At 40.8% G+C, this 72,089-nt stretch overlaps 1 protein-coding gene across 1 annotated transcript; it reads right to left on the reverse strand.

Annotated features, from left to right (window-relative positions):
* Positions 1–32,534: 32,534 nt before the first annotated feature.
* Positions 32,535–54,272, reverse strand: LOC128128027 (uncharacterized). Its single transcript, XM_052766797.1, has 3 exons — positions 53,943–54,272; positions 43,856–44,023; positions 32,535–32,765 (listed from the first exon to the last, which is right to left on the reverse strand). Exons 1-3 carry the CDS (start codon positions 54,270–54,272, stop codon positions 32,535–32,537), a joined length of 729 nt encoding a protein of 242 aa, XP_052622757.1.
* Between the last annotated feature and the right edge of the window lie 17,817 nt (positions 54,273–72,089).

The raw sequence follows: 72,089 nt of genomic DNA on the forward strand, positions 1-72,089 counted from the left end.
ATCATCGATCCTCAGTAACGGGTAACGGTTCTTGACTGTCAACTTGTTCAACTCCCGGTAATCAATGCACATCCGGTGTGAACCATCCTTCTTCTTGACGAACATAATAGGTGCTCCCCACGGCGAGCTGCTAGGCCGAATGAATCCATTCCCCAGCAACTCCTGAAGCTGCGAGGACAACTCTTGCATTTCTGGAGGCGCAAGACGATAAGGCACCTTAGCGATAGGCGCGGCCCCCGGAACCAGATCGATACCAAACTCTACTTGCCTCACAGGAGGTACTCCCGGCAGCTCCTCGGGCAAAACATTTGGAAACTCACGCACCACTGGGACCTCCTCAACTGATCTCGGTCTCTCAGAAACCTCCCGCGTATCCATCACATACGCCACAAAACCCTTACAGCCCTGCTGTAGACACTGCATCGCCCTAGCGGCCGAACAAAAAGCTGATCCCGAACGGGTACCCTCGCCGTACACCGAAAGAACTCCCCCTCTAGGGTCTCGTATAGTCACCAGCTGACGCTCACAATCGATGACGGCGTCGAATCGGCTCAACCAGTCCATGCCCACAATGACACAGACATCACCCATCGCAATAGGAATCAGATCAATCGGAAACTCGACCCCGAAAATCTCTAACACACATCCTCGGAGAACCTTCATGGCACAAATCACTCTCTCGTCCGCTATAGAAACTCTCAGAGGCCGACTCAACAACTCACGACTAACGTTGATATGCTGACTAAAAGCCAAAGATACAAAGGACCTACTCGCTCCCGAGTCAAATAACACTAAAGCAGGCACAGAGTTCACAAGGAAAGTACCTACGCATATCATAACATAAGCATAACATCTCGACATCAAAATAAATACATGAAATAAAGCATACCTGCCACAACATCGGGCGCAGCGCGGACCTCCTCCGCAGTCAGCTGAAAGGCTCTCCCACGAGCCCTCGGGGCCTCGGCCTTCACCGGTCGAGTCGCAGTAGCCCTGGCAGTAGGTGCAGACCCCTGAAGAAGCTGAGGGCACTCGGCCTTCCGATGGCCTGTCCGGTTGCAATGAAAGCAAACCATAAACCCCTTGGGGCAATCCCTAGCGATGTGCCCCTCCTTGCCACACTTGTAGCAAGCACCAGATCGACATGCCCCCTCATGACCCTTGCCGCACTTTCCGCAAGTGCGGCCCTTCGGACCTCCCATCCTCGAATCGGCGGACTTAGTCCGCTTGGCTGCCGGCTGAGACTGAGCCGGCCGCCGGTCCACCAGCTGAGACTCGGCCTCTCCGTGGCCTGGGTCTCCAACTCGATCTCGCGCTTCCTGGCATTCGCCTGAAGCTCAGCAAAAGTATGATAGGTGGAGTTTGACACAAACTCCCGGATATCCCTCCTCAAAACACCCATGTACCGGCTCATCCGAGCCTGCTCTGTGGACACCAGCTCGGGGCAGAACATCGCCCTCTCATGAAACTTCCGCGTGATCACCGCAACCGAATCAGTACCCTGCTTGAGGGTCAAGAACTCCTGAACCAATCGTTCCCTCTCCACCGGGGGAACGTACTCGTCTCTGAACATAGAGGTAAACCCCTCCCATGTCACTACTGAAATCTCTGCCAAAGTGAAGTTCGTCGTCACGAAATTCCACCAGTCCTTCGCTCCCAGACGGAGCTGGTTCAAAGCGAACCGTACCCTCAGATGCTCCGGACATGAACAAGTGTAGAAGCACCCCTCAATATCAGCGATCCACCTCATTGCAGCAATCGGATCCTGCGTACCATCAAACTCAGGTGGCTTCGTGTTGCTGAACTCCCGAAACAGCAACGAGTCACTCCCCTGTGGCCTGGCAGCGGCCACAGCTGCGGTAGTTGCAGCGGCTGCAGCCTCAGTCAATGCGGCGGACCGCTCCTCAAAAGTCTCCATCAAGGTGGTCTTAATAGACCCAAACATCTCCGGAATCTCAGCCCGGATCGCTGCAGCTACCTCCTCATGAATCATCTGACAAATCTCCTCGTCACTCACACCGCTCGTACTCGCTCCGTGGCGTGGTCTAACCATGATGTCTCTGAAATACAACATAAGACTATCAGAGGCTCCATCGAGTATAATCGCACTCGATAACGCAACCCTACTCAGTCTCCGATATCCAGGGATTCTTACTTGGGTCTCCCACTGACCCGGTGTCTTCGGTAGTACGGGCCCAATACTACCGACCACACCGCATCAGCATTCATCCCAAGTCCTCCTCCCCAAACCCCGGATAGTGAGTACTCTACTTTTGATATGCACTATCTACTCGCACACTATCAAAGCATCTCATATCGGCAAACCTCCCTAGACTAAGGCATCACAAATCAGGCCACTCTAGTCCTATCATGAATACCTAGTTTTCTAGCATGCATAACAATTCATATCATATCTTATCTCTTAACATGACATTGTAAGGTATTTTGGGGATCTTTACCGTTCGGGCGCTGACTGATCGTACACACTGCTTCTTTCTTGTTTACCACAAAATTATTTATAAAACTTTATGCCTTTATTTTAAAAGTTTTCCTCAAATCCTCGGTTTGTGTTCAGTTACGCCCGAAGGTGCATCCGAATCCCTCAAACCAAGGCTATGTTACCAATTTGTAACAACGTAAATTTTCAAACAAATTTTTCATTTCAAAATAAAGTATTTTCATTCAAAACAAGGCAGAAACATTCCATGTGTCATGTCAAAATACAAATAATATAAATCCCAAGATCATATAACATCTATCAGTGTGTACAGATCACGCCGGCGCCTTCCCACGGTCCTCGCTAGTACCTGAAACACATGCATAACAACTGTAAGCATAAACGCTTAGTGAGTTCCCCAATATACAACTTACACACATACGCCTTTCCAGGCCCTGACCTTCCGGTCCATGTGTCTCAGGGGACTTCCGTCCCTGCTGGGTAAACCTTCCGGTCCTACCCACGCCAACCTTACGGTCCACAACACCACGCCTTCCGGCCCATAACATATTGCCTTCCGGCCCACATAACATACATAGCACATATAACAATTAACTATCACATATAGCACATAGATCACATATCATATCCGACCTTCCGGTCACACAGTCAAACCCTTCCGGGTACAGTATAGTGAGAAGACTCACCTCGTGAATATCGAAAGCTAGCAAATCCCGAATTCACTCGTGCTCGATCCGCTGAGCTACAATCTCCCTATGATATCATACATCTCTCATTAACACTTTTATCTTCTAATTTTGACTATCCCTAAGAAGTCAAACATAGGTCAACTCTGGTCAACGGTCAACGGTCAGCTTGACCGGACTCGGCGAGCGCTAGGGCGACTCGGCGAGTCTAGACGTCCTCACCAATTCTCTAAGATTCCCTTTCTACTCGTCGAGTATCCTCCTTGACTCGACGAGTTCCTCCTGGAAGACTCGCGGGGCCACCTTGACTCAACTCGCCGAGTCTGAAGAACAACTCGGCGAGTCCCAGTTAATCTTCAAGCTACTCGCCGAGTCTGTTCATCGGACTCGGCGGGTCCATGCCATGCAACCGCTCAAACTGCTTTCTAAGGTCAGATCTGCTCCGACCATTCATAGGTCTGGCCTTCCTAGACTGATTCATCACGTAAGGTCCTCATTTCGGTGCTCATACTACACCCCATGACTCATAATTACATTTTGACCTAAGGCATAAGGATTCCAATCCAAAACCTCCATTGATTCCTGAAATGCTCAGGCATGGGACATTCTGGACTTCCAAAGGTCCCAATACAGGGTTCCAATCGCTTGGAGGACTAAGGTAACATTCAATCTAGCCACAAAAAGGGTCCAATAAACCCTAAATCCATATACACATCAACATAGAAGAATGTAACTAGAAATATTACCTGAATAACATGCTCCCTGTGTCCCCAATCCTCAGAATGTGGTTTCTCTTGTTGTTCCCTTAACCAAGCCTCCTCTTCCTTGCAAAACAACACTTCCAAAATCAACAATGGCCTTCTACCTTGCTCCAGATGCTCTCAATCGAATTAGGGTTTCACTCACAGGACTAGGGTGAACAATGATGGCCATAAGGCCCCTCATATACGTCCCAAACCGGGACGGTTAGGGTTTCGCTAAACAGCGCGGACTCGCCGAGTCCATATCCGGACTCGTCGAGTCTAGTCGCGAACCCGCGACCAGATCCGCGACCCTACTCGGCGAGTCTGAGCTCCAACTCGCCGAGTCCCCTCTTAAAACACCCAAAATCATAAATACAATGATACCTGGAATTCCGGGCTGTTACATTATAAGTGCTCAAATCATTTAGAAACTCATGAAAATGGCCCAAAATAATTAAATTGAAAAATTCTAAATTCTGTCCCGTCAGATTAAGATAACTTACTCGGGTGCGACCAAAAGCCCCGTTTAACGTTAGTATCGGGTAGAATTCCATTGTGTCCCAAATTTAGGACCTATTTAAAGCTCAAAAGACTTCATTTGAAGCCTTTCCTCTCTCTCACTACTCTCTCTCTAACCTCTCTCCTCAAAACAAATCTAAAGGTCCAAAATCATCAATTTAAGGCTTCAAATCATCAAGGTATCTTCCCCAACTCCTAGTATATCATCCTTAGCCTTCAAATTCGTTATTTATCTATGATTTAGGACCAAAATCATGTGTTTACGGCCCTGGAACACCCTTGGGCCGTGAACACATATTAAAGGGGTTTTTATGCCTTTAAACCCTTCCAAAACACCATTGAGGCTTAGATAAGACTTATAGAATTACGGAACTGGACTTGGAACACCTTGAACATCAATTTAGAGGAGTAAATATGAGTTTACAGCCCAAGAACATGCTTGGGCCGTAAACTCATTATCATGGAGAGTAAACTCCTTCTAAGGTGTTAAATTGCCATTTAAACACACCATAAGCCTTGAGATAAATTCTAGAAGTAACCACAATCGAGTTAGAAGCCTTAAAACATGTTAGAACACCCCCCCCCCCCCCCCTAAGGAGTTCACGACCATGAGATGGGGTCGTGGGCCGTAAACTCCGAAACTTATGTCAAAAGGCACCCTAAATTCCATATAAGGCTTGTAGAATTATTTGGAATCACATATGATTAATTAAGGACCAACAAAACATCAAGGATTGAGTGTGGGGTATTTTACAGCCGTAAACACCATGTTTACTGCCGTAAACTCCAATAAATGGTCCATAAAGTGAAGTTAATCCATTCCAAGGCTTTAGATTTAATCCTAGCTAATTTTCCCAAGTCATATAAGGCCATTTAGCACCATAAATCCCACACCCCCTGAGTTCACAGTCGTGAACTCATGTGGAGTTGGTCTTAGGGTCGAAAACTCCATAGGGGGGGTTTGCTCTCGAAGAGTAAACACATTGTCCAAGCCATATGTGTCCTTAAATGCCACCCGGGTCCCTCCAAACACATGTAATGAAGTGTTTTCGCATCTAGAAGCATATGTCCCTAACAAATAAATTATTCAAGTCCTAGCATATGTGTCCTTAAATGCCACCCGGGTCCCTCCAAACACATGTAATGAAGTGTTTTCGCATCTAGAAGCATATGTCCCAAACAAATAAATTATTCAAGTCCTAATTAGATACAAATGTGTATCTTGTCATTATACATAGGAATCATGTGCATTTGCAAACCAAGAACTGACGTTTAGGATCCAAACCGACACGTTCCTCAACCGATGAGTTCATACCCCTACCCTTTGTCAAATGTTTTTCAAATGTTTTCAAAGGGGAATACAAGAAAAAGTACAAGGAAATCTTGTACTCATACTTATTTTTTCAGTTTAAATGACTATATTCAGTATGTTTTAATATCGAAAACTGTGTTTATCAAATAGTTCGAATTACGAATTTAGCTTTCAAACTAATCATAGATTTCTTGATAAAATGTTACAATCTAAATTATATTTTATAATCTACGAATAATTCATACTAATCATCAATTAGAACTAATACAAATACGAATACGAAAGTACAACTAGGAACAGAACGAATACGAAAGTATAATTAGGAATAGAACGAATAGGAATACTAATGTAATAATGCGAATACGAATGCGAATACGAATACGAATACGAATACGAATACGAATAGTATTAGGAGTAGGAATAGGGATACGAATACGACTGCGAATACGAATACGAATAGTATTAGTAGTAGGAATAGGGATACGAATACGACTACGAATACGAATGCGAATACGAATACGAATACGAATAGGATTAGGATTAGGAGTAGGAATACGAATACGAATGTGATCACGAATACGAATAGGACTACAAATATAAATACGTTTACAAATATAAAATACGAATATGAATATGATTAAGAATAGAAATACGAATACGAAGGCATGCATATAGGTACATACAAGTGTAACACCATTAGGATATCAGAATACATAGTTAATATAATAAGTACGAAAGGTAATCAAACATTGCATCGAAATTCAATAACTAAACTTACTTTTAGGAAAATATAGGATTTTCCAGGGATAACAATTGTGTATAACCAGAATTGTGAAATAAATCAGTTAATCAAACCTTACATATAAGAAAATATACGACTTTCTTGGATAACAATCTTTTTGGAAAACGAAAGGAAACTTGTACATTTCAGAAAACAAACATCTTATGAACTCACCAGATTTATGCTGATTTTCAAACTGCTTGTATTCTCAGGTCCATTTTAGATAGGTACCCAGTGATCCTTTATGGAGAAGACGGAGCGTACAGAAGACTCGTCTCTACTTTTGTTGATATATACATATGTATAACACTTGTATCACTTTACTTTTGAACTGATGTAAACAATTCTATGTGATGTAATGCTTTGAGTTACCGTGTTACTATGTACATTGGATTTGATACTCAACGTGGAGTCCGCCCCGGAAATGTTTCCGCCTTCGGTTTTCGGGGTGTGACAGATTGGTATCAGAGCCCTTGTTTATAGTGAACTAGTATACCAAACCTTACATGGTATAAACTATAAACACTAAAGGGCCTAAGTGCTCTGAACTAAAAGTTTACCTCGAATATATGTATTTTCAAAAGTATACAAGTATACCCAACCGTCGAAATCCGTATCTACAAGTAGAACAAAACATATGTAAATGGGTGTTGTACTTTGCGGTTAAACCTGGGCAGTTATGTAGTCATGTCTAGGATCAGTATAGCCTGGCCAACTATATTCATTTGAGACACGGCCAACATGTGCTTAGGAGTGATTGTGGTGTACGTCATGCCTAAAACTTACCCAATACCCAAATAATGAGCCGTCGCTACAGCGAGACATGAAATACTATGGGAGTATTTCTTGAGCCAAATCCATTATAGAAATCCTCATCCCAGCATTGCTCCTCAATCATTCCTTTAGCGATAGTGTATATGTTTTGAAAATTCATTCCTACTTTATCGCTTAAATAGAATTCTATGCCAGTCGTAAAGAGATATCCCTTGTTTCATATCTCGTGATTCAATTTGGAGGACTTACCATCCTCTCTTTCCTGATCTTATTAGATCAAGATGCCTCCAGGAAAGAGACCCAGCTCAAAGACCAATAACAATCCTCCTCCACCACCACCTTCTCTTCAAATCGACCTGGCAACCCTTCAGATAGTTTTAACTGCAACATTTTCAGCAGCCATGTTACAAACGAATCCCGGCAATTCAGGAGGTGGCCCCCAGCCTCAAAACATGGAAGGTAGCCAGGGACACCGAAAGGAGTGTTCCTATAAAGACTTTATGAACGTGAAACCCACATTCTTCAATGGCACAGGAGGTGTCATTGCTCTAACTCGGTGGTTAGAGAAGATCGAATCTATCTTCGAGATTTGTGCTTGTTCAGAATCCGACGAGGTGAAATTTGTCGCCTGCACTCTCACCAATAAAGCTCTGACTTGGTGTAACGGCCGAGTCGAATCCCTAACTCTACCTGTAGCCAATGCTATGGGTTGGGAAGTTATGAAGGAACTTATGCACACAGAGTATTGCCCTCGGGGTGAAATTCAGAAGCTAGAGCATGAACTCTGGAACCTTAAGATGAAAGGTTCCGATATCGCAGCTTAAACTTCAAGGTTTGACGACTTGGCACTTCTTTGTCTGGGGGATGGTTACCCCGGAAAGAAAATAGGGAGAGAGGTTCATCTGGGGGTTGACCCAGCCAACCAAAGGAAACATTTTAGCTGCGAAGCCGGATACATACGACAGCGCCAAATGCCTAGCACAAATCTTGATCGACCACAGTGAGGATGTAGAGGAAGCAGCCATCATTCCTGAACCGAAAGAAAGAAGTGGTGAGAAAAGAAAGTTTTCGGAGGTGGGGGAGAAATCTCAGCCCTCGCAGGAGTTCTCGAAGAGACAACAGATGGTGGTAGTCCATACTGCCACTACCCCTGCTGCCGTATCTGTCATCGGTTCCTCAGCCCAAGCACCTATCACCGGATATGCCGGTGTTCTCCCGTGGTGTAACCAATGCAGTTACCACCACTACATCTCCGGTCACTGTCGTGTAACATTTTGCAAAAGTTGTGGCCAAGAGGGTCACCTTGCGCGGAGTTGCAGAACACCAACAAATCAAGTTTCCGGAGCGGGCATCAGTCAGGCCTGTTATAGTTGCGGTAAAGTCGGGCATTATAAGAGAAACTGCCCCAATGCAACAACAACTGGCAACACTGGAAGAGTCCTAGCTATAGGACAAAGTGAGGCAGCTGCCGATCCCACCGTTGCCTCAGGTATATTCCTCTTCGACAACCCTTCTGCTTACAATTCTTTTTCAATTCTAGTCCTAAAGGATAAACTGTTACATATTCATTCGAATCTCTTCGTAAACACAGTCCTCAATTAGTAACCAAAAGGTCCTCCATCAAGGTAGCCATTAAAGAGAAAGATGGCGTGTCACATTCTAAAACGCGCATCCCAAGGAACGTAGAACTTTTTGAAATCCTTGTTAGGATTGATTCCATAGCCTACAAACTCCGACTACCCTCAGGACTTAGCAACATCCATCCGGTATCCCATGTACCTGTCCTTAAGGAGTATGTACCTGATGAAACCCTAGAAATTCCTTCGATAAGACCGAACTCAATGAAAGTTTGAACCTCATGGTAGAACCAATCAAATCTATAGATCGAAAGACCAAACGTACGAAACAAAGTCATATCTCAACAGCGAAGATTCGTCGGAAAGCCACACTAGAACTCGAAATCACTTGAGAGCGCAAAAATCCAAAAAAGTAGAAGTATCCGTATTTCTTTCCGAATCCTTTCATCGTATCTAAAGTTTGAATTTTGGGACGAAATTACCTCTAACGGGGGGATAATGTGACAACCCGAAGTTGTCCATCGCCGAAACCCATTTCGTCCATAAAACCCGTCTATAGCGGTTCGTTCCGATCCCGTTTTTGGGCTAAGTTATTTAAACTTATAAGTTTGTTTTAATCTTATAAGTGCTCAAATCCTTTAGAAACTCATGAAAATGGCCCAAAATAATTAAATTGAAAAATTCTAAATTCTATCCCGTCGGATTACGATAGCATAATCGGGTGCGACCAAAAGCCCCGTTTAACGTCAGTATCGGGTAGAATTCCATCGTCTCCCGAATTTAGGACCTATTTAAAGCTCAAAAGACTTCATTTGAAGCCTTTCCTCTCTCTCTCACTACTCTCTCTCTAACCTCTCTCCTCAAAACAAATCTAAAGGTCCAAAATCATCAATTTAAGGCTTCAAATCATCAAGGTATCTTCCCCAACTCCTAGTATATCATCCTTAGCCTTCAAATTCGTGATTTATCTATGATTTAGGACCAAAATCATGTGATTGCGGCCCTGGAACACCCTTGGGCCATGAACACATACAAAAGGCGTTTTTATGCCTTCAAACCCTTCCAAAACACCATTGAGGCTTGGATATGACTTATAGAATTATGGAACTGGACTTGGAAAACCTTGAAAATCAATTTAGAGGAGTAAACATGAGTTTACTGCCCAAGAACATGCTTGGGCCATAAACTCATTATCATGGAGAGTAAACTCCTTCTAAGGTGTTAAATTGCTGTTTAAACACACCATAAGCCTTGAGATAAATTCTAGAAGTAACCACAATCGAGTTAGAAGCCTTAAAACATGTTAGAACACCCCCCTAAGGAGTTCACGGCCATGAGATGGGGTCATGAGTCGTAAACTCCTAAACTTATGTCAAAAGGCACCCTAAATTCCATAAAAGGCTTGTAGAATTATTTGGAATCACATATGATTAATTAAGGACCAACAAAACATCAAGGATTGAGTGTGGGGGAGTTTACGGCCGTAAACTCCATGTTTACTGCCGTAAACTCCAATAAATGGTCCATAAGTGAAGTTAATCCATTCCAAGGCCTTAGATTTAATCCTAGCTAATTTTCCCAACTCATATAAGGCCATTTAGCACCATAAATCCCACACCTATGAGTTCACAGCCGTGAACTCATGTGGAGTTGGTCTTAGGGACAAAAACTCCATAGGGGGGTTTGCTCTCGTAGAGTAAACACATTGTCCATGCCATATGTGTCCTTAAATGCCACCTGGGTCCCTCCAAACACTTGTAATGAAGTGTTTTCGCATCTAGAAGCATATGTCCGTAACAAATACATTATTCAAGTCCTAATTATATACAAATGTGTATCTTGTCATTATACATAGGAATCTTGTGCGTTTTCAAACCCAGAACTGACGTTTAGGATCCAAACCAACGCGTTCCTTAACCGATGAGTTCATACCCCTACCCTTTTTCAAATGTTTTTCAAATGTTTTTCAAATGTTTTCAGGGGGAATACAAGCAAAAGTACAAGGAAATCTTGTACTCATACTTAATTTTTTCAGTTTAATGACTATATTCTATATGTTTTAATATTAAATACTGTGTTTATCAAATAGTTCGAATTACGAAGTTTGCTTTCAGACTAATCATAGATTTCTTGATATAATGTTACAATCTAAATTATATTTTATAATCTATGAATAATTCATACTAATCATCAATTAGAACTAATACAAATACGAATACGAAAGTACAACTAGGAACATAATGAATACGAAAGTATAATTAGGATAGAACGAATAGGAATACTAATGTAATAATGCGAATACAAATGCGAATACGAATATGAATACGAATACGAATATGAATAGTATTACGAGTAGGAATAGGGATACGAATACGACTGCGAATACGAATACAAATAGTATTAGGAGTAGGAATAGGGATACGAATATGACTGCGAATACGAATGCGAATACGAATGCGAATACGAATACGAATACGAATACGAATACGAATAGGATTAGGATTAGGAGTAGGAATACGAATACGAATGCGATTACGAATACGAATAGGACTACAAATATAAATACGATTACAAATATAAAATACAAATATGAATATGATTAAGAATAGAAATACAAATACGAAGGCACGCATCTAGGTACATTCAAGTGTAACACCATTAGGATATCAGAATACATAGTTAATATAACAAGTACGAAAGCTAATCAAACATTACATCGAAATTCAATAACTAAACTTACTTTTACGAAAATATAGGATTTTCCTGGGATAACAATTGTGTATAACCAGAATTGTGAAATAAATCAGTTAATCAAACCTTACGTATAAGAAAATATAGGATTTTCTTGGATAACAATCTTTTCGGAAAACCAAAGGAAACTTGTTCATTTTCACAAAACAAACATCTTATGAACTCACCAGCTTTATGTTGATTTTCAAACTGCTTGTATTCTTAGGTCCATTTTAGACACGTACCCAGTGATCCTTTTTGGAGAAGACGGAGTGTACAGAATACTTGTCTCTACTTTTGTTCTTATATACATATGTATAACACTTGTATCACTTTACTTTTGAACTGATGTAAACAATTCTATGTAATGTAATGCTTTGTGTTACTGTTTTACTATGTACATTGGATTTGATACTCAACGCGGAGTCTGCCTCGGAAATGTTTCCGCCTTCGGTTTTCGGGGTGTGACAGGATTTAAGAAAATTTTTCGAAAAGAAATGTGTTTTTATAAAGAGAATAAGAGTTTCAAAGCGAAAGAAAAAAGAGCAGTGTGTACAATCAGCCAGAGCCCGAACGGTGATTTCACAAAACACCCTTATTTTGTGTTATGAGGTATTTGTGATATATTTTATGAGATATTATACATGCTAGAGGCAGGCTAGGCAATTCATATTTTAGGACTAGAGTGGCCTGATTTGTGATGCCTTAGCCTAGGGTTGCTGATATATGTGATCGCTTTTGAGTATGTGCTGAGCGAGAGTGTCCAGCAGGAAATTTTTAAGGGATTTGAGTATGGAAGTAATATGGAATAGGTATCAATATGAGCATATCAGGAGGTTGCCGAGAGGGTATCCAGATGCCCACGTGGGGCGGAGTTGTTAGAGTTCAGTGATATCCATCACGTATGAGGAAAATGAGTGGATAATAACCTAAGGAGATTTTTCGTGCTGAAGGGGACACTGCAATGCCCGAATGCTGCTTGCTTCGTGCTTGGTGGAGCTCTCAATAATGGGAGTCAGCTACTAAGTGTATATGACGATATTCAGGAGGTAGATGGCTGGCATCATTAGGAGCTCTTCAGCAGCTGATGGCAGAAATGTGTGGGAATCTAGGAAGAGCCTAGGGAGTAACCTTAGCCAGATGAGTGCGCTGGCAGAGTAGAGAATTTCGCTGGGAAGCGAGGACGTGGGACGGGAATGGTAAATGAGAAGGTCGAGCAGCTACTTAGGAGCTTCGGAATAGTCCGTGTGGAAAGTATGAGTAGATGTGGCAGGTAGTATGGGCCCGTACTACTAAAAGCAAAGGACCCATACTTGATACAGGGAGTATTCTGAAGGTTCTAAGGAGCGGATTGAGGAGTGATGTAATGGTTCGAGTACCATACATCGGAGTGGATTGAGGAGTGATGTTATGGTTCGAGTACCATACATCGGAGTGGATTGAGGAGTGATGTTATGGTTCGACTACCATACATCGGAGCGGATTGAGGAGTGATGTTATGGTTCGAGTACCATACATCGGAGTGGATTGAGGAGTGATGTTATGGTTCGAGTACCATACATCGGAGCAGATTGAGGAGTGATGTTATGGTTCGAGTACCATACATCGGAGCGGATTGAGGAGTGATGTTATGTTTAGAGTACCATACATCATAGTGGATTGAGGAGTGATGTTATGGTTCGAGTACCATATATCGGAACAGATTAAGGAGTGATGTTATGGTTCGAGTACCATACATCGGAGCGGATTGAGGAGTGGTGTTATGGTTCGAGTACCATACATCAGAGCGGATTGAGGAGTGATGTTATGGTTCGGGTACCATACACCGGAGCATATTAAGAAGAGATGTCATGGAATGAGTACCATGGTCCATAGTGAATGATGCTTGTGGTTCTCCGGTTATCCGGTCATGATTGAGTTCGAAGAGGCGTCCCTTGAGAGGGAGATCAAGAGCCTCTCAGAGTATTTTGGTAAGGAGTCAGAGGGAGGGGAGAATTTCGGTCTGAGTTGAGCAATGAGTCGATAAAGGAGATGTCACCTTCTATGATCTGGGTGGTACTATTTATGTTCATGTGCGAAACATGAGAAGCATGATGTTTAAGTTTTGGGTTGGGGGTAAACCTTGTAGGTTGTCATTGATGATGATTTTCCACCAGAGTATCAGGTAGCATGTGTGTCGCGACGCAGTGATTTATCATGATCAGATAGTCAGTTGCGACTGAGATAGTCGAGGACCACGTTACACCTATTTGAGTATAGTAGGGCGTATTGTAGTGGTATCAGTGGGGAGTTCAGTCGAGTTTATCAGTGCAGTGGTTTTTCTATCTATGTTGGGTATTGAATATGGTAGTGGCTCCTTTTTCTTGGGATGATCCATATGTTGGAGCGTTGGTTGATGAGTTGAGGTGGGGGAGTATGATGATTTTGTGGTTTAGTCTATGAGCCAGTGATGTTATTGGACAGTTGAGTTGTTTGGTATTGGATTGGTACGAGACTTAGAACGACTAGAGGCAATTGTGAAGAGAAGTTCTTGAGGATTTCATCTGAGGTTCAGAGTATATGAGATCGATGGATTTCCTTAAAGGGGATTATCGGGCGTTGCGTGGCACTTTCCAGGGGCAGGTGTGATTTTGCTGGTGAAAATAGTTTGTGGGATGCTTGTGTGCCAATTGGTGATGGTTCGAAACCTGAGTGGGGGAGAACCGGGTACCATATGGAAGAAAGAAGAGATTTGTCAAGAGCGGTTATAAGCGGGGTACAGAGATCTGCGGTAAGAATTCATGAGACCAGAGATATTGGTGATAGAAGAAAGGGTCAGAGTGAGCTAATGCAGGAAGTACCTGTTTGAGAAGAATGAATGTCTCCCCGGCAGGTGGTCAACGGTCAGAAACCTGGTAGTGGTCAGTGTTGTTACAAGTAGGTAGAGAATGATTGAGCAGCCAACTCCCGGGTCGGTATGCGTATTGTTGCTTGGATTTTGAGCGGTAGGAAAAAGGGTTTCGGAGAATTATCAGCATATTCCGTAGCGTTAGCGTTTTCTCGTGTTCCAATTGAGTAATTGGATACACCGAAGTTGCGCATTGGGAAAATGAAGATCTAATTATGAGGTTCAGAGGAAATGTATTATTGTATCTATATAACGCTTGGGGCAGGAGATCAGTGGTTGTGGCAGGATTTTGTGATGTTCTGTTGGAGTGTTCCGAGGTATCCGGGTATGATATCTTGATTTCGGTGTTATTCGAGAATCTTGAGTTGAGACGACTTGTGGTGTATCAAGTATCTATGGTTATAGTGGGAGCCTTGGGATTTGACATCAGGAGAGACTATTTAAGAATGTGGATTTTTTGAAGAAAGAGGTATTTTATTATGATGATTATGGTCATATTTTATGATGCATAATTGGGGTAAGTGTTTGTAAATATCTTTTATAGTCCGCGGACCATGAGCTCGTGGGCATAGTGTGGTGTGGCATGAGAATTGGATTATAGGGTAATGGGAGAGAGTGTTGTGATGCTACGGGGGGGCTGTGGTATCCACTAGTCAGAGGGTGTTGTGATGCTACGGGGGGGCTGTGGTATCCACTAGTCAGAGGATGTTGTGATGCTACGGGGAGCCGAAGTATTCACTAGTCAGAGGGTGTTGTGATGCTACAGGGAGCTGTAGTATTCACCAGTCAGAGGGTGTTGTGATGCTACGGGGAGCCGAAATTCACTAGTCAGAGAGTGTTGTGATGCTACGGGGAGCCGTAGTATTCACCAGTCAGAGGGTGTTGTGATGCTACGGGGAGCCATAGTACTCACTGGTCAGAAGCTTTTGGTGATGTTGAGGAGCCGTAGTATTCTAGGCGGCAAGAGAGTGTGATGATGAAGTGTTCTCCGAGCAGAGTATGATGCAGAGGAGTTTTAGGCTCGAGTAGCCTAGTATCGAGTTGTTGGAGCTTGGTGGTTAGGCGAGGGGCAAGACGGGGGTCTCCTTCTCTCTCGGGAATTATTATATTTTGAGTTCAGTTGAGCTGTGTTTGTCGCAGCATGAGGAAATTGGGAAATGGTATACGCGCGGAGTGTAGGGTAAGTCATGAGACCAATGTTGTATTGGGACACGAGGTTTCAACCTTGGGTCGGACCCAAACTCTCGAGTTGAGTTTGGCTTTGATAGTGGAGGATATCGAGATGAGAATCTAGACTTCTGAGGTAAATTCTCGGATGGGAGGTATTGTTATCGTCGGATATTTTTATCTGTATAGGTCAGTACTTGGGTACAAGATATATCGCGAGATGCACGGGAGATGTGCGCAGCTAACATCCGAGGCCGGGGTTGAGTTGATCTTCGGTTGGGTTGCAGTCCTTGTATGAGTTAATGAGAATTTCGTGACTGGTGTGCCTTTGGGCTGAGACAGTTGATATGAGGAGGAATTCGGTGAGACATTTTGAATCATGATTATGGGTAACCGTGGAGGTTTAATTTTTAAGCCAAGGTCAGACCTCGTGTGGTGTTAAAAGAGATATGGAATTTAGAGCGAAGGCTTATGAATGAGATGTTGAGGACACTTCTGAGCAAAGCATGGTTATGCTTCTGTGTCTGAGGGCAGAGTGTCGGGATTTTGATCGGATGGTTTCTGATAGTAGTTTTACAAGATGTGCCCCGATGGAGCGTGAACCCTTTTAATCACAGGGGTGGGGTTCGTTAGTTATGGCATGATCAGTTTGGAGGAGAGATAGTCGGTTGTTGGATATGGTCGTATGAGAATCGGAAAAACCAGTGAGAAAGCAGGGTTGTTATTCGAGGAGCAATTATCATGGTGATCGCTCGAGTAGGCGGTCTGGAGGCGGTTCAGGCCACTAGAGTTTCCAGTTATTGGGAAGGTGTATTTCTAGCGGCGAAAGTGTTGGCTTAGACTTTATTTTGGAGGTTCCATGTGATTTTGGATGTCTCCAGAGAAAGATATACGAGCGGTATGAGGATCATTTCGGTGGTGCCTTTCGGGTTAATGATTTAAGTTTTGGGTGGTTTAGGAGTGATTTCGGGGACGAAATCTAATTCAAGTGGGGGAGAATTGTAATTCCCAGGTATTATTTTTTTCTTTTATTTTTGGGTGATTGTGAAGAGACTCGGCGAGTTGGAGTCTAAACTCGCCGAGTAGGATCGCGGTTTTGTGCGCAGGTTCGCGTCCGGACTTAGCGAGTCCAATAGTGGACTCGGCGAGTCCACGCTGTTTAATGAAACCCTAATTTCCAGGGTTTGAGCCGTATTTAAAGGGGCTTATGGCCGTCATTTGCGGCCACCAACCCCAGAGAGAAACCCTAAAGAGCTTTTGAGCGTTTTGGGAGAGAGAAGAGGCCATTGTTGACCTTTGAAGCTTTGTTTGGCAAGGCAAAGGAGATTCTAGCTAAGAGGAGGCAAGGGAGGTGGACATCCTTCGATTTTGGAGCTCAGAGCATCATTTTGGAGGTATATTTTAGCTCCCTTTTCTGTTGTTATGATGAACATGGGGGTTTTGGGTTTCTTGACCCCTTTGATGGTTAGATTTGATGTCCATTTCATCACTATCTGCAATGAGGCTTGAGATGGGATCCATAGAGGTCCAGAGAAGCTTTATTCCTTATGCATTGTGAGGACTCATGGGAGTTTTGACCTACAGTTATGAGATATGGGGCTAAAACATCATTTAGGAGCAGATAGATGTTGTTTGAGCACCAAGGTTTGGACTTTACGTGATTATCATGCTTGGGGAGTCCAGATCTATGATTGTATGGAACAGATCTGACCTCAGAAGTGAGTTTGAGTTTATGCAAGGCATGGACTCGCCGAGTCTGAAGAACAGACTCGGCGAGTAGCATGAAGTTTGCCCGTAACCACTCAGCGAGTGGTCTTGTCGAGTTGAGGGATCGACTCAGTGAGTCAGGGAGAGTTAGGGGGACTGAGTCAAGTCGGAACTCGCCGAGTTGTTTTTCAGACTCGGCTAGTTGATTCATGGTGGCCCCACGATTTATGCCAGGTGAAACTCGTCGAGTCAGAGAAGTACTCGGCGTGTCGAGAGAGGATCCAAGGGAGTCAGTGGACACATATAGACTCGCCGAGTCTCCCTAGTGCACTCGCCGAGTCCGGTCAAAGTTGACCGTGGACCTTGTTGACCTTTAGGGTTGAGTTCAGTTGTATATATGAGTGTATTACTTTGTGTGATTAGGCGGAGGCTTGATCACATTTATTCTGAGGCAGATATTTACCGAGATACGCAAGGTGTGTCTTCTCACTATACTTTACCTTGAGTAGGTAACCAGAGTTATATGACAGAGTAAATGTATGTTATGTATGTTATGTGTTGTACTGTATTATTTCTATTTGATTTATGCTGTGCATGTTTATAGTGTTAGAACCGGAAGGTTTCCAGAGTTAGAACCGAAAGGTTCACAGAGTTAGAACCAGAGGGTTCACAGAGTAGGGTCCACGGACCCACAGAGTTATAGCCTCGAATGGCTAATATGTGTTATGTGTGGTATTTTGGTGAAACTCACTAAGCTTCGTGCTTACAGTGTCTGTGATATGTGTTTCAGGTTTCTCTCAGGATCACGGGACGGCACCGGCTCGATTGTACACACAAGAGAAAGAGTCATGTTTTGAGGATCCTGGTTTATTATGCAAGTGAAAATGTAGTTATGTTTTGTAATTCAATTACGATTGAGATTTTAAGAAAAGTGTTTTTAAGAATTAAACGATTTTTTTTAAATGTAAAATTGTTTTGAAATTTACGGTGTTACATTGAGCAAGAAGCGGTGTTGTTGGAAGACATCTGAAAAAGAAGAGAACATGTTTAGTTTAGATAAAAAGATAGTCCATAATAGAACACCCAAATGTAATATAAAGGCTAGGATCCACTCACAATATATCATAACTTAGAAGAGGTATGTCGTAATCTAAGCTATAACATATTTGAAAGGTAGGTGAATGACAATTCACCAATTTCCACAAAAAATCGAAATATAAATTATTAGGTTTTAATTGGTTCTTAGAAATTCCTAAATTCTTTTGCGATTCAATGAAATTTCAAAGGCATGTTTCAATCTCGAGTGTGCCCTCCAAGTTTTGTGACTGGGATACCGAGGATCACAAAACGAGGTGTGAAGTAACCATGCAAATCACTTGGTACCCTTAAAGTTTATCACTTAATCGATGTGCCGGTTAACCACACGCGCTCCACCGATACTATGGTAAACCTTAAGTCACACTTTACCTACCTTGTTAAGTCCAGGTTAGTATGCCGGTTAAACACACATGCTCCACTAATGACTTAATCAAAGTGTAAAGTGTAATTTCATGGATTAGCACCTTAATCACATTTTCCTAAAGTAACTAAGATTGGGAATTTTAATAAAACATTTAGCTACTTTATAATACTCATCATAATTTTATTGAGAATTTATAAGTCTTTGTCCTACCTGTTCAGTTAACGACCCTCCACCGATCTAGGAAGCGGTGGGTGAGAGTGGACACCCATTAAGCTGCCATCTTATAGGCAGCAACTGTAACAGCCCAAAATCTCAAGTATTGTTAAATTGCATTTTGGGGGTGTTTTAAAGGGGAGACTCGCCGAGTAGGGTCGCAGGTTTGGTCGCGGGTTCACGACTGGACTCGACGAGTCCAGATATGGACTCGGCGAGTCGACGCTGTTCAGCGGAAACCCTAGCCGTTCAGTATTGGGTCGTATATAAGGGTTATTATGCCGTCATTTCACGACTTTTGATCGATTGGGGAGAACCCTAGGCGACTGGGGCGGCTAGAGCAAGCTTGAAGGCCATTGGTGACCTTGAAGGAATTGTTGTGCAAGGAGGAGAAGGGTTTTAGCTAAAGGAACTGCAGGGAGTTCGAGTTCTGAAGTTTGGGGACATGGAAGGTACATCATTCAGGTAATAATTCGGATTACATTCTCCTGTGATTGATGTGTATATAGATTTAGGGTTTATGGAACCCATTTGGAGTCTAGATGGATTGTTGTGTTGTTATTCAACGTTTATAACCCTGTATTAGGACCCTTAGAGGTCCAGAAGGTCCCATGTTTGTATATTCGAGAATATATGTATCTCAGGAAGCAGTTCGATCGACTGCATGGCGTAGACTCGCCGAGTCGGATGATCAGACTCGGCGAGTAGCTTGAAGATTCACTGAGACTCGCCGGGTTTGTTCTTCAGGCTCGGCGAGTAGAGTCGGGGTGGCCCCGCGATTCTTCCACGAGGACCTCGTCGAGTCAAGAGGGATACTCGACGAGTAGAAAGGGATCATGCAGGAATTGGTGAGGACGACTAGACTCGCCGAGTCGCCAGGGTACTCGCCGAGTCCAGTCGAGATGGCCATTGACCCGAGTTGACCTGTGTGTAACGTTTTAGGGTCAGTTAACGTGGAAGATAGAAGTATTAAAAAGAGATATATGATGAGACAGGGAGCTTGTAGCTCGGAGGATCAAGTGCAAGAGATTTCAGGAGTTGCTATCTTCCAGTGTCCGCGAGGTGAGTCTTCTCACTATACTGTACCCGGAAGGGTTGACTGTGTGACCGGAAGGTCGGATATGATATGTGATATGTATGCTATATGTGGTAAGTTATTGTTATATGTGCTATGTATGTTATGGGCCGGAAGGCGATTATATTATGGGCCGGAAGGCAATATGTTATGGGCCGGAAGGCGATATGTTGTGTGATGGACCGAAAGGTCGGCGTGGGTAAGGCCGGAAGGTTTACCCAGCAGGGACGGAAGTCCCCTGAGACACATGGACCGGAAGGTCGGGCCTGGAAAGGCGTATGTGCGTAAGTGTATATTGGGGAACTCACTAAGCTTCGTGCTTACAGTATTTATGTTATGTTGTTTCAGGTTCTTTCAGTAACGCGGAATGGCATCGGCTCGATTGTACACACCGAGGAAAGAGTTGTATTTTGGAGGATCCTGGTTGTATATTCAAATGGAAATGGAACTATGTTTTGTAATTCGAATATGAATAAGATTTTAAACAAGTGTTTTAATATTAAATTGATTATTTAAATGAAAAATTTTGCTTTGAAAATCATGGTGTTACAATTGGTATCAGAGCCTTGGTTTGAGGGATTCAGACGCGCCTACGGGTGAGTCTGGACTCAAACTGAGGAATAAAAAAAAGGTTTTCAAATAAATAGTTTTCTAAAAGTGAATAAGAGTTCAAAGAGAAAGCAAGAAAGAGCAGTGTGTACAATCAGCCAGAGCCAAACGGTGATTTCCCAAAATACCCTTACTTTTGTAATATGAAATATCTATTATGCACTTTATGAGATATTATTGCATGCAAGAGACAGACTAGGTATTTCATATCTTAGGACTAGAGTGGCCTGATTTGTGATGCCTTAGTCTAGGGTTTGCTGTTATATGTGCGTTATGCTTTTGTGTGTATGTGATGAGTGAGAGTATCTAGTTAGAACGCACAAGGGGTAAAGCTACGGGGTACAGAGGTACTTCCGAGGATGAGCCGAGAAGGTGGAGCTACCACAGATGGGGAGTCCTATGTATGCTTCAATGCTCGAATGCTGCTTGCTTTGTGCTTTGTGGAGTTGTCGATGATGGGAGTCAGCTACTAAGTGAGTATGACGATACTCAGGAGGTAGAGGGCTGGCATCATTAGGAACTCTTCAGCAGCTGATAGCAAAGAAGTGGGAGGACAGCGGAAGGGACTAGGGAGTAAACCTAGCCAGATGAGTGCGCGGGTAGAGTAGAAGATTTCGCTGGAAAGCGAGCACGCGCGATGAGATGGGTGAAAGAGCAGGTTTATCAGCTACTTAGGAACTCTGGGATGGTCCGTGTGGAAAGTATGGGTAGATGTGGCAGGTAGTATGGGCCCGTATTACTGAAAGCAGAGGACCCATACTGGATACAGGGGGCATTCTGAAGGTCCTAAAGAACAGATTGAGGGGTGATGTTATGGTTCGGATACCATACATCGGAGCGGATACAGAGTGATGTTATGGTCCGGGCACCATACATCGGAACAGATTGAGATAGATGTGTGGTCCGAGTGCTATACATTGGAGCAGATTGAGGAGTGGTGCTATGGTTCAGGTACCATACACCGAAGCATGTTGAGGAGGGATGTCATGGGATGAGTACCATGGTTCGTAGTGGATGATGCTTGTGGCTATTTTGTTATCCGGTTATGACCGATGAGGTAGAGATTGGACGCTATGGGTTTCAAGCCTGTAGACCATGATTGAGTACGGAGAGGCGTCCCTCGAGGGGAAAGGCAAGTGCCTATCAGAGTATTTTGGTAAAAGTCAAAGACAGGGGAGAATTTCAGTTGAGTCGAGCAATCAGACGACAGAGGAGAGGTCACCTTTTGGTGGGTAGTGTCATTTATGCTCGTGTGCAAGACGCGAGAGGTCTGGTGTTTCAGTTCTGGATTTGGGAGTACACCTTGCAGGTAGTTATCGATAATGACTTCCCTCAGAGCATCAGGTAGCGGGTGTACCGCGAGACAGAGATTTACTGTGAACAGACAGTCTGTTGGGGCTGAGGTAGTCGAGAACCACACCACACCTAATTGAGAATAACAGGTTGGGTTATAGTGGTAGCAGTGAAGAGTTCAGACGAGTTTTGCAGTGCGGAGAGTTGTCGTCTATGTTGAGAGTAAGTCCCTGTTCTTGGGACAAATCCGGCGTTGGATACGGGGTGATGAGCTGAGATGAGAGGAACGATGATGCTGCGGTGCAGTCTGCGAGCCAGATATGTTATCGAGCAGTGCAGGTGCTTAGTATTAGATCAGTATGGGATTTGGAACGATTAGAGGCAGCCGTGATGAGAAGTTCTTGGAGAGTTAGCTAGAGGTTCAGAGTATAGGGGATTGATTGACTTCATAAGGGGAGGGACTATCGGGTGTTGCACAGCACTTTTCTGGGGCAGGTACGATTTCGCTGGTAAAAGATAGTCGTGGGTTGATTGTATACTGATTGGTGTTGGTTCGAACCCTAGTGGGGGAGAACCGGGTACAGTATGTAAGAAAGCAAGAATTGTCAAGAGTAGTAATAAGTGGAGTATAGGGATGCAGTAGGAAATCATGAGACCATAGGTGTCGATGATCGAGTAAGAAGGGGTTACATCGGAGCTTGCGGGTCCGGTGGTGCATGCCGCAAGTGCGGAAAGGAGAGGCACTGTGCACGGGATTGTTGACAGTCAGTGCCAATTCGGGATTTGAGGAGGACAGGATGGAGCGGAGCCCCAGAGGGCTCAGGGTCGCGTTTATCTGCGTGCGACCGAGGGAGACGGAGCAGTGCCGGAGGCAGCTGCGGGTATGATGCTTTCATGATGTCTTAATTGTCTTGCATGGATTTGGCGTATGGTTTGTGCTGGTATCTTGTATGGATTTCGATGCGGTATTCGTTGTTTCGCGGGTCTGGCATGGTTATGGTTTGGTACTTCAGGTTTTCGCTTTGGCATTCGTTGTTCCCTGATGGTTGGGTATGGTTATAATTGGTGTTTTAGTGTCAGTAGTCTTGTGCGGTTTTCGATGTGGTGTTCATCCTTTGGGCAGATTGTGGGTTTGGTTATGGGTTATTGTCGAGGATTCCTTTGGTTATCGTTCGTGGGGGTTGTTGGGGGAGATGCGGCACTGGGTTGATTGTCGGGTAGCATCTACAGTCGTGGAATGGATGATTGAAGGACTAGATTCTTGTGAGTGGGTTGATCAGGGAGGAGGTGTGTTTTGCTGAGGGTTGCTTGTGCTTGTGGGAAGCAGTCAGTGTGTAATTGTTCTCTTTGTACAGGATTGTTCTGTAAGGTCGTTAATGACGATCGGTGGCAGTTAGTCAGTGCTTTAGTGGGGGAGAATTAGAAAATTCTCTGGGAAATCGATGAGTATGGGAGGGCGCTTAGCTGTTGGGATTCAGCAGTGGTTGTCAGCGCAGAGTATAGGCCGACGAGAGCGAGTGTCGGGTATGCGGGGCGGGATACAGACCTAGGACATTTGACTGTGGAGGCCTGAGAGAAGGCCGGGATCAAGCTTGAGTAAGTAACCGGGGTTATACGATCAGAGTATTGGTATGTTGAGGTACGTGATGGGTTGTACTGCGTTAATCCCACGGGATTTATGTTGTGCATGTTTCTAGAGTTGGAACCGGAAGATTCCCAGAGTTCGAACCTGAGGGTTCGCAGAGTTGGGTGTACGGACCCACAGAGATATAGCCTCGAGTGGCTAGTATGTGTTATGAGAGTCGGTCCAGTCATGCTGGAGACTCTGTTGGTATTGCTGGATCAGTTTGAGATTACGGATGGTGTATGTGCAGTGTGATTACATTGGAAGGTCAGGCCCCGGGATTGGCGATCTTGTTTAGCTGAGGCAGTGATTTTGATGAGTGGAGAGAGTGCATGAGATTGAGAGCCCCTGCAATGAGAACCAGAGTATGTGGATAGCGGTTACGCAAAAAGGGTGGTGTCGCTTGGGACGAGCACCGTGGCACCGGTTGGAGTGGCAATATGGCCAAGAGGGTTCCTTGGAAAAAGGAAAAGAGGAAGGCGTGTAACTCCGAAGGGGTGCAAGTTCACGAAAGTGAAAGTTGCAGAGCAGAGTTATGGTTAGAGTATTTCAAGTATGGTTTCGAGCATCGTGTTTGCGGCAGTGAAGTAGGAACCCATTCGGGTTGGGATGACTGACGAGACTCAGAAAGGATGCAAGGGAATAGAGAATCTTGAATTCTCAGTGTGATTCTGATCAGGGTATAGGACGGATATTAGTGGTTCGTCTTGGGAGATGTTCGAGGATATCATCAGTGTATCGGGTTTTTCAACCTGCGAGTATTGGGACTAGTTCAGTATGTGTATGTGATGGCAAGAGGGAACTTGTGAGAGTTGATCTGAGAGGGAGAATGGATCTCTCAGTCGGTCCGGAATGGGCAAAGTGGGCTTTGGATCGGGGATCCGGTGGTTCAGGGTTTCCTAACCCTTATGGGTTGAGTGATCGTTGAGATTTGGAGCAGAGTGCATCTTGGGTAATTTCCGATTACAGAGAGTGATGAGCAGTTCAGAGTTCGTGCTTTAGTTGACAGAGCAGACTCAGCAGGTTAAAGGGAGTTAGTGATCGTCTAGAGTTAACAGGAAAGTTATGCAGGCAGACGCCGTTGCGAGCATGTGATTCAGGTCGGCGGCTTCGTATTTCTGACGGGGTGTTTCGATTTAGGAAGAGGGGTAAATGGGGGGCCCCGGTATGTTGGGTCTTTTCGTGAAGGTGCGAAGGTAGGAAGGGTGGCCTACCGTTTGGAGCTGCCAACGAAATTGGGACGGATCCATGACTCTTGTATGTGTCGCAATTGCAGAGGTGTATAGCAGATGAGTCAGCAGTGGTTCTACTAGAGAACGATTAGGTGGATGCGAGCCTGTGTTACGCCGAGAGGCCAGTGGCCGTCGGAGATCGGAAGATCCAGGTTCTGAGGAACAAGGAGGTACCTCTGGTATTGGTTCAGTGGCGGCCTCGGAAGAGATCGGTAGTGTCTAGGGAAGCCGAAACGTGAGATGCGGGAGCAGCAGCCAGAGCTATTTTCAGAGTGAGACTTCGAGGGCGAAGTCTAATTCTAGTGGGGGAGAATTGTAACAGCCCAAAATCTCAAGTATTGTTAAATTGCATTTTGGGGGTGTTTTAAAGGGGAGACTCGACGAGTTGGAGCCAGACTCGCCGAGTAGGGTCGCAGGTTTGGTCGCGGGTTCACGACTGGACTCGACGAGTCCAGATATGGACTCGGCGAGTCGACGCTGTTCAGCGGAAACCCTAGCCGTTCAGTATTGGGTCGTATATAAGGGTTATTATGCCGTCATTTCACGACTTTTGATCGATTGGGGAGAACCCTAGGCGACTGGGGCGGCTAGAGCAAGCTTGAAGGCCATTGGTGACCTTGAAGGAATTGTTGTGCAAGGAGGAGAAGGGTTTTAGCTAAAGGAACTGCAGGGAGTTCGAGTTCTGAAGTTTGGGGACATGGAAGGTACATCATTCAGGTAATAATTCGGATTACATTCTCCTGTGATTGATGTGTATATAGATTTAGGGTTTATGGAACCCATTTGGAGTCTAGATGGATTGTTGTGTTGTTATTCAACGTTTATAACCCTGTATTAGGACCCTTAGAGGTCCAGAAGGTCCCATGTTTGTATATTCGAGAATATATGTATCTCAGGAAGCAGTTCGATCGACTGCATGGCGTAGACTCGCCGAGTCGGATGATCAGACTCGGCGAGTAGCTTGAAGATTCACTGAGACTCGCCGGGTTTGTTCTTCAGGCTCGGCGAGTAGAGTCGGGGTGGCCCCGCGATTCTTCCACGAGGACCTCGTCGAGTCAAGAGGGATACTCGACGAGTAGAAAGGGATCATGCAGGAATTGGTGAGGACGACTAGACTCGCCGAGTCGCCAGGGTACTCGCCGAGTCCAGTCGAGATGGCCATTGACCCGAGTTGACCTGTGTGTAACGTTTTAGGGTCAGTTAACGTGGAAGATAGAAGTATTAAAAAGAGATATATGATGAGACAGGGAGCTTGTAGCTCGGAGGATCAAGTGCAAGAGATTTCAGGAGTTGCTATCTTCCAGTGTCCGCGAGGTGAGTCTTCTCACTATACTGTACCCGGAAGGGTTGACTGTGTGACCGGAAGGTCGGATATGATATGTGATATGTATGCTATATGTGGTAAGTGATTGTTATATGTGCTATGTATGTTATGGGCCGGAAGGCGATTATATTATGGGCCGGAAGGCAATATGTTATGGGCCGGAAGGCGATATGTTGTGTGATGGACCGAAAGGTCGGCGTGGGTAAGGCCGGAAGGTTTACCCAGCAGGGACGGAAGTCCCCTGAGACACATGGACCGGAAGGTCGGGCCTGGAAAGGCGTATGTGCGTAAGTGTATATTGGGGAACTCACTAAGCTTCGTGCTTACAGTATTTATGTTATGTTGTTTCAGGTTCTTTCAGTAACGCGGAATGGCATCGGCTCGATTGTACACACCAAGGAAAGAGTTGTATTTTGGAGGATCCTGGTTGTCTATTCAAATGGAAATGGAACTATGTTTTGTAATTCGAATATGAATAAGATTTTAAACAAGTGTTTTAATATTAAATTGATTATTTAAATGAAAAATTTTGCTTTGAAAATCATGGTGTTACAGCAACCTTATACCCCTCTTATCGACCAGCTTCGTGAATGAGGCCTAGTAATGGTTAGACGACTTGCTCTTATATATATATATATATATATATATATATATATATATATATATATATATATATATATATACTAGTAGTGTACCCGCGCAAAGCGGCGGGGTGTGTAAATTCTTCGGTAATATGTTTCCTCTACAAAAATGTTATGTTACAAAAGAAAGTACATGTCGAAGACAAAATAATCAAACTATGGTGTTTTTTGTTACATGATACATCAAATAACTGATAAAAACAAACTGGTCAAGACGACATAAAATATGAAATGTTTAAGCCATTCAAACAAAAATAAAGAATTATAAGAATACACAAAATATGAAAATTTGTAATAACACATGACTAATTATATATTATTAATCGTGCAACACTTCTTTATACACCACATTTGATGTATAAACTTCATCACCTTTTAAATTTTCGTTAGGCTTCACTAATACTTTTGTGTCCCTAGCAGAAACAATATTATGTAAAAAAAAACTTAAAGTTTGTCTTCTTTATGATTTTATTACTAACTTTGGACTTTTATGCTATAAATTTGGATATGGCGGCTAGTTTTTTTTCACTATCGTCGATTAGTTTCAATAGATGATTAGCTTTCTTTATGCAGACGTCAAATATATTTATTTTAGTGAACACTTTCCTTATGCAATGATTATCTCCCTTATTTTTAATATGAATGTCATCAAATCAAATGAAAGTTTTAAACCCTTATATATTTTGCTTAGTCTTTTCTTTAGTTTAACATCATAATATCAATGTTTAATGGTACATATATACATGCTACATATATATATATATATATATATATATATATATATATATATATATATATATATATATACACACACACACACACATTCTCAGTTTCATTTCGGCAACTAAATTGTCTGTTCTATTTCAAAAAAATATTAGTTAGTTATAATTTCTTTTGCGGACGGTGAATAATTTTCTTTCGAAGAATCATCTATTTTTGTGAATTTTTTGGCCATTCGTAAAAATATCATATCTCAAATGAATATACAATAAATAGTAAAATGTGATTTATAATTAAGATTAATATTTGTTAGTTACGTGTTGGTGTTAATTTTATTAGGTGGAGAAAATAAGTGTAATAATAATAATAATAATAATAATAATAAAGACGTCAGAAAGCGGTGTTATAGAACCGATGGTTAGGGATAGTGGAAGATGGGAGATGAAGTCATTTTCTGTTCCTGGACGGTGGGCTTTATTGCAGGGGAGGGAACAAATAGGTATATGCGATAAGAGAGATATTTGAATCAACATGCTAAATTTAAGGATATTTAAAAGGGTTCAAAATTTGAATGAATCCGGGATTTGAGGGAACCAAATCAAATTGTTGAGAAATATATGGAGATTTGATGAGAAATATTTGAATTCAAAACGTTGTTAAAATTTAATATTATTTTATTAATGGTTACTTGTACTATCAGCTTCATCATTTGGACGTCTTAAAAAAATATTATTATTATAATTAATCTATTTTTAGAAATAGTTAGATTTCTTTTATAAGATAGTAAAGATATATATATATATATATATATATATATATATATATATATATATATATATATATATATATATATATATTAGTAACTTATAATGTTATAAAGTATAAGGGTTGATTGTTAACTTTAAAAAATCTAGGGGTTGGAACTAAAGTTTATTAAGTGACTTTACATGTTCCAAAACTTGAGGGCATGTTTTGTAACTTAATAAAACTATTCAAATTCATAACTTATGAGTTATTAAATTGAAGACTCTTCATTTTATAACTTATTTGTTCTTTTCATGCTTTTTAACACAAAGAGACTTTTGGTTATCCATAACTTGAGGACAAGTTATGGACTCCATTAAAACACATAAGGATCATGAATTAAACATTTAAACAAGTAATTCCTATGATCTATGAAAAACTCATAAGAACATGAATATTCATATCAATGTTTCAAGAACATATGAACACATAAAATCATGAAAAATTGATATTAGCCATTGAAAATGGATTAGAACAACCATGACACCGTCTAAAACAAGTTTTACAACACCAAAAAAGTTTAGGGTAATGTTTCTAGTCCATTTCCAGCATAAAAATCAAAATTTTGCACTCTGCCTGGCCAACTCGTCGAGTGGACGAACTGACTCGCCGAGTTGGTTGCATTTTCACTTGGACTCGTCGAGTCCCCCTATGGACTCGTCGAGTTCCCAGTGCAGACAGCTCAAAATTCGATTTTTATCACTATTTTGCATCAAGTATTAACAAAAAAGCCTAGGCTCTTATACTACTGATGGGTTTTGAGCATTCTAACACCCTAAGTGCACTGCAAAATATCATTTCAAAGGTTCATAATCCTATCTAGCATACATGGGGAACTTTTATTCTAAAAAATAGCTTGAATTACATACCTTGTAGTTGATTTGATTCCTTGAAAACCTTGAGAGCCTAGCACCCCAAGTATGATGCCTCAAATGCTTCACACAACACCAAATGATTTGGAATAACTTTAGAGTGTGTATAACACTTGTATAAATCGGCTTGCCCTCTCTAGTTCTTAGTGTGTAGTCGATTTTGGTGGGTATTGTGTCCTTTATATAGTGTGTCAGATCAAGGGTTACACCATGTAAACCCTAATGTGACATGACTCTTCATTTCCATGACCCATTGGTTTATAACTCCCATGGAGCATCCTATGGGTTTAACCCAACTTGATAATCCATGGAAACTTTTAGCCCACGATATAAGTTATGGATGATTTACATAATCAACCCATATATTTAATTAGTTATCTTTTGATCACTTAATTAATTCCAAATTAATTCTTGATCAATACTAATTAAATAATACTATTAATATATTAAGACTTATAATATATTAATAAACCACAAGTGTTATTTCTCTCATTCAGTCTATCCAAATGTATGATGCCATGCAACCCAAACGGACCATGACTGGTCGGGTCAAGTACATACCAAATATAGTTATGGACTTAGACACCTTATCCAACAGTTTCAATTGTGGAAATTAAGTGTTTCTAGGTATGAACAAGTAGATGAATGAAGTACTTATGATTCGGAAGCCTCTAAGGTGTTCACGGTCACCAAGAACAAGTGTGTGTTCTTGGTCTTTTTGGTGAAAGATGATGATCTTGAAGATCTAGACCAAAAGTGATGAATTCATGGATGGAATCAAAGGGTGCTACTAGATCAAGAAGGATATCATGAAATAATGGAAGAATCACTTACAAATTTGAAGAGAAAACAAAGTGTTCTTAATGATACTTGAGAGAGAAATGAGTGTTCTTGACTTGGAAGTGTGAGAAGTGAAGAATAATGAAGGAAATCTATACTTATGATGACTAGTTCACGGCTAGGAGGGTGATTACGGTCGTGAATAGAGTTTATGACTATAAACCCCATGTGGTTGGCTTTCTGGTTCAGGTGCAGCCTTCTGATCTCGAGCTAATACTTTATAACACCCAATCCTTAAGTGTACTAAGCTTAGAACACATTAGAATGACCCTTAACAAGGCTAAAAGGCAACAGAAACGAGTCGGACTTTTGGTTGGATTGATTGGCTTTACCGCATAGAAATTTTCGGGTTGTCACATCATCCCCCCGTTATATGGAATTTTGTCCCGAAATTATCTTTCTTAGCAGTATTCCTAGGGTTGTGCTCCTCTGAATGGTAGAATACTCACTCGTAGACCTGGACAACTTTGCCCTGACGCTCATGATAAGATTCATACCTGGTCCATCTATCATTACGTCGTGTATATGAGTCATATATAATTAAGATTAGTAAGACAGTTGGATTTGCGACTCTCCCCCAAGTCCATAACCAAATAAGGAACAGGAGATAGGGCGGAAACACACATACTAAATCTGCATAATCATAATTATATACCACTCTCGCATATACACTTAATAGTGATAGGTGGGCTGTATTCGTCCTTAGCCTCTATGCTTGAACTTGATCTATTGGACGAGTGGTAGTTTGGGAAGTTTTGCTGAGTATATGGTGGCAAGGTTTCGGAGGGCAAGGTAGTCCTCACATGAGTACTTCGGGGTTTAGAATATGAGTTAGAAAATTCTGAGGTTTGGGTCGGGCTGTCGTTACGAATGACAAGGGTTTTGTGAATTTGACGGTCAAGGAGATGGAACTATCAAACATATGAACTTAGTATAGTGAGGACCACGCCAATCCATGATGAATGATGACAGCAGACTCTTTACAGAAACAAAAGTTAGGTCGATTTGAAATAAGCGTTTGTTTTACGATGTTGTATCCCTAGTGTATTCGACAATGTATTCGGTGTAGACTTTCTAGTGCTTTCAGTTTTCTCCTTGATAATACCACTGCCACATATCGTACCGCGATGAGCGGGTACTAATAGTGAGTGTGCTTTGATAACTAGTGTCGATACTCTATATTATGATCCTCCTTGGTACCTCTATGATCGCATGGCATATACATGTTATGTATAATTAAGATGAATAAGACGGTCGACTGAGTGGCTCTGCCATAAATCCACAACCAAACAAGGAACATGAATTAAGGCGAAATCACTCACTCTAAGTATGCTAAATCTTAGCTATGCACAACCCTAATGTACATACTAAGCCATCACAGCTCACCTGTATGGATCTGTAGTTCTTTTATGGATGTTGTGACTTGTTCAGATGAGTGAGTTATTATAATTACTTTTAAATGTTCCCCAAGTTTTAATCTTATATAAATACAAATAAAATTTTAAAGCAATTCTTATTTCATAGACGTACCACTGGTCGCCGGGGACACCGGGGTAGCTTCTTCTGCGGTGATCATCAAAATTCTTCCATCCGCGCCTGAGTTCCACGTTATCGGGTAGTCCCTCTTATAGTGTCCTATCTCACCACATCCATAGCAGGGCTAGTTTACATTTTCTCTGGGGACTTGTGAGATCGGTTGTGCCGGTGCGTTGCAGAACAAGACTGTGTGCCCCTTCCTGTGACAATTCACGCATTGCATTTCCCGACATAATCAGGTGTGGTGGTAGTTACACCCATCACACTTCGAGAGAGTTCCAACATATCGACTGGAAGATGCTGGAGTAGCAGGTGTTGTGGCGGCGTATGTTGTTATTATTTGTTGTTCCTGCGGGGTTTCCTAGGTTGTTCGCTCCTTCCTCTTTTTCCCTGACTATTGTTTATAGCCTCCTCCCTTTGATGGCTTGGGAACGGGGACCAACACGCCATGGCGGACTCCATGTGCAATGAGTCTCTGGGCCAGGCGTTTGGCGCCATCGAATGTAGTTGGGTTAGAAGATAGTACATCCCCTTGAATCGGGGTAGATAAACCCCAGATGTACCTTTCTATCGTCTTACTTTCTAGGGTAACCATCTCAGGGCATAGTGCTGACAGATCTCTAAACCTGTCAGTGTAGGACACTATGTCTGAGCCGACCATGGTATGCTCCCATAGCTCTTGTTCCAGTTTTTGTACTTCGCCCCTTGGGCAGTATTTTCCAAGATCATATCCTTTAGGTTTTTCCAACCTATCGAGTTAGCCACTGACAGGGTTAGTGACTTAACATGGTTATTCCACCATGTTAGGGCTCTGTCGGAGAAAGCGCAGGCAGCAAAATTAACTTTGCTCCCTTCTAGGCATGAACAGATTGCGAAGACCGAATCTGTTTTCTCGAACCATCGTATTAGAGAAAAAAATCCCCCATTTCAATTAAAGGATTTGGGTTTTCAGTTCATGAAGTCCTTATACATACACTCCCTTGGGTGTCTGTGGGTAATTCCGGGGTTGGTTAAGTGGGTACCGCTACCAGTTCCACTGGTACGACTTTCGCGGATGTGAGCTAAAGTAGCTGTTATCGCGGCTTCTATCACTGCTTGGGGAGCAGCATGATCGAATTGTGGTGGTGGAGTCTCTGTTGTGCTATTGACTACACGCCTTATAGGGCTATCACGAGGCATCTTTTGATAAAAAGAATACAAAGATGAGACGATAATAAGTGTATAACAGAGCTTACAAGCCGAAAGTTGAATGACAAAGTTATCCTAGTTCTGAGTGTATTTGGTTCTGACTTTCATAGGGTTCTGGAAACAATTCGTAAAGGGAGTCTATATAAAATAAACTTTATGAATCAGTGGCTATCCTCGAATGAATCTCTTTGAATTGAATAACTGATACTGGCTCCATGAAAAGAAATAATCCTAACACATGGTGTGAGTAGTGGAATCACTAGCTCACTAAGTCAATTAAGGTTATTATTTATTAGTGTAACGCATAAGACGTTTTAGTTCTTTCGGCTAATCAGTTTTTGGAAATCTCTCTTTGAATCTCTTTTTGTTTCTCCTTGAGTCATCTACTGACTGCTATGATGGAGTGGTTACATCTATCAGGGTTTGTCGTATGAGAATGGAAGTGTCTAAAGAATCTATGAGATTAAGTGTAACATTATGGGGTGATCCTTACTGGGTCCTCCTATAATTGCTCAGTGTATACAAGTTGTATATAATTTAAGATTAAATAGACCTTCGAATAAGCGATCTTACTCCAAAACCACAACCGAACAAGGAACAGGAAGTGAAGCATAGATCACAAATTCTAAGTCGATAAAATCTCAACTATATAAAACCTTGGAAGTATACACTCCGGAATCATAGACCTACCAGAAGGGTCTTTTAAGTGCTCACATAAGTTATTTATGGTGCCTAAAATACTCCTATAGTATTTTAATGTAATGAACTTGGTATGTTTAAACATGTTACTGTATTGTAGTATCATAAAATACTCCTATAGTACTTTAACTGTATGCTCTAATCTAGAAATCCCTTGGATAGAGTTAGGTAAGTTTTAAGACTGTTGCAACACCGCATCACTCCCAAACACATGTCGATCATATCTCAAATGTATATAGTTGATCAGGCTATATTGATCCCAGATATGATTACATAACTGTCCAGGTTTGACCGCAGTGTTCAACCTTTAAATACTTATATACTGTTCTTCTTGTGATACTTGTTCTAGTATGTCTATATGTATAAGCATGTATGTATACTTTTATAAAGTATTGTTATATTTTTAAAATATATTATTATTCAGAGCACTTCGGCCTCATTGTATTTATAGTTATGTATCTTTTATAGGTTGATATACTTAGTTCACTATAAACAATGCTCTGATACCAATCGGTCACACCCCTAAACCAGAACGGCAGAAACGTTTGGGGCGGAGGACGTCATGTTTAGTATCACAACACATGCATCATAGTAATCAAAGTAACAAACTGTCACAACTAGAATTTTGCTAGGAAATTCTACTCTCATGCAATCATTCACCTAGTGTAATAACTTGTACTGTAAGTGAATACTACACTCCAATCTCATTGAAATATATCTCATATGCTCAAATAAGGGTTGGAAAACCCTAGAAATCCCGACTCAAGCTCTTTATGGACTAGGATTCTCTTATTGGGCCTAATGCACTAATAAACTTTCAAATTGACTATTTGGGCTATAATTGGACCCACAATCATGAAAGTAGATTTTTTTTGGGCCATGTTGGCCTAAAATAATTCATTTTTATCTCTAATAGGCCTTGTTGGGCCATAAGACCCATTTCTTTATAGAACTTGGGCCGTGAACTACCCTAAAGGCCTAATGGGCCAAAAACCTTCTTATGGGCATCATCATTTTGAGTAAGGACCAAGATAAGGCCCAAACTCCTCCATAATTACTCCATTTCGGCCGAAGTGTGTAAAAATAAATAAATATCTTAACAATGAGGGCCAAACTAATCTAAACATGACACGTCATTATTGTTTGGAGGATAACCAAGTTTAATACACATCATGCATCTACGTATTTCTCATGTTTCCATGCAAAAATATCTCCTTTGTTGTCTTCTTTATCTCTCTCGGCCAAAGACAAGCCCACAACACAACCATACACTTTCAAAACTCTCTCTCAAACATACTCTCAAGAACTTCTCCAACTCTCTCTAAATTTTTGAGACTTAGTAATGTTTCAAGATGGTTTTCACCAAAAATCATCATTTCTTGGTAAGTTACTTCATGATTGAGATGTTAAACTTCATCTTTATGCTAGGATATTTCATCAAACATCATACATCTCTTGTTGATGCGCCTAGAATCAAATCATCTTCAAAGATCTCCTCAAGAAACAAGCTAGGCCGAAAAACAACATCATTTCCTTTTATCTCTTCATCAAATCCGACCTCCACACCTCAAGGTGAGTTCATACCCCCCTTGTTTTGATTTTTACTAGTTTTTGTGGGAGAATCCAAGTGGCTTTGTTTAGATCTATGTGTATATGCATGACTGTGTGTGTTTTCCATGAATTATTTGGTGATTATGTGTTGATTACTTCATTAATCTAAAAATATGTTTAGAACTTGAAGTTTATCACTTGGATCATCATAAGAACTTTGAGAAAAGTATATTTTATCACATATATTACATACAAACTAGTAGATCTAGGATTTATACACTTTAAATAGCAAAAATGAGTGTTGTGTTCTAAGATCTATAAATTAAACTCATAAAACAGCCCTTGACAGAAAAGTTTTGGTCCAATCTCGGACTGTTTTGACCCCCATAATGATAATATTTTTCAAAACTGTTTTACAAGCAAAACGTTCAGGTTTATACCTTTAAGTGAGGGTCCTGCTGGAGAAAGTGCAAGCTACGAATTTGACTTTGTCTGTTTCGGGTCATGCACAAATCTGGAAGACAGATTCAGTCTTCTCGAATATGACGCCCCCGCTTCCATTGAAAGTATCGGGTTTGCCATTTGTGAAGTCCTTATAGGAACATTCTCTCGAACGCCCTTGGCTATCCCCTTGAGTAGAGATGTTAATATCGCTCCCTGTCCTCCTGGCACCGTCAGTGCTGATTTGGGACATAGCAGCTGCCATTGCGGCTGTAACCGCAGCCTGGAACATAACGGGATCATATTGCGGATGCGGTGGGGGTTAATTTGTTTTCGTTCTCTCAGTGCGTCTAGCAGATCTACGTGGTGGGATTTTTCTGTCATAGAATTTTCAAAGATGAAAGGGGCATAAATCTTTTAGTAATTGGATATAAGTCGAGTGTCGTGAAATTAGTTCACTAGTTTTCAAGTATAGTATTTCCCGACTTCCATATGTTTGCATTTGCAAGTAATTCATAGAAAAAGTTTATGCGATTAAACTTATGAATTAAATAGTGGTGACTCAAACAGAGTCATTTGTTCGATTCCGTGTCTGACCCACTCCTAAGATTCGCTCGATGTGCCCCAGTTATGTGTAATTAAAATTTTAATAAGTTGTTGATACTCATGAGTCTGCCCTATTCCACAACCAAACAAGGAACAGGTCCTAAGGCGGACTCACCATTTCTAAGTCGATTACTTCTTTAATTACACATAACAACGAGGTACACTTCAAATCTTAGAGTTATCAGTTGTAAATTGTTTGTAATACTACATAGTAAAATCTCATGTCAACATCAAATGAAGTAAAAGGCATGCCAAATTCATTGATAAACTTTTAGTACATATTGTTTTGAGGAAAATTTGACCTCATAGGGGTCTACATTACATCAAAGTAAAAGAAAATTTTTGGCAGCACAAAAGCCCTTTGACTAGTGTAATCACTTAATCGCGGGGTCAACCTACATACAAAAGAATAGCACCAACGCATGCTCATAAGCCTATACTACGAAGATGTGTGAGTATCAATGAGTCCTACTCAAAATGATCCTTCCCTGATGGAGCTTGGGATGATGTCGATGCGCCTTGCAGTTCTGCTAATCTCCGTTCGGTTGCAACCATTCTCTCCTAAAGCGCCAAGTATCTTTCCCGATACTCCTTTGCTTTCGCTCGAGCAGCGAGAAGGTCCTGAATGAGTTGATCTCTGTAGTGGGAGTCCCGCTCCAGGTCTCTAGTGCGAGCAGTGGTAGACTCTATGATGGCACTAAGTTCCCAGACTCAATCGGTCGTCATCCTACCGCGATCATCCATGATTGCTATCTGCTGAGTCATGACTGGGATAGACTTATCGGGTGGTCCTCCGTGGCTGAGGTCATAGAAACCTCGTTAACCTCCGTATGGTGATCGTTGTTGACGGCGACCCCATCCTTCAATCGTGGTCACCTATCGAGGTTTGGTCCGAAATAGTCGTATCGGTTGGCGGGAACTTTGGCTATATAAGGAGGATTAATTGTTGGGTTTTGAGCATTCTAACACTCCTAAGTGTACATGCAACCCTAAATACCTTGGATCTATGTTTTCTCTATTATACATGCAAATAAGAACATCCAAGGTATTATCCTAATCTAGCATACAAAAACAATGAATGTAACAAGATAGAATACATACCTCTTGATGTAGAAAGTCTTCATGAAGCTTGAGTGCCTAGTGCCCCAAGTGTGACACCTCAAATGGAATCACAATCACCAAAACACTTAGAATAACTTGAGAGAATTCTACACTTCATGAAATCGGCTAGCCCTCTCTTTTCACACACTAGTGGCCGATTTTGGTCAAGAATAAGATGCTTATATAGTTAGGGTTACACCATGTAAACCCTAATTGACATGGCCTTTCATTTCCATGATCCATGGGTACAAATACACCATGGAGCATCCATGGACCATCCTATGGGTTTTAGCCCAACTTGATTATCCATGCAGCATTAGCCCACTATACAAGTATGGATGATTTACACAACCAACCCATATATTTAATTAGTCTTCTTTTGATCACTTAATTAATCCTAGATTAATTCTTGATCAATACTAATTAAATAATCTTATTATTCTTATTATTAATATACTAGAACTTATAATATATTAATAACCATAAGTGTCTTATTTCTCTCATTATAGTCTATCCAAGTGCATGATGGTATGCAACCCAAATGGACCATGCCAGGTCGGGTCAAGTCTTACCAATTATAGTTATGGACTTAGACATGAATCCAACAGTCTCCCACTTGGATATGTCTAAAACTATTATTGCGTATGACTTCAGGAACCAACTGGCAATCGTAGCTCTCAAAAGCTTCTGTCGAACTCTGACCTTGTAGATGAACTCTGACCTTTGTCAATGACTTGTCCATTAGATAATGGATCATATATTCCTCCATTCTGGATATCATATGGACTGAGACATGGATTATAATCATTCTCTCTGTCCATTTGTTGTTTCCCGATTTCCGATTTATGACGACTGACTAATTGAACAAATCAAATCAGTCCTGGCCCGGCCGAGCACTTCCATTTGTCATCGTCAAATCATCGAGGGGCCCACAGATATCGCTTTTATCCCGAAGGTAAAAGGAACGGATAAACTTCGACTCATATGGCTTGTTCTACTACTTGTTGAATCATACACAAAAGCACGTTTTATAGCACCGAGTTACCAAATGCATTTTCGTGCAATCAATGTACAACCAACTCATAGTAACAACTCATATCTCTAGGTTTGAAGAATATAAGATATTATCGTCTCATGATCACTCGTGATAAAATCCATGAAGTGATTCCAATGAGCGCGGGTTGAATCCAATACTCAGAACTTATGAGCACTCATGAGTGTTGTAGCCCTTTGTCCAACACCTTAGACCTCTACAAGCCAACCCATGACAGACTTAATTCATATCTACTTCCATCATATGACCGACTGTGGATAGTTTGAATAACTTAGTCATTCCAGAAGAATAACCTAGTTTATTCGGGAAGTCAAAACACGCAAAGTGAAACACAATAATAATAGAATCCAATATGGTATCAAAACCTATCACCACATGATTACACATTATTCATTGTATACTGTTTCAGCTATCAACTTTATTCTTGAATTTAAAACAATAGTTGTCCCATACTCCAAGCATGTACACTATGTTTTCTTAAACACTAGTCATGCCACACACCAAGTATGCATACTATGTTTGTCTATGATCTTTACTTTGTGAACTAGATCAATTGAACACAACTTCAATGATTCTCTTTTCACACTCCCAAATCCTTACTGCAAATGCAAGAATTCCAAATTCATGCCATTTACTGAAATCTGTTAGATTCTAAACTTATATGCATTGATCCTCTTGTAATGATTATGTACAAAGTCATAAAGACTTGACAACCACCATTACAGAGTATTCCAAAGGAGATCAACTCCTTGGAAACATCCTTCTTGCATTAAGTTTCCTTAATCTTACACAAATTGAAAATTCTAACTTTGAAACATTTCCAGATTCCATTTTGACTGTCACTTCTGAACAAGAGTTGCCTCCTTACAGATTATGTCAATATGGTCCTTCCAGAATTATCACTATACTTCCAATTGTCCTTGAGTAAACAATCTTTGGTAAACCTTAGATTGTCCTCGATAATTTTTTAATCCTTTTAGTCATATCCAATTCTAAACCTTTTCCCTTCTTAATGCCCCAGGCATTTGGAAAATTTTAGAAAGGATGAATATAGCACATGTAATCGATCCTATATCCGAAGTATATGGGAATCGATTCATGATGTCTCACATAAAGACTAAACCAGTCTTTTGCTATAACATTTCCATTTCAATTTGCCAAGTTCTCATAATTCAGATTATGAAAAGGGATGCCGTAATCATAATCGAATTTTAGAACGCAAATAATGGACCCATGTACAGAATTTCCTTATGTTGAGCCATTCCAACTTGAAATTCATATATATATATCCTTGACTAAATGATTAAAACGTCACGATCTAAGCTTATAGATTTGAGATGAAGTATAATTTCCTCTCCCTTAATTATAGCAAAACAACTTTTTCCCAATTGAAACTTTTGTTTTCTATAATTAACATTGCTAACTTGCAATACTTATCATAATTATCATGCTCCCACTAACATGATGATTATTAGCATATCACTTATGCTCCCACTAGCTTTGACATGTACTCAGAAATCAGCTGGACTCCTAGAAATCAATACTTCATTGACTTTCTTACCAAAGTTCATATTTCTGATACTAGATTGTTTTGATAAAACTTTATCAAAATCATACACCTTCCCTTAGATAGCACACTTGTGTGTCTAAACAATTATGATGCGGTATGCCGTAATCATAATGGTTAGACCTTTTTGCCACTTCTCACAAGTCCATATTAGTGTGCCGGTTAACCACACGCGCTCCACTAACGACTTTGAGAATGCAAATATCACAATTGCTATCTAGATAAAATCTACTTAGTGAAAGTGTTTCCTCACCATCATTTTCATGAATCGGAGAGAAACCTTATGACACTTAGATTTAATGGTGTATGAGTTCCTACCCATATGAATTTGTCAAAACCATAGTCACAGGACAAGGGTAATGACAAATCCAAACTCATATGGATTGAACTCAATCTTAACTTCTTGCCACCTGGCAGCTCAAGGGCCTGCCATTGCTTCCAAGTTGTTATGCAACAAACTGAGAACTCTAAGAACTCATATGCAAAGACAACTTTAACTGGAATGGGCACAGAATATGTCAACACGATAGGTTATAAACCTCAAGTCGTGTGCTAGTGAAGAACTTCAGGTTCTATTCTTGATTAGTTCTTGAGACTTTCAAGACCTTTAAGACTCCCACTGTCCTCTTGACCTATAAGACTCCCTTGTCAAACATCCAAGAGACAGTGTGGATTCTAATCAAGACAAACACTTCACACAATTGGCCTAAGTTGGTCTTTGTTTTATCCAAAACATCACAACTTACCAAATTCAAATGTACAAGAGTAGAAAACTTTTACTCTTACATTTGACAAGTGTTTTTAAACCTTCTTTTGAGACATGTCACTCAAAGACTTGTATCGGAACGAAGTATGACTCATCTTCTTGATTTAACCATTTCAACAATTCAAGTTCCTTTTCTTAGTCATAAAAATGCACTAAGACTTCCTTAGAGAACTAATTGTGCTATGGTTTCTTAATCATTAAGATGATCACAAAACTGATACTAAAGTACTCTCCCATCTTTTCAGATTTGAGAAAATTTTATCCTTCTGCCTAAATTGATTCTTCTTATTCGCTCTGCCTTACATTGGAACCTTTTCCAATGTCTCAGAGTTACACTTAAGCTTGTAAGTATAACCATATTTACTAAGCTTTAGTAAACTATGACGAATAGTTTTATCAGTCTTTTGTGGTGGACTTAATCAGTGCACAAGAATGTGTACTCGATCCTTTAGTCCTTTAGTTGACTCACACATCCATGTGAACAAGTAATTAGTCTTAATTTTTCCAAAACTTGAAAGTTCTCATTCATCATGCTATACAACTTGCATGATTCCAAGTTTCGGTCCAATTGAAACTTGGGTGATGAGAATCTTTCCTTATTTGGTATGTATAGACATTACCACAAATGCAAGAATCAATTTCATATTTCCACTCTTGCTCTTAATGGAATCATATAAGCAACAATTTTTCCTCAAATGCCATTGTAAGGATATTTTAAAATAAATAAAATCAAAAAATTTCCTTTTATTTTAAAACATTGTGGAAAAACTAATCCTTACAATCCATATGAAAACTTGTTGTTATCTATTCCTAAGCAATATCTCATAACTCCTAAGAAGTAGCTCAAGAATCCGATTTTTCAAACTATGCGATAGAAATCCATCTATGCGATCAGATTCAACATATTCTTCCATTAAGTTTCTTCACTTTTCTTTGATTCTTAAAACATTACCATGTGACCCAGTCACACATGTATCAAGAATCTCAGAATAGAAACTTAACAGAGTTAGATAGTGGAATTTACCTGAAGTAGAGTCAAACTTATTGACTTTAACATCCTTAGGTAAATTTGGCAGGTTCGCAACCAATGCCCCTTCCTTTGGCAACATAAACATATGGACCCTTTGATAATGGTACACGGGACTATCACAGACTTAGCTTTTTCTCTTTACCATTTGGTCAACCGAGTTGACTATGGCCGATCCCTTTCCATTGGGAAGAGAATGCTTTTCTGGATTTCCTGTGTCACTATTGTCAATGTCCATAAAGTTTCAGGAAGTTGATCTTAGCAAATAGATAAGATCATTAAGGGACTTGTCATAGTCTGTTTCATAGGTGTTCCAAAAGAACTCACTATGTGACTTAGAAAGTAGTTGAACCACCAACTTTCTCAAGACTTTGACACCCAACTCTCCCGGCTTGTCAATATGTGACTACATCTCCAAGATGTGATCACACCTAGACCTTGCCTTGCCAATAGGGCTTGAGTGACCTTAAACTTTTCAAGAACTTTTGGGTTAGGGAGAATAATTGGAGGAGGAGAAAGAAGTATGATATCCATGGGACATCATCTTCCTTAGGAAACCTTGTTTCAAGAGATTTGGGAAGATCATAGGTGTCTAAACCAGACATCTTTTGGGAGATATTCAAGATAGTTGATTTTAAGTCCTTAATATGACACCCAATATGAAATATTAAGGTTAGGACCCAACAAATTATTTTATAACTTAGAAGAGGTATGCCGTAATCCAAGCTATAAAATATTTGAAGGTAGGTGAATGACGATTCACCAATTTCCACCAAGATAAACGAAATGTATTATTAAGTTTTAAGTGGTTTTGAAACTCCTAGATCTTTGAGATTCATTGAACTGTTCAATGGCATGTTTCAATCTCGAGTGTGCCCTTCAGGTTTTGTGACTGGGATGCCGAGGATCACAAAACAAGGTGTGAAGTAACCATGCAAATCACTTGGTACCCTTAATAAATTACCCCTCAATCGATGTGCCGATTAACCACACACGCTCCATCGATACTATGATAAATATTAAGTCACCCTTTACCTACCTTGTTAAGTCCAAGTTAGTGTGCCGGTTAACCACACAGGCTCCACTAACGACTTAGACAAAGTGTAAAGTGTAATTTCATGGGTTAGCATGAAATCTTAAACTAATACAAAACATGAATCAAACTTTTTCATGTAATTAGTTTAAACCTTAAACTAATACAAAACATGAATCTATTGACAATTATCTTTGAAAATGGATTAGCATGAACATTACCACATCAAAAACAAGTTTATAAGTTCAAAAACAACTTAGGGTAATGTTCCTAGTCCATTTCTAGCCAAAAAAACTCGAAAATATGCTGTCTGGGGGTCCAACTCGTCGAGTGCATGAACCAACTCGGCGAGTTGGATCGAATTGATCACTTTTTAGGCATGGACTCGCCGAGTCTGATGATCAGACAGCACCAAATTCGTTTTTTCAGCTTCTATTGCAGGTATAACAAGAAAACAAGCCTAGGCTCTGATACCACTGTTGGGTTTTGAGCATTCTAACACTCCTAAGTGTACATGCAACCCTAAATACCTTGGATCTATGTTTTCTCTATTATACATGCAAATAAGAACATCCAAGTTAGCATACAAAAACAATGAATGTAACAAGATAGAATACATACCTTTTGATGTAGAAAGTCTTCATGAAGCTTGAGTGCCTAGTGCCCCAAGTGTGACACCTCAAATGGAATCACAATCACCAAAACACTTAGAATAACTTGAGAGAATTCTACACTTCATGAAATCGGCTAGCCCTCTCTTTTCACACACTAGTGGCCGATTTTGGTCAAGAATAAGATGCTTATATAGTTAGGGTTACACCATGTAAACCCAAATTGACATGGCCTTTCATTTCCATGATCCATGGGTACAAATACACCATGGAGCATCCATGGACCATCCTATGGGTTTTAGCCCAACTTGATTATCCATGGAGCATTAGCCCACTATACAAGTATGGATGATTTACACAATCAACCCATATATTTAATTAGTCTTCTTTTGATCACTTAATTAATCCTAGATTAATTCTTGATCAATACTAATTAAATAATCTTATTATTCTTATTATTAATATACTCGAACTTATAATATATTAATAACCATAAGTGTCTTATTTCTCTCATTATAGTCTATCCAAGTGCATGATGGTATGCAACCCAAATGGACCATGCCGGGTCGGGTCAAGTCTTACCAATTATAGTTATGGACTTAGACATTAATCCAACATTAATGACCTCTGGTTCCTCTTCACTTTCATCTTCATCCATGTCTACCTCGACGTATTCCTCTTCTTCTTCTTCTTCCTCCTCTTCTTCTTCTTCCTTTGGTTCCTCCTCGGGTTCCTCTTCGGGATCCTCATCAATCAGTTCTTCGGGCTCTTCTTGAATCCAGCCCTTATTTCCCTGATTGGGAAAGTATGGGTCTCCTGGTAGATGAAATCCTGCCATGTCGTCTGCATGAGAATAGGGATGTAAGAAGCGTGTAACGGATAATAATAATATTGCGCTATAGCAACATAAAATACTCCTATAGTATTTTAAGTGTTTAGATTTTATTCTTAGTGTGCTCTGTATAGGGTGTAGTTAGGTGTTTAGATTTGTTGCCCACTATGACTATCCCCCGGTATGTGTAAGTCACTTCTCGGACAAATAGAGTTGATCAGGCTATATCCCTCCCAAACTTGATTCACATATACTAAGGCATACTCATAGTGTACAACTCCTCTTCTTTTACTTTATGTTCTCCTAGTTATGACACTATGAGAGTATGTAATGCATGTACGTATACTTTAATCAAGAAACCTATTTATTTTCTACAAGTATATCCCATTAAAATGTTTTAAAATCAGACTTTTAGTCCCAAATGTGTTTATAGTTTGTATATATTATGTGGTTTGATATACTTAATTCACTATAAACCGTGCTTTGATACCAATCTGTCACACCCCCAAACCAAGGATGGCAGAAACGTCCGGGGGTGGAGGACTTCATGTATACTATCATAACAACAATTTCCATAGTGATTAAAGTAAACACAACCAACATATATATAATTGAAAGAGTTACATCATTTTATGAATTACATGTTTCCAAATTAATTAAAATATGTTGACAAAATGTAAAATGTTTGACGCCTTAACGTCCCATCCTCAAAAGCACTTGGTTACCTGTTTAGTGATTTCCTGAGAATACAAGTTGTTTGAAAAAGGGTTCAACACAATGGTTGGTGAGTTCACAAGTTTTTGTATACAATTATGAAAAACCTTTTCATGTAAAAGTAGTGTTCGTTCCAGAAAAATCCAATATTTTTCTTAATATGTAAATGTAGTCTTAAAACCCAAAGACCGGACTGTACAAATAATTTGTCATATTTATACTAAAACAATGCAAGTTTAAATCGACATAAACTCATTTGATTTCAATGAAATCCCTGTAAATTCTATGTTTTTTAATACTTAATGTGAGTTATTTTAAATGTTGTAACAATCGCTCGACATTAGCTAGTCGGTGGACTGGGGTTAAGAGATTAATCGGCTAGGCGGAGATTAATCGGGGACCATTAATTGTTAATTTGTTGGATTTTAAGAAATTAAATATGACTAATATCATATAAAAGTTTGTAAATGCCACTAATATAAAAAAAAAATAGGTTAACATGATAAATACAACACCAATCATACCTCAAATAGTTCCTATTGAGATATAAATTCTTCATAGTTTTAAAATTTCATCGGGTTCTACTGTTTCTGCTATTGTTTATGCATGGATTAATCACTAGGCGCTCTCTAATCAGTCGAGTAGTGCCTAGGGAGTAATTAGAGATTAATCGGGACTTAATCAGGATTTTTACAACACTGGTTATTATAACCATGCTATGACTTAGTTGGCCTGAAACGACGTTCTTCAGGCGTCAGAAATGTTATGACATTTGTCACCTCAGACCTGCCGGTCTAGCTGTTGCATGCAGCTCAGGTATGGATTTGTCAAACCCCATATAGATCTATATACAACTATCACGCTCTCCCTCCAGGAGACTCTGGTTACAATACAAGACTTATTGGTAATGTGAAGTGAATGTCTCACAAAATTCATTAACGAATTTACGTGTAATGTAATGAAAATCCCTTTTGTATAGATTTACCCTTTTTGTATGAGTATGTTATGTAATGTATCATAAATTACACCTATTATAGTTTATCAAAACAAGGGTAGTGGTGGTAACGTACATAAACTATATTTAACATAGTTCATTCAAATGTTTGTATGTAATGGATGTATTTTGATTATAACAACTTGTTATCTTCTATGTTCTATATATCAAAATCCATTTGTTAACTGATGCATGTCTATATACTAAGACAAAATGTCATTTATTGCAATAACATATGTTCACATAAAGATATACCCCTTGCTCTACATGTTACAAGGTGAAATGAAATTGATAGCATTTTTCTGTTGTTAACATTTTCTATTACCGCTCTTAGAAAATTTGTTGAAAAATCATCAAAGGTCCAAATCAAAATCCGTAAATCCTGAGACTTTGGAAATTAAGTCTAGTTTGTTTGTAAATTTCTCATGATTTTTAGTGATCTCCAACATGTGTGAAAAGGTCCATAATCACAGACTGGTCCGGATTGGTTCTTGAAATGATAGACAGTTTTGTAAATATCACCATAAATCGTATATAAATCGTGTGGAGATGTGCAAGTAGTCATTTTAAAGCTAAGAACTGGGACTACTTGCACCAAAACAGTTTTGAAAGCTAAAATGTTTAAGTTGATCAAAACAGTCCGTGAATGGAGCCCAACTTTTCTGATGAAAGCTGTTAGAAGAACTTAGTGGTGTTCTTGGTGTTTTAACTTGTATTCCCCCGCTTAAAACTCAAGAAAACGTAGAAATATAGGGTTATGAACTCACCTTGTGTGATTTTAGAGGATGGATGTTGAAGGAGTGAAGTGTTCAACTCAAGAACACTTGAAGGATTGCTTGAAGATTCGAGAATCTAACACCCTATTGATGGAGTTTGTGTAAGGAATCAATGATTTGAGTAAAAGGAAATGTAATAACCATAAGGAGGGTGATGATACTTACCAAATGAAGGAGGAAAGCTGGAAAATGCCTTGGAAATATCGAATTTGTGTGAGAGAATTTGAGAGAAAAGTGGGTTTGATCTTTGGTGGAAATGAGAGAAGTGAGTGAGAATGAGGAGAGAGGGAGGAAGTTGTTCCAGATCTAAAACGTGGGAATGTCTAGAAAAGTGATGAGAAAGTACCTTGACATGACCAAGGTGTGGTGGGAGGAGTGACTGGCCATAGAGTGGGTGAGGGGGGGGGTTGCTTGTTTCATCAGTAAAGCAAGGTCAACACTCCACCTTAATTACTCCAACCACTAAATCTTGGATAAGATTTGCATTAAAAACGTGATTAATTAAGACATATGGGTCTTAATATATTAAAATAAAGTTTTGGGTGAAAATCCCGCTTTAAAATGATGAAAAATGGGCTTAAAACGGAGTCGTGGTTGAAAACCGGGAAAAATTGGGCTTCCTGCGAGACCTCTCGATCCTGGCCGAGGTTCGGTCCCTTCTGGTCATGAACCGAAGGCGAAATGGAGCGAAAGAGGGTAAGAGGCGAAATAGGCCGAAAGTAGCCTCGGTCCGAAGGTGGCTTCGGTTCTTCATGCGAGGTTCGGGCCTGAAGGCTTCGGGTTCTGTCCTGAGGCTTCGGGTTCGGACCTGGGGTTTCACTTCTCAGCAGTTCGGTCCTCAAGGGGACTTTTAGCCCTAAGAGGGTTCGGTCCTATAGAGTAGGTTTCGGGTGCTTAAGCCTATTTTAGTCGTTTTTACCCTGTTTCAAGCCGTTTCTGACCCAGTTAAGGGTCGGGATGGCCCAAACGATTACGGAAAGTTACGGGAACTTTTGAGAGATATTCGGGAGAGATTTGGGAGACATTTCGAATAGAGAGAGATAGTGTCACACCCCCAAACCAGAATGGCTGAAACATTTGAGGATGGATGACTTCACATAGTATCATAACAATTGAATATTTGTAAAGAAAGTACACATCCATCATATATATAATAAAAACGTGTATTGTTGCGCTATACAAATTTCAAAAGATTATTACAATATGATGATATGAATGTAATAACAAACGTCCTTAGCGTTCCTTCTTCAAAAGCTGATGGTTACCTGTATTACTGGTTCCCTGAGAAACACACGTGGTTTTGAAAAAGTGTCAACAATTAAGTTAGTGAGTACATCAGTTTTTTGAGTTGAAAAGTATATCCTTTTTGGTAGCAAATCGGTAAATGAGGTTTTCAGAAAATCCAATATTTTCTATTTATGATTCAAAAAGTTTCTAGAGTTGGAATGCGTTAGTATTTTTCGCACTTGAATGATAAAGATAACTTTGTATGAAAAATAATGTAGAAAACTGAAATGCATATATGAATCTCGTAAATCAAACTTGTTTTTATACTTTTTATGTGAGTTTTATAACCATGCTATTGACACTGACTGCCTGTAACAACATTCTTCAGGTGTTGTAGTGTTATGACATTTGTCACCCCAGACCTGCCGGTGTAACTATAGCTAATATTTTAGGTGTGGGGTTGTCAATCCCGTATAGATCTATACACAAGTGTCACGCTCTCCCTCCAAGAGATTATGGCATATAATACAGGACTTGAAATGCATACATAAGTGTACGTTGAAGTTTGAATATCTCACATTTCTTAGTATAAATAGATTTACAATAAGAATGACTTTACTTCTTTTGAAAGTGTTTCGTTTTTTCAAGATGTATATGTAAAATGTACGATTGAACTACTAACTATACCCATTATAGTTTTTCAGAAAGTATGTTCTATCTGGTGAAAATAATTTGGTGTTGTACTAGCCCTTTATACATAAAGATGTTTGTATCGACACTCTATAAGATAGATATTACATTTATGTTTATTAAATGATACTTTGACTTGTAATGTACTTGTATTTCCCCCCTAAAACATGAAAAGAATTGAAAGGTAGGGGTATGAACTCACTCATTTGGTTTGAAGAGAGAGGCTAGAGTTGAGCAGAGCTTCGACCGCAGAAAGTTGCGTCTTCGGGCTCTTCAGGGATTTCAGTAGCGTAGATCTTTCGTTGGGGTTCGGGTACGGAAATCGAGGTGTCGGGATGGTCTCTGGAGCTCTAGGGTGTGTAAAAGTGAGAGAGGATATGAGAGTTGTGTGCAAAAACCCGAAGCTCAACCTCTCTATTTATAGGCTGGAGGATCCTCGTACGTGGGGCGTACTACCGGACTACGCTGGGCATACTTGGTACGTGGGGCGTAAAAATGCGTCATGGCTTACGACTCCGGTCTAGCTAGCATAGAGCACTCGAGCCGATGGGACTTGACATCGAGCCTAGTACGCGGGGCGTACTCTTGGATTACGCAGGGTGTAATCCAGTCTTCCATCTTCTAAATTACGTAACTTTCGCGTATAGGCTCCGTTTTCCGCGTTCTTTATATCCACGCGTAGGTGAGATTATGCTCTACAACTTTCATTTAGACTCCGTCGGTCAGTTTTGACTTTATTTTTAATGACATATTGTTAATAGGCCGGGGCTACTAAAGTCCGTTAAAAATTCATAGTTTCTTCATTCGACGTCGGTTTTCGTTTGTCTTTATATCATTTTATTACTATTGTGGAGATCTTCAACTTCCGTTTAGGTGGCGATAGCTAAATAACACTCAATCTTCAATTCGAGTTTTTAGCCCTCTACTACTTTTACGAAACTTAGGAAATTCGCAACTTCTTCATACGAGGTCCAATTTGGGCGATCTTTTTATGCACGCTTACCATTTAACGAAATCTACGACTTTTGTTTAGATACTTAAGGCTAAAATGCATTTTATTAAGATTTCACTTTTTACGTTAAATAACGTTTTAACGGTGTGTCGTAAATATACGAGTGGTTATAATTTCTTCAATATAACCCGGTTTTGAACGTTCTTTATGTTTTTGGAATCCTTGGCACGATATCTAATATTTGATGCATCCCAACTTAGATATTTAAACGCTTTTATTTTTGAGGTTAATTTCGTTGGCTCTAAATAGTTTTCATTGTATTTGACTTTTGAGCGTTACATTGCTTTTGGAAAAATATAGGGTTGTCACATCATCCCCTTGTTAAGGGAATTTCGTCCCGAAATTTAATCTAAGATAGAGTTTACAGGTTAGGAAAAAGATGCGGGTACTTTTGTTTAATCTGATCCTCGCGTTCCCAGGTGTATTCGGGTCCTCGCTTGGCGTTCCAGCGGACCTTTACAATAAGTATGCGGCTTTGTTTAGTCCTTTTTATTTCCCGATCCATGATCTCTACTGGTTCTTCTACGAATTGGAGATTTTCATTTATTGCAATTTCTTCTAGAGGGATAACAAGGGTCTCATCGGATAAGCACTTCTTTAGGTTTGATACGTGAAAGGTAGGGTGTACGTTGTGGAGCTCCTGAGGTAATCTAAGTTTGTAAGCCACTGGACCGATCCTGGCAAGGATCTCGAATGGTCCGATGTATCTTGGGTTTAGTTTTCCACGTTTTCCGAAGCGTATTAATCCTTTCCACGGCGAGACTTTTAATAGGACACGGTCTCCCACCTGGAATTCCTAGGGTTTTCGTCTCTTATCCGCGTAACTCTTTTGTCTGTCCCTTGACGCTTTTAGACATTCTCAGATCTGAACAATCTTCTCCGTAGTTTCCCTTATGATTTCTGGTCCAGTGAGCGTGTTTTCTGTTGCTTGTCCTTTTGCTAGTTGTGTGTCCCCCACTTCTGCCCAACACAGAGGCGACCTACATTTGCGGCCATAGAGGGCTTCGAATGGGGCAGCTTTGATACTGGTGTGGTAGCTATTGTTGTACGAGAACTCGACCAAGGGTAGATGTGTGTCCCATGCCTTGCCAAAATCGATCACGTAAGCTCTCAGCATATCTTCTAGGGTTTGTATGGTGCTCTCGCTCTGGCTGTCGGTTTGTGGGTGATAAGCGGTACTCATGTCTAGTCTTGTCCCTAAAGCTTTTTGTAGCGACTGCCAAAACCTTGCGGTGAACCTACTATCTCGGTCCGAGATAATAGATATGGTCACACCATGCAGTCATACAATTTCTCTGAGGCATGTCCTTGTTAGCTTCTCCAATTTATCCATCTCTTTGATCGGTAGGAAGTGCACTGATTTAGTTAACCTGTCGACGATCACCCAGATAGTGTCGAGTCCGCTTGTCGTCCTGGGTAGTTTGGTTACGAAGTCCTTTGTTATCCGTTCCTACTTCCATTCGGGTATTTCTGGTTGTTGCAACAATCCTGAGGGCTTTTGGTATTCTACCTTAACCTTAGCGCACGTCAGACATTTACTCACGTAGGTAGCGATTTCAGCTTTCATGTTCGGCCATCAGTACAACTTCTTGAGGTCGAGATACATCTTATCGGAGCCGGGATATATGGAGTATCGTGTCTTATGGGCTTCGTCCATGACGATTTCTCTGAATCCACCAAACTTCGGTGTCTAGATTCGGTTCATGAAATAACGAACTTCGTCACTCTTGATCTCGAGGTTCTTATCCATTCCCCTTAGGGCTTCTCTTGTCACATTTTCGTATTTCAAGGCTTCTATTTGAGCTTCCTTGATTTGCGTGGACAGGTGTGAATGGATCGTCATAGTTAGGGACTTCACTCGGCGGCCCGAGTATTCCTTCCGACTGAGTGCATCAGCCACTACATTAGCCTTCCCGGGGTGATATCGAATTTCGCATTCATAATCACTTAGTAGTTCTACCCATCTTCTCTGTCTCATGTTGAGTTCCTTCTGGTTGAGGATATGTTGGAGGCTTTTATGATCGGTGAAGATTCTCCATATCTTTAGAGCGAAGACGACTGCTCCTAGCTCAAGATCGTGCATTGTGTAGTTCACTTTGTGCGTCTTTAGTTGCCTTGAAGCGTAGGCGATGACCTTCCCCCGTTGCATCAGGACACACCCAAGTCCTTGGTTTGATGCATCGCAATAGACTACGAAGTCCTCCGTTCCTTCTGGCAAGGTTAGGATGGGTGCACTACATAAGGCTCGCTTTAGTGTCTGAAACGCGATGTCTTGTTTCTCTCCCCAGTCGAAGGTCACACTCTTTTGAGTTAGGGTGGTAAGTGGTTTGGCAATCTTAGAAAAGTTCTGTATGAACCTTCGGTAATACCCGGCGAGTCCCAAAAATTGTCGGATTTCTGTAGGGGTTCTTGGAGTAGTCCAACTCTCTATTTCCTTGATCTTGGAAGGATCCACATGTATCGCCTCTTTACTTACTACATGTCCTAGGAAATCCACTTCCCGAATCCAAAATTCACACTTGGAAAATTTTGCATAAAGCTTCTCTGCCCTCAACGTTTCCAAAACTTGGCGGAGGTGTTGGCTGTGTTCTTCCTGGCTTCTAGAATAGATGAGTATATCATCTATGAACACGATCACGAATTTATCCAGGAAGGGACGACATACTCGGTTCATCAAGTCCATGAACACTGCTGGAGCATTTATCAATCCGAAGGGCATTACTACAAACTCGTAGTGACCATAATGTGTTCGGAAAGCCATTTTAGGGATGTCGCCTTCCAGTACTCGCAGTTGGTGATAACCAGATCTTAGATCGATCTATGAGAAGTAGCTTGCTCCCTGTAGTTGGTCGAACAGATCGTCTATGCGTGGTAAGGGATATCGGTTGCACATGTGAAAGGATCCGTCCTTCTTTTTCACGAATAGGACTGTTGCTCCTCATGGTGAGAAGCTTGGCCTGATGAAGCCTTTTCTCAGCAGCTCGTTTAATTGACTGGACAGTTCCTGCATCTCGGTTGGGGCTAAATGGTAAGGCGACTTTACTACTAGAGTAGCTCCGAGGATTATGTCGATTCTGAACTCGACTTGACGTTCCGGTGGGATTCCTGGAAGGTCTTCTGGGAAGAGGTCTGGGAAGCTGCAGACTTCCGGAATGTCTTTAATGTTTTTCGACTCTCGTTTCTTGTCTACTACGTGGGCTAGAAAGGCATGATATTCTTTGCGAAAATATTTTTGTGCTTTAATACAGGAAATGATTTGTAAATTTGAACTAGGTTTGTCACCACAAATGACAAGAGTTTCGCCGTTTGGCATATTTAGGCGAACGACCCTTTCATGACAAAGTATATTGGCATGGTGAAGGCTCAACCAGTCCATACCGATGATGACATCGAAACTTCTTATGGAAATGGGCATAAGATCGACTCGAAACAAGTGCTCGTTTAAATTTAGTGTGCAACCTACGTACAAGTCGCTTGCGTTTTCCGTTTTACCGTTTGCCATTTCTACAGTGAATATTTTATTGAGTGGTTGGGGTTTTTGACTAAGTAGGTGTTTGAATTTATGACTCACAAAACTTCTCTCCGCACCGCCGTAGGGTCTGCTATCACTTCATTCTATCCAATTGCCAGCACTCTCCCCACACCGCCATCATTCCTTTCCTTGGGACAATTCCTCTTGAAGTGTCCAGTTTCTCCGCACCCATAACACGCCTAGCTTACTCCAGCACCAGGAACTTGAGTGATTGGTCATGCCTGTGCTTTACAGAAATGGGCTGTGTGCCCTTTCTTGTCACAGTTCTTATAGTGCATCTCGCGGCAATTACCGTGGTGATGGTAGTTGCATTTGCTGCACTTGGGCAGGTTCCCAGCATATTGTTTTGTTGGTGCAGGGGTGGCAGGGGTTGCAGTGGGGGTAGTAGCGGCATGGACCGCCACCATTTGTTTCTTTGAAGGTTCTTGTGAAGTTTGATCTTTCCTCTTATTCCAAAACTTCTTCTTGCTGTTATTCTTGGCACTGTTGTTGTGGTTGCTGCTCCCTTTGCTTGGTTCGACGACTACGGTTGCGACATTCTGACAGACACCGTGGTCGACGAGGGATTGTGCCAGCTCTTTGGCGCTTTCGAACGTCGTGGGTTTGGAGGCTAATACACTTCTTCGAAGTTGGGGTGATAATCCCCAGATATACCTTTCCACCTTCTGGCCTTCCAAGGTCATCATTCCTGGGCAAAGTATCGTCAAATCGCTGAATCTGTTTGTATAGCCTGTAATGTCCGATCCTACCATCTTAAGGTCCCACAGTTCCTGCTCGAGCTTTTTGATCTCGCCTCGGGGGCAGTACTCTCGTAGAAGCATTCTTTTCAGGTTTTCCCAACCCATGGAGTTCGCCACCGGTAGGGTTAGTGCCTTGACGTGGCCGTTCCACCACGTTAGGGCTCGCTCTGAGAAAGTATAAGTGGCGAATTTCACTTTGCTTTCTTCGGGGCACGCGCAAATCTCGAACACTGCTTCCGTTTTCTCTATCCATTGGGATAGAGCCATTACTCCTCCAGTTCCACTAAAGGGAATAGGTTTGCTGTTGGTGAAGTCTTTATAAGTACATTCCCCTGAACGGCCCTGGTTTAGGCCATTTGTAGAGCTGTTTGTTCCTCCGCCTGACCCGTTGTTACTGATTTGTGCCATTGTTGCGGTTACAGTGGCGGTTACAGCAGTTTGGAACATAACGGCATCCATAATTGGAGGAGGTGTTGGAGGTGGTGTTGAAGTTGAGTTCCTGCGTGCTGATCTACGGGGAGGCATGCTTCTGGTAGGGATATAATAATAAAGATTATGAGTTTCAAATGAATCGTGTACTAGAGAGTTAGTTGTATCTTGTAATTTGTTTTGACTTTAATTTATGGTTTCAAAGTAGGTACAACAATTTTAGTTAAACTCACAGGTTTCCGAGAGGTTTATAAAAAAGTACTTCATATATATATATATATATATATATATATATATATATATATATATATATATATATATATATAGATATATATGTCACACCTCAGGTGTGTTACATTACGTTTCTTGTTTGGGAAAATTTGACCTACCTAGAGGTCTCCGATTACAGATACAAAAGGAAATAAGGGAAAAACTTTTATCCGAAGTCCTATCTTATAACAAAATTGTTGGGGTTTGAGCAAGCTCGACTTGCGGCGTGTTGCACGTCTGGAGCTAGATTCAACATCCGACTGTTTGACTCCCATCAGGCGCCTTTCAAGATCTGCTTGTTGTTCCTTCATCTCTTTTATTTATGCTAGTGTCGTTATCATTTGATTCTGAAGCGTCCCCGTGTAGATTTGGGTATTCTCATGTAGTCCTTCCAGACGACGGATGTCTGCGGCGGTACCCTGAGTAGCAGCATTGGTCTCACGAACTTTGGCTGCTTGCTTGTCTGCATGGTAGTTCTGGGTAGCTATGGTGCCCACAATAACAGGAAGTGCTCGATCAGCTGAGCCTCCCCCACTGACATTGTAAAAATCTCGACACATGCCGAATGGAGGGCGTACACCTAGTTGGCGGCTCCAGTAGTATAGATGGCTTCCCCAGATGGGGATGGGTCCAGGCTAGTATGGTCTAACTTTTGGAGGATGAGGAGCGGGAGGGTCGATTACTTCCGGCTCGGAGTCTGTTCCGCTAGAAACTTCCACGATCTCCTCGTCAACTTCGAATTCTTCTCCAACTTCAACTTCGAATTCTTCCTCGACTTCCTCCTCGAACTCTTCTTCGACCTCTTCTTCGATTTCCTCTGGGTCTTCCTCTGGGTCTTCTTCCATCCACCCACCGTTGCCTTGGTTTGGGTAGTAGGGATCTCCGGGTAAATGGAATCCGACCATTTGTTTGTACTAGGGTAGAGGTATGAGAATTTTATAAGAAAAGAAATTTATATTTAACGACATCCTATGTTTAACTATATCCTTACGGAGCGCAAGTTTTTCATTGTACAATTATTTATGCAATACTCCTATAGTATTTCAAATTGGCGAATTTAGAATAATTTGTATTTGGTAAGTTTTTGGCTTGTTGTCCACTACGACTATTACTCGATGTACGTTGGTCAAACCTAGGATAAATATAGTTGATCAGGCTATATTTATTCTTGATTTGATTACATACCTCGAGGCCCAATCATAGTGTCGCAACTTGCCTTAATACTTTGTTTTTAGAAAAGTTGTCATGACACGAGATTGATGCATGCGAGTAAAATCTATGTATTTTGTTTATGAAAACGTTTTGTCAGAGGGTTTTTTTTGGTCCCTTTTGCATTTATAGTTTGTATATCATATGTGGTTGATATACTTAGTTCACTATAAACAATGCTCTGATACCAATCTATCACACCCCCAAACCAGAATGGCGGAAACATTCGAGGGTGGATGACTTCACGTAGTATCATAACAATTGAATATTTGTAAAGAAAGTACACATCCATCATATATATAATAAAAACATGTATTGTTGCGTTATACAATTTTCACAAGATTATTACAATATGATGATATGAATGTAATAATAAACGTCCTTAGCGTTCCTTCTTCAAAAGCTGATGGTTACCTGTATTACTGGTTCCCTGAGAAATACAAGTGGTTTTGAAAAAGTGTCAAAAATTAGGTTGGTGAGTTCATGAGTGTTTTGAGTTAAAAAGTATATCCTTTTTAGTAGCAAATCGGTAAATGAGGTTTTAATAAAATCCAATATTTTCTATTTATCATTCAAAAAGTTTCCAGAGTTGGATTGCGTTAGTATTTTTCGTACTTGAATGATAAAGATAACTTTGTATGAAAAATAATGTAGAAAAATGAAATGCATATATGAATCTCGTAAATCAAACTTTTTTTTATACTTTTTATGTGAGTTTTATAACCATGCTATTGACACTGACTGCCTGTAACAACATTCTTCAGGTGTTGTAGTGTTATGACATTTGTCACCCCAGACCTGCCGGTCTAAGTATAGCTAATAGTTTAGGTGCAGGTTGTCAATCCTGTATAGATCTATACCCAAGTATCACGCTCTCCCTCCAAGAGATTATGGTATATAATACAGGACTTGAAATGCATACATAATTGTACATTGAAGTTTGAATATCTCACATTTCTTAGTATAAATAAATTTACAATAAGAATGACTTTACTTCTTTTGAAAGTGTTTCGTTTTTTCAAGATGTATATGTAAAATGTACGATTGAATTACTAACTATACGCATTATAGTTTTTCAGAAAGTATGTTGTATCTGGTGAAAATAATTTGGTGTTGTACTAGCCCTTTATACATAAAGATGTTTGTATCGATACTCTGTAAGATAGATATTACATTTATGTTTATTAAATGATACTTTGACTTGTAATGTACTTGTATTTCCCCCCTAAAACATGAAAAGAATTGAAAGGTAGGGGTATGAACTCACTCGTTTGGTTTGAAGAGAGAGGCTTGAGTTGAGCAGAGTTTCGACCGCGGAAAGTTGCGTCTTCGGGCTCTTCGGGGATCTCAGTAGCGTAGATCTTTCGTCGGGGGCTCGGGTACGGAAATCAAGGTGTCGGGATGGTCTCTGGAGCTCTAGGGTGTGTAAAAGTGAGAGAGGATATGAGAGTTGTGTGCAAAAACCCGAAGCTCAACCTCTCTATTTATAGGCTGGAGGATCCTCGTACGCGGGGCGTACTTTGGTTACGCGGGGCGTAAAAATGTGTCACGGCTTACTACTCCGGTCTAGCTAGCGTAGAACACTCGAGCCGATGGGACTTGACACTGGGCCTAGTACGCGGGGCGTACTCTTGGATTACGCAGGGCGTAATCCGGTCTTCCATCTTCTAAATTCCATAACTTTCTCGTACGGGCTCCGTTTTTCGCGTTCTTTATATCCACGCGTAGGTGAGATTATGCTCTATAACTTTCATTTAGACTCCATCGGCCAGTTTTGAATTTATTTTTAACGATATATTGTTAATAGGCCGGGACTACTAAAGTCTGTTAAAAATTCATAGTTTCTTCATTCGACGTCGGTTTTCGTTTGACTTTTTATCATTCTATTACTATTGTGGAGATCTTCAACTTCCGTTTAGGTGGTGATAGCTAAATAACACTCAATCTTCAATTTGAGTTTTTAGCACTCTACTACTATTACGAAACTTGGGAAATTCGTAACTTCTTCATTCGAGGTCCAATTTGGGCGATCTTTTTATGCACGCTTACCATTTAACGAAATCTACGACTTTTGTTTAGATACTTAAGGCTAAAATGCATTTTATTGAGATTTCGCTTTTTACGTTAAATAACGTTTTAACGGTGTGTCGTAAATATACGAGTGGTTATAATTTCTTCAATATAACCCGGTTTTGAACGTTCTTTATGTTTTTGGAAACCTTGGCACGATATCTAATATTTGATGCATCCCAACTTAGATATTTAAACGCTTTTATTTTTGAGGTTAATTTCGTTGGCTCTAAATAGTTTTCGTTGTATTTGACTTTTGAGCGTTACACTGCTTTTGGAAAAATTTAGGGTTGTCACAGATAGAGTGAAAGAGATTTAGAGAGGGTCCATTTATGACCTTTTTGAGCATCCGACTTCACAACGTAAGGTCCGTAAACCCCGTTAAGCCATGTTTAAGGATCTTACACACTCTAGATGAATGTTCAACATTCTATTATCGGTTTGGTTCATTGTTTAGCACTATCAAGGCTAAGGAAAATTAAACACACGAATTTTCCAAATGATGTTCTCTCAGTAAAATAGCGAGTTATACAGTAATTACATAACATAAACCCTAATCTACAAGGGTTAATTTAGTCGACCGGTTTTACTCGTTGACTTTGTTTGACTTTGACTTGACCCGAAATTGACTATTATCACATAAATATTATAGCACATGTAATAGATCTTGTACCCAAAGTAAATGGGACACGTGTCATGATGTTTCAAATAAAGACATGGTTCTAGACCAGTCTTTTGCCATAATAATTTTTTGTTTTCCATATTCTCAAAATTTGACTATGAAAAGAGATGTCGTAATCATAATCTAAATTTGAGAACGCAACATATAGAATTTTCTTAAGTTGAACCAATCCAACATGAAATTCATATATATATTCTTGACTAAAGGTGATTAAAATCTCAATATAAGCTCTTTAGAATTATTATAAACTCAATATAAGCTTTTTAGAATTGAAATGAAGTATAACTTCCTCTCCCTTAATTATAGCAAAACAACTTTTTCAACCCCTGCAACCTCACGAATTGAAACTTTTCTTTTCTATAATTAACCTTGCTAACTTGCAATACTTATCATAATTACCTTGCTCCCACTAACATGATGATTATTAGCATAACACTTATGCTCCTACTAGCTTTGACATGTATCCAGAAAACAACTGGACCTCTAGAAGTCAATACTTTATTGACATTCTTACCAAAGTTCAGATTTCTGATACTAGATTGCTTTGATATGACTTTATCAAAATCATAAACCTTATCTTAGATACATCACATGTGTGTCTAAACAATTTAAGAACTATGAAATGGGATGCTGTAATGATACTCTCAATTGTTTAGACCTTTGCCATTTCTCATAAGTCCATGATACTGTGACGGTTAACCACACACGCTCCACTAACGACTTTGAGAACGACAAATATCACAATTGCTATCTACTTAAAATCTACTTAGTGAAAGAGTTTCCTCACCATCATTTCCATGAATCGGAGAGAAACCTTATGACACTTAGATTTTATGGTGTATGTGTTCTTATCCATGTGATTTTGTCAAACCATAATCACAAGACTAGGTTAGTGACAAACCCTAACTCATATGGTGTAACATCCCAAAATACGACCCAAAAATTTTTGTTTAATCAGTACTAAAATCATTAGATCAATACCATAAAATAAAACCCATACGTCAACATCTCAAAACCATAACTGTTGGGTCGTGTTTTGTGTTATGTATTGCGTCTATTAGACTCGTTAGCTAGTCCATTATGTATCTCCGGTATGGGCCTGTCCATCTGTGAGTTTAGTAGGGTTTAGTGTGTGTGTGTATATATATATATATATATATATATAGGAGCTTGCATGCATCCTAGAAGGTAACGATAGAATAGAACGATCAGAGTTATTATTCAACAAGTTTATTGTTATCGTTCTTGTAACCCTAGAATCCTCTACAGCGGAAGTTCTTAGTCGAGCTCTGCTGAGGATTGTTTGATCTAATCATTCGACACATCTTGATCCATACTTGTGTTATTTACTGCTTTTACAGTCATCGCATTACCTGTTAAGAAGATCTAATCGATCATTAAGTTTGTTTATAACTTAACAATTGGTATCAGAGCAGGAGGCTGTGTAATTCATACACATCTTTTCTGTGAAAAAGGTTGCGATTAGGGTTATTCCGCATTAACTAATATTTATTGAGCCGTCATCCCATAATTGACGTAACTCAGCATTTATTTGTTTTGCCCTAATTTTATATATTGCAAGTCTGATCTTTCAAACAGGTTATACGATCATGCATGGACGAGTCACAATCAAATCCCATGAACTTCTCAAACAGCATTGGATCAACGACGAAGATTCCCATCCTTTACAACCAGGATTACGAAGTCTGGGCACATCACTTTGAAGATTATGTCATTGGATCTGAAGATAATGGATATCTTATTTGGGAAGCAATCATGTCTGGCCCATTCCCTCATTCAGCAAAGTCTAAAATCATTAAAACTCAGTAAGAGTGTAATGATTTGTTGAAGGATGTAAAAGATATTGCTCAAGACGAAAAAGATAAGTTTCAGTGCAATATTAAAGCATTGAGACTAATCAGATTTGCTCTTCAATCGGATACTTTCAGGCTAGTGAGTTGATGCAGCACTGCCAAAGAAATATGGGATAGGCTACGACAGTTATATTCCACAAACGAAGAACTAGAGCATTCCATTCAGACCTTACTTTTATCTGAGTTTGGCGAATTTAAGCAGAATCCCGAGGAAACTGTTACTCAGACGTTCGATCGCTTCAATCATCTTCTCAGTAAGATGATTAAACACGATATTGAAAGGAAGTTGATTGAACATAAAGTTACATTTTTGAATGGTATTAGATTTGAGTGGAGAGCGGTTGTGTCCACTGTTAATGCTCATGAGCAATTCAAATCTTATTCATTGGCTAAGCTGGTAGGGATTTTAAAATCCCAAGAAAAGATTGTCTTGCAGGAGAAAAATGTGGTTTCAAGCTTGGGTTCCTTGGCCCTTCTTTCTAAAGGCAAAAGTGTGATGGAAGATCAAGACCTTAACTTAGAAGACTATAACGTTACCTCTGAAGACTATGCAATGATGGTGTCAAATCCAAAGAGGTTTATTAAGAAAAGGTTTCCTACCAATAAGAACCGGAATTGGCAGGGAAGCTATAGTTTTGAAAAAGTGAGGGAGGAACCGAAGGCAGAAGAAGCAAAGAAAGAGTCGAAAGCTGAAGGGGATTCTGGTGTGAACTGCTACTACTGCGGAGGAAAGAACCACTATGCCAAAGACTGTGTCCTAAAGAAAATGGCAAAAAAGGATGAAGAAAAAGATGAAGAAGTTGTGTTGATGAAAAAACTGGAAGAGATCAAGAGAAAGAAAACTGCTGCTAACCCTTCTATGAATGCTTTAATTGTGCAGGGTTCGGTAGCGGATGATGAGTTCGGTGGCGTGGAGGTCTGGTCAACCGATTCTGAGGATGATGAAGTTAGAAAGCCATCTCATGGAAAGGCTTATGTTGCGAAAGGTGAAGGAAGCGGTGGAAAGTGTCTTATGGTGTTGGATTTATCTTAAATGAGGGGATACAACACAGGCGGTGGGAATGAAGACACGAAGGAGCAAGAGGACTTGTGCTTCACAGCAAAACCTCTCAGCATGCAGTTTAATGAGCTTGATGAATTAATCAAGAAGGTACAATCCATTTTTGTTTCATTCAAAGTCCCACAAAATTCATATGAAAAAGAATTAAAAAGCGTAAATTCAAGAATCTCATATCTAGACAGCAGTTGAACTCAAACACGGGTCACCAATTCTAACCTAACTGACCAAATAAGCAGGGTGTCTTCAAAGAGTGAGGAACGGAGGATGTGGATAGAGCTGAAGGAGTCGGAGTTCATCAAATCCAAAGACGAAAACATTTATTTACAAAGAGATAATTTAAAACTTTTGAAACAAAGAAATGTGTTTTGTTTGATTGCTAAGCGTCTTTATTCTAACATCACTCAACTTCATCTTAACTGTGAAATAGGACAAAAAATTCATCGCATGATTTTGCCCTTCCTTCAGTTTAAGGAGGACGAAATTGACGCTGAAGCATATAATTGCGAAAGTGTAGTTTCATCTGATGATGTGAATCCGACTTATATGTATGGTCTAGACAAAATCGAATCTTTCATAAAGTCCAAGGACCATAAGGACATGCTGAAAAACCTTTTGGATGAAAATGATAAATTGAAACTAAGGACCGAAACCATACAAAAGTTTGACTCAATCAATGCCAACTTGAGCTGAGAAACTAAAATTGATGTTGAAAATGCATCTGAGCTTAATGAGGATGATGATATGAGTGAAACTTCTATAGAGGATGAAATTGATTGTTTTGAGTTTTTCAAGAGCGAACCCGAAAACCACAAAAATCTTATTTCAGAAAATTATGTGGAGTTTGCTCGTCTGTCCCAACAAAAGTCCCCGATCCTTGAAGAAAAGGCTGTTGTATACCAAAAGGTAAGGTAAGGACGACTCCAAATCAGGTGTATAAGGTCACAGGAGTAACCGAACATCAGATAGCCGAACTCACAGCCATTGTAAATGAAGATAATGATGATGGTTGTGATGAGTTCTTCTGGTCCGCCCCTATCGACAATGCTGACGAAACCATTGGTCTATCAAAACGGACGTCCTGGAAAACCAAAGGCAGATATGTGCCAGAGCCTTTGAACAAGCCTGATAACTTCGACATGCCAAGTACTAGTGGTACAAAAGATGTTCCTGAAGAAAAAGGAGTTCCTGCAAAAGAAGTCACTCCTTCAAGCGAAACATCATCAGTTCAAAGTGAACCGGCTGACAAGAAGCAAAAGCAAAAAGCCAATATCCATCGACAGCCGAAGCAAGTGAAGAATCAAAATCAGCAATGGAATCAGAGATACAAGAAGAATCTCTCTGAACGAAAACAGTTTTGGCAATCTCAAAACGCCCATTTTTCTTATCATGATAGAAATTCAAAGTCAAAGAAAAGTGCTGTTAGACCGCAAGAAAGTACTAACAACCGAAAGGAGAGGTTCGGTTTTGAGGATCATAACAACTGAAAGGACAAGTTCGGTTCTGAAAAATATGACAACCGAAGGCAAAGGTTCAGTTCAGAGAACACCAGCTACCAAAAGCATAGGTTCGGTTCCGAGAGCAAAAGCGACCAAAGTTCGAGCTTCGGACCCACAAATGACCAAAAACAAAAGTGTCACTCAGGACCTCAAGTCAATAAAACTTCTCAGTCTAACTTCTCTCGTTCTAATTCTTCTAATTCCTCTCAACCTCATTCTAAATCCAATTCTGTTCATACTCAAAATCCTAAATCTTCAACAGATTTGAAAGGAAAATCGAAGGTTTCCTCAGTCAAGACAGATCAAAATCATCCCAAAGTCCAAATGCCTAAACCTGAATCCAAACCGACAGTAACAAATCCCAATAAAATTAAGGTTTTCACCATTAAAAAGAAAGATGAAACAACTTTAATAAAAAGAACATATCTTGTTGACATCTCTCTTACTATTCCTGTACCTGTGAAAGGTTCACGTGGATCCAAGAAACTTTGGGTTCCTAAATCTGCTTAATTTTTGCAGGTTATCAGTGATGAGCAGTTTGACGAAGAATGGTATATTGACAGTGGCTGCTCACGTCACATGACAGGAAGGAAGGAAGAGCTGAGGGAATTTCGGTCTTTTTCAAACGGTGGAAATGTCAAGTTCGGGAACAACTCATTCGGCACGATAAAAGGCTATGGAATGATAACAAATGGAGATTTCACGATTAGAAAGGTTGCATACGTTGAAGGAATATAGCACAACCTCATCAGTGTATCTCAGCTCGTTGGAGGTACTGGTCTCCAGGTCTCATTCGACGATGAGGGTTCGGCAATAATAGAGAAGAAAACAAAAAGAGTGATTCTTAAATCGGAGCGCAAAGGCGAAATGTTTCCTCTTAATCTCAAACCCATCAAAGGAAATCCAGCTATCTGTCTGTTATCCAAAGCACAATCTGACGAAAGTTGGTTGTGGCACCGAATGCTCTCTCATATCAACTTCAAGGATATCAACAAACTTGTCACAGGTGGTCATGTTCGAGGTCTTCCATTGCTCAAATACGATCGAGAACATTTATGTGTTGCGTGTGAAACGGGGAAGCAGAGTCGTCAAAGTCACCCATCGATTGTAAACACTAAAGTTGTTGAACCACTAGAGTTAATTCACATTGACTTGTGTGGTCCATCATCTATCGAAAACATTGGCGGTAGCAAGTATATTCTTGTCATTGTTGATGACTTTTCACATTTTACATGGGTGATCTTTCTGAAGCACAAATCTGAGGCAACTCTCAAGTTAAAGATGTTTATCAAGCAGGTTGAAGTGCAGCTGAAGAAAGTCGGTTGCAACAACAGAAGTGATAATGGGCTGGAGTTCAAAAATAAAGAATTTGAAGACTTCTTGGCAGAAAAAGGAACCAGCCACAACTTCTCAGCTCCCTACACCCCTCAACAAAACGGAATTGTCGAAAGACGAAACCAATCTTTGTGTGAGGCGGCCCGAACCATGCTAAGTTTTGCTTCTTTACCTTTATATTTTTGGGCTGATGCTATTGTTGCAGCATGTTTTACGCAGAACATGTCCTATCTCAATAAACGCTTTAGTATCACTCCTTATGGGATCATCAACAAGAGGAAGCCAAACGTCAAATTCTTCCACGTATTTGGCTCACAGTGTTTCATCTTCAATTCTAAAGAACATCGTAACAAGTTCGACGTAAAAGCCGATGAAGGGATATTTCTGGGATATTCTCTCACTTCGAAAGCATACAGGGTTTTGAACAAGCGTTCGAGGAAGATTGAAGAAACTTATTATGTGACTTTTGATGACAGCTATGTCAAAAAGCTGAAGGCCAGTGTAGACACAGTTGGAGAATTTTTTTCTCAAACAGGCCAAGTCACAGCCTCGATTGCAAACCTATTTGAGAAGTTTGTTGAGTTATTCGATGAACCAGAGAAGGCTACTCTCTCGGAAGCTAGTGCAACAGACAACAAAGTAGATCATCTGAAGCAACTCATCGAAGATGCTGCCAAGCAAATGAATGAAGGAGGATCAAGTCCAAACGACCCTCCACAACACGATGCTTCAGTTGAGGGGGAGGATCCACCTTCTTCATCACAGCCGCGCTCACATGTTAAGGGTGAGAACTGTTCTCCAGCTGTACCCGAAAGCCAATCTACACCCGAAAGTCCTGTGGTACCCGAAAGCTCAAAAACACCCAAAGGTACTGCAACACCCGAAAGCTCAATACCACCCGAAACTCCTGTAGCTCCGTAAAGTCAAGATACACCTGAAAGCTTATCTGTCGAGGGGGAGAATGCAGATATGTCTTATGATGATGATAGTCAATCTGAACTAGAAGAGCTGGTAAATACTCAATTGGATCCATCTTATGATCCAAATTACCCTCCTCTTGTCAAATAGACCAGAGATCATCCTGTTTCACAGGTTGTCGGTAATGTATCTGAAAAGGTCCTGACCCGATCACAACTAAAGGCAAAGAAAACTTCCTAATTTTCAAAAGTAGAGTTCTGTATGTTTAACTCCTTCGTCTCAAAAGTTGAACCAAAGACAGTTAACACTGCTCTTGATCACTTTGATTGGGTTCAAGCTATACAAGACGAACTTAATGAATTCGAAAGAAATAAAGTTTGGCGCCTCATTCCGACTCCTCAAGATGCCTCGGTTGTTGGTATCAAATGGGTCTTTAGAAATAATATGGACAAGGAAGGCAATGTGATAAGAAACAAAGCTCGTCTAGTGGTGAAAGGATACTGCCAGGAGGAAGGAATCGACTATGAGGAAACTTTTGATCCTGTGGCTAGGCTGGAATCTGTTCGAATATTTCTTGCCTATGCTGCACACAAGAACTTTGAGGTCTACCAAATGGACGTAACGTGCGCATTTCTAAATGGAGAACTCGAAGAAACGGTGTACGTAGAGCAACCTCCTGGATTTGTCAATGAAAATTACCCCAATCACTGTTATATTCTGGACAAAGCGGTATATGGACTGAAACAAGCACCGAGGGCCTGGTATGAAACGCTAACCAAGTTTTTAAAGATGTACAAATTCAAACAAGGTTCGGTTGACCCAACCTTCTTTCGTAAGAAGGACGGTAACCACCTTATGATTGTTCAAATCTATGTCGATGACATCATCTTTGGCTCAACGAATCCTAGCTTAACGGCTGAATTTAGAAAGCTGATGGAGACTAAATTTGAAATAAGCTCAATGGGTCCGATTAACTTTTTCCTTGGTTTAAATATTAGACAGGGACCCGAAGGCATCTTTATTAACCAGGAAGCGTACACGAAGACTCTCCTTGCTAAATTTGGCATGATGGGAGACTCAAAGGTTAAAGTTCCAATGGCGTTTGGCACCAAGCTCACTCCATCCTTGGATAAGCCAGCAGTCGATATTACGCTATATCGCCAAATGATCGGTTCTCTAATGTACCTTACTGCTTGCAGGCCTGATATAATCTTTTCTGTTTGTTACTATGCTAGATTTCAGGCGAATCCTCGTGAACCTCACATGCTTGCAATGAAGAACATACTCCGGTATCTCAAGCGAACTACCTCTCTAGGCTTATGGTATCCATCCAACTCAGGCTTCTTCGTTCAAGCCTAATTAGATGCAGACCTTGGAGGTTGTGGACTAGACAGGAAAAGCACCACTGGAGGCTGCCAATTCCTTGACGGGAAGTTGGTTAGTTGGCAATCAAAGAAACAGACCTGTGTATCTCTGTCTACCACTGAAGCAGAATACATCGCAGCTGCCTCCTGTACATCTCAAGTGATTTGGATCCAAAGCCAGCTCCGGGACTATGGACTCAATATGAAAAAGATCCCACTATATTGCGACTCTGAAAGTGCAATTAGGATCTGTCATAACCCAGTGCAACACTCCAAGACTAAGCACATAGCACTGAGGTATCACTTCATTAAGGATCATGTGGAAGATGGGAACGTCGAAATACACTTTGTTCGAACCACTGATCAACTGACTGACATCTTCACCAAAGCTCTTCCTGAAGCATCTTTTAACAAAATACTACAAGGGCTAGGTATGATGGAATCGGAGTCAGTACCAAAAATTACCTCTCAAGACCAAAAGTAAGAAGCGAAATAGACCGAACGTTCGGGTTCGGGTCTTGTGCTAATGTACCGAAATGAACCGAACGCTCGGGTTAGGTTGCATAATCTGCTTTTCGCTCATCACTCAAAGGTAGTTTCCTTGGTTGTAGATCTTAAATATAATTTTTCCAAATTTTCTTTGGCAACCGAAATAAACCGAACGTTCGGATTCGGTTCCAAAATTTTTCTCACCCGAAATAGACCGAACGCTCGGGTTCGGCTCCAACGTTTTTCTCAACCGAAATAGACTGAACGCTCGGGTGCGGTTCCATTTTTTTTGTGTCTTATTTTTTTCATATTATCAAAAAATCCAAAAATATTTTTTTTCGTAAATTCAAAAAGTCCAAAAATATTGTAATTTTTTATTATTTTATTATTTTTATTTTGGCTTTTTTTTGTTTTTGTCTACTTGTGGGTATATCATTTCATTAGCTAAGTGTCCCTAGAAGCATGCTATTGTATGTGTCCAAAGTCTCACTTGATTCTGATTAATAAGCCTTACTGACTTGGTATAAACAAACCTTGTCTTCCCAATTAGGCTTTCATATTTATTCTAATCATGAGCTACCTAACTCTCTTCTCAGATGAGATATGAGTTTTCTGCTTGGTCCTATTTTTTATAGCAGAGGTACTTTGATTTCTTTACACCATCTACATTGCATTTCTTCATCACATTCGCTTCACAAACGTAACCCTTGAGACTCTCAGAAATTACCACTGAGGTTTATGGTTGCACAATTTCTGCGTTTATGATCTTAGCTTCGTGCCACTACGTGCTAAGTGAAACCCACTATTCAAATACCCAAGATGCATTGACGGTGAACAATTGATTTGTTCTAGCTTTCACTAATGAATTGACGGACTTATCCATGGGGGTACAACATGAAATCTCTGTTTTTCTTTTGAGTGATTCCTATGAAATTGTTAAAAACAATAACATTTCTTCCCTTGGGATCCAGTTTTAATTTTTGATGAGATTTTATAAATTTCCTAGCCAAATCAAATTATCTCTAACCTACTTGTTCAACAGACTACACCGGTCTCACAAGTACTTCGTTCAATTTCTATCTTATATCAAGACTAGGAATTTTGAATCGAAGTGAAAGCCACCCTCATAAGCCTAATTAAAATAAGCCTTTCAACACTTCTTAATAAGTGTCTGATCGTTATTCAATGGTAAACCACACAAACACTTTAAGGTCTCTCTTGACTTTGAAGGAAGAGATTCATGCCCGGGATCCTTTGTTTCGTGTCTTTATTGACATCACATATTTTCCCAAAAGTGTTGTTTTATTTATTTTCTTTTACAAACTCAACACGAAAATCTTTTTGATTTTCCAAAATTCTGGTTCCATTAATTTCAAGCAGTTTTAATTGGCTTGGTTGTTATAAAAGATTGTGGTGAATTTTAATCCACGTGGGAGAATTTTTAAAAGATGCCGTTACAATTTAAAGGGATAAGATGACGACATGATGACTCCGGCGGGAGTCCAATCGATTTGATTTCAAGGGCGCAAGAGGGAAAGCGTGTGAATCAGAACCGTTTCATCTCCAAACGGCGCCTGATGGGAAGGCGTGTAATTAGGGCCTGACACTCTCTCTCATGCGTGATCATCGGCTACCCCAACTGTCACGCGTCAGTCAACTCCGAAAAACCCTTCGTTTTTCGATTGAAGATTTGGAAAGATTTTTCTCTCTCCTTTACCCTCACTATAAAAGGCCATGTAAACCACCATTTACCTCTTTCCCGCGCCTATATTTCCAGAGAGCCAGAAATTCTTCAACCTTCATTGTTCATCATGGCCTCCACTTTCTTCAAAGCAATGGCAGATTCTTCCTCCGTTCAAGCAACATCCCACATCTTGCCCATTCGCCCACAGCAAAGCTTGATCATCGATTTAACCCCTCATTCGTACGACGCATTCATGTTCCCCATCATCAAGTGTCTGAAGTTTTCTCCACTCGCTCCTGCACTTGCCAGGGCTGAAACAGTTCCAATGGAATTCCTGTCACAAATCTTTGCCACCGCTCACTACAACATGGTCGTCGACAGAATCTTCTTTGATGTCTTTCAGCACAAGGCGTCGATTTCAATGCAGCGGTTTTGCTCGTTGTTAGGGTTTGACGCGGATTCTTCCAGGGTCAATCCGGAATCAATCCCCATGGGTCATCTGTTCAACATGTTCTACAACATGGGATACATGGAGGTGCTTACTACGGTGACAAATTTCAAGAAGTCATGCCTTCCTCCACAGTGGAATGAGATGTTCACTATTTTGTTCAAGGGTTTATCTGAACGAAGTGCCAAGTCTGGTGGAGCCAGTCATTTATTTCTCTCCATCATGTATGGGATCTACAATGGCATCAACATGGACTACGGGTCAGTTTTGTGGCAAAAACTCATTCAGAGTCTCTCCTCCACTTCCAGACACTCAGAGATCTCGTATGCTCGGTTCTGGACCTTTATCATGAAATGGGTGATGGACAAGTACCACGTCCCCATTGTCGCTGGTGCTCCAATGTCCTCTCTTGGTACCTTCCATACCACGAAGATCATTGTGTCGGATGCTTCCAAGTTTCCCTTCAACGGGTCTATCCCGTAAACCATGTATGGGGATGTTCCTGCTGATAGCCGGATTATCAGGACGCACAAGGAGTTCAAGCGTTCTGGTCCGAGGGATCTTACTCCGGAGATGCTGAAATCAATTCACGACGCCGACAAGCCTGCTCCAAGAGGCAAGAAGGCTGATAAGGGAAAATAGGTGGCCAAGGGGGCAAAAGGCCCGTCTCCAAAGAAGAGGAAAACCACCAGGGCTGATCAGTCTCCACAGTAGAAGAGGAGAAAAACTCAACCGAGGCGAAAGCTGGTTATCGCTTCCTCCTCAAGCGAATCTGAGGGTGAGAGTTCTGATTCTAAAGACTCTCAACGTGGCAACACTCCACCAAGATCTCCAATCCCTTAAGTTCATGTCTCTACTTCTCCTATATCCTCTCCACCTAAAACCATTCCTATTTCTATTCCCCCCATAACTTCCACTACTGAAATACCATCCACTTCCATCCCAACACCTCCACCAATATTCACCGAAGCAACCACAACAACCACTGTAGATGTTAGAACCAACGTATCTGATACGGGGGTTCATACCGACGCACCAAAATCCACCCCAGCACCCGAAACCACCCCAACACCCGAACCCACACCTACACCCGAACAAACAACCTGACCTGAACCTACCCATACTACCGAACCACCAGCTTCACCACCACCATCTTCTCCTGGTCACGCATCAGAGGAAGAAGAAACACTCCTTGGTGGGGAGAATATGACTTTTGACTCGGTCTACTATAGCCCGTTTCAAGTACAAAGTGATGATGATGACGACGCTCCTGTCACCAAAAGGCATCTCCAGGAGCTCCATGACAAAATTGACTCGTTCATCGCCTCCTCTTCCACTTCTCAGTCATCCCCATCTGAAGCTGCAGTTCAGAAAATTATTGAAGCTTTCTCCAAAGCTCAGCAAGCTTCCCTTGCTTCTGCCACCACTGTCATAGATTCCTCCACCAAAGCCTGTCAGGCTGCGACCGAAAAAGTCGATAAACTATTTACTGATGCCTCTTCCCTATTGAAGTCTTTATAGGAAAGTGCCAACGCTGCCAAGACTACGCTGGAACCTATTGTCCACCAGCTGGCAACATCAGTCGCAACTGAGTTGAAGTCCTTCGCTTCTCTTCGTCAAACAATTTCTAACGACAACTCAGCTTTTCGAACAACCATCGAAGAGCGTCTCTTCAAGATTCAAGAAGATTTGGCTGCCGAGAACACTCTCATGGATGTTCTTGCGAGGAAGACTACCGCTATGAAGGTCAACAACATTCAACTCTCCCACTCTCAATAGGAGATTAAATCTCTTCGATTTGAAAGAGAGGTGATAAAATCGTGTGTTTCGGATGTCCACTTTGCTATCTCCAACATCCTATAAGCACATGATCCAATTCTCAACTACAATGTGAGGCATGACCTTGCAGAGAAGCTCGCTCCCGCCCTCGCCCTACTCAGCAAAATCGAAGGGCTCCTTGATTTTGTGTCCATTCCGAAACAAGGGGGAGAGAAGGAAAAAATGTCTCAACCACCTCCTACCTCAACAGCAACTCACACAACCGAACCTCCTCCAGTCTCCGGTTCCGGTGTGAAAGACAAAGGCAAAAAGATTGCTGAGGAGGAAGAAGAAGAAGATAAAGAGACAATCGCCGACTTGTTGAAGCGTAAAAGTCGAAACAATGAGGCTGACATCAGTGCTCGTGTGGCAAGAGAGGCTGAAGAAGCAGAACGTAAACAGAAGGAAGCCCACGACCTTCTTGAGAGCAGGAAAACTCTGTTTCCTTCCTGGACTCTTGAGAGGATGATTAAAGAAGCCATCGACACACCAAGTATCTTATGGCTAGAACCTGTGATCTCTTTAGATCGGTCCAACACTGTCAACTCGCAGTTCGATATGCCACTGACCCGAAAGGCGTTTCTCTTTCATGCCTTTTCCAACGTTGCAGAGTTCCCTCACCCTCATCCACAGGTTGATCGGGACTTAATCAATTTCTATCTGAAGGATGCTCAACTCCAATATCAAACTTGGAGCGCTCAGAAAATTGTCAACGTTCGGGTCTTGATGCAGTACAGTGAAGGTAACTTCATCAACGTTCGGTTCAAGGTACTTCGGGGATCTGCCAAAACCGAACATGCTATTCCCCTTGCAGATCTTCCCAACCTTAATCCCCATGATTGGATTATCTTTCACAACATCCTCCTCACCAACGAAGCTGAATACGGTCCAATCATCGACCATTTCAAGAGGATGCTCGTGTGCTACATCATGGAAGTTGCATTGATGGATCAGGAGATTGCAAGCGTATTTAAAAAGAAACCTACAATATCTCCTGTTGGCTCTGCCAGTGATCTCAACCTGATGCAGATGGGGAAGATTGACCCGAGGAGGAATTCGGTCATGTTTACCAGGAATGAAGGACAGAAATGTCTCTTCGCCTTAGCAGACAAACATGTATACACCACTGCTTGTTTGGAGCACATTTTGGGGATCATCCAGAGATGCAAGCAGAACACAGCGGATTATGTCAAGTA

Source organism: Lactuca sativa, chromosome 8 (genome assembly GCF_002870075.4).
Source record: "Lactuca sativa cultivar Salinas chromosome 8, Lsat_Salinas_v11, whole genome shotgun sequence".
Classification (NCBI taxonomy): Eukaryota; Viridiplantae; Streptophyta; class Magnoliopsida; order Asterales; family Asteraceae; genus Lactuca; species Lactuca sativa.

What these genes read in the sequence shown, in the direction of transcription:
- LOC128128027 (XM_052766797.1), bottom strand. Translation starts at nt 54,272, where the DNA reads ATGCCTCCCCGTAGATCAGCACGCAGGAACTCAACTTCAACACCACCT. An exon ending in CGTGCCCCGAAGAAAGCAAA is followed by an intron (nt 44,024 to 53,942) that starts GTGAAATTCGCC and finishes TTTCCCAATCAG; the next exon opens with GGAAATAAGGGCTGGATTCA. An exon ending in AAAGTGAAGAGGAACCAGAG is followed by an intron (nt 32,766 to 43,855) that starts GTCATTAATGTT and finishes TTTTATCAAAAG; the next exon opens with ATGCCTCGTGATAGCCCTAT.